Here is a 72,089-nt window from a genome sequence, read left to right on the forward strand (position 1 = left end):
TTTCCAATGTTTTATATACACATTTCATCATTTCACATTTTTTTTATTTTTTCTGTAGTTAAATAGTGAGAGTATAATTCTTATAGTAGTTATTATACTTGGAAATATTTGTAATTATATGAACATTCTGTCTTTTTATTCCTGTTAATCCATTCCAAAATCAAGAAGGACTCCTATTTCACTACTACATGATTTCACTACAAATTTTAAAATATCTTACCTTTTAGCTGTTTTAGCAATATACAAAAGTCTATAATTTCTGCATTTAAAACAAATATATCACACAACATTCAGAGAAATAAAAATTTTATGCATACTTTAAGTGAATTTTTTAACCTCTTCTCAATGGAAAATTGAGGGTGTAAATACTGTATATATGTAAAATTGGAACTTGTGAAATAGGCCAATTAAATTTCATTTCAGTCCTTGTCAAAAACACCCATAAAGAATAACTAGTGCAAATGGTATATTATTTTTCCAATGATTTATGATCCTGTGGCTAAATTGACTTTCCAAGTACCTTATGGTACCACTTTCTAACATAACCCTCTCACAGTAACAGTATTGGTAATAATTGTATCTCTCTGGCTTCTCTTACAATGCTGCCATATAGCTAGTCTTTTATTATTTCTTGCTGAGATTTTTTTCCCCAGCACTTTAAATTCCCCATTGCCTTTCTTTGAAGTCACTGAAGCATATAAGCAAAATAACAATTCTTTGCAAAATAGCTTTTTGAGGCTAGTAAAATTTCAGATCTCCTCCTCATTTGGGAAAGAAAAAGCTAAGCTCTAAACTGAGAATTATTGGCATAAATCTAATAAAAGAATTGTTTATAAGTATATAGCAATTTGAAGGACTACCCAGAGTTCTGAAAAACTAAACTCTGGGTAGATATTACCTTACATCATGGATAAAATATAATTGCATAGAGCCCAATACAATGGTTTAAGAAATTTGCAGAGCAATAAAATAAATAGTATGGATTTCAACACCATCCAATTTAAAACCTAGCTTTGGGATTCAGATGTTTATATTGTTCTTAAAACAAATAAAATGTTGTTGATAAAAAAAATCATATAAGACCACAACTCATCTTGAAAACTTTTTTTCTTGAAAAGGACAATTTTTGTTAGTTACAACTATATTGAAGCTCTGGAGATTTTCCCTAAAAGTTATTTGGTGACATTACTGGAAAATCAGGAGGCATATATAATGATTATACTTTTCTTAAAATGCTATATTTGAATAATAATGGTATGTAAATATTCACTTTTTACCATAGCTTCATTGAGCTCTAATTCACATTATAAAATTCATGTTTTTAAAGCATACAACTCAGTGTTTCTTGGTATAATTACAGAGTTGAGCATTAATCACCACCATCTAAGTTTAGAACATTTAATGATGCCAAAACAAATTTTGTACCCATTAGCAGTCACACTCCATTTTCTCTTGCCCCCAGCCATAGAAATAACTAATTTACTTTCTGTCTCTGTAGATTTTCTTATTCTAGACATTTCACATAAAGGGAATCATACCATGTGTAGTCTATTGTGTCTGGTTTCCTGCTTCTAATCTGTCTTTATGAACCAAAAATTATATCTTAAAAATGTTTCCCCAATATTATGTTTCTCTGATAGAACTACTGAAGATTTAATTCAGAGAAAAATAATTTCTTGTACAATTTACCACATTAACCTTATAGAATATTGTGCTCATTGTCTCTGTTTGCTATCATCACTAATATTTCTCAAGCTCTGTGAGACAAAAAAAGGAATGAAAGATAGAGAGAAATGAATAGGAAGAGAACAAATGCCTATTTTTTCTATTTAAAAAATTTAATTTTAATGTAATTTTTAATTGATGACATAAAAATTGTTCATATTAATTAATTGAATAACATGGCATTTTAATACACTATTCATTTTGCAAAGTTTAAATCTGGTTAAAAATATGTGCATATTTAACATTTATTCAAACATTTATTATTTCTTTATGGTGAAAATATTTAAAATCTTTTTCTAGGTTTTTGAAATATACAATATATTATCATTAGGTATAGTCATCCTGCTGGGCAGTATCTTCATGGAACCCCTACACTTAGCTCTAACTTAGTACTCATTGATTAACCTCTCCCCATTCTCTATCTCCCTACTCTATCTAGCTTCTAATAACCACCATTCTACTTTAAACTTCTATGGGAAGTTTACTTCACTTCACATATGAGTAAAATCATGTAGTATTCATCTTTCAGTGCCTGGCTTATTTCTTTTACTATAAAAAATCTCCAGTTCCATTGTTTTGACAAAGGACAGATTTCATTCCTTTTGATGGTGGAATAGTATGCAATTGTGTATACCTGCCACAGATTATTTAACCATTCATCAGTTGACAGACACTTAGGTTGTTTCCATTTTTTGGCTTTTGTAAACAGTGTTTCAACAAATATGGAATTGTAAGCACCTCTTTTTTTATTATTCTTTCATCATGTGTAACACTGAACATAGGAGGTGATAAAAAAACATGTATTGCATATATGTATATATAAATGAGTGAATGAATGAATTAGTATAAACATGACTGGATGTTTACATCCATATTTACTGTTCTGTGGATTATTAGCATAGTGATTTTTCTCAATACAAATATAGCCATGTCACTCCCAACTTGAGAATTTTTCACCCTATGTCTTTAAATATGAAGTCTGCATGATGTGGCTCTAAGAACGTCCATTGTACCAGATTTACCATTCTTCCATTTAACTAATGTTATGTTTCTTTGACTCTTTGCACTTCTCTTGTAACACAATTTTATATATATCCATACTCTTATGCATAATTAAACTGTAGCATGCCTTTAAATATTCACTTCCCATAGGATGTTTAGCACATTGCTTTCTTCTATCTCAATGCTGTTAATTTTATTGTAATATTTGGTTCAGTGTTTTTCTCCCTGTCTTTAGAAGGTAAACACTTCCAGGTAAGGATAGAATGTTTAAACTCAGAGTCTCAGAGACTTCTCTATTGTTAGTAGACCCATAATATACACTATTGATTTTTAAAATGAATTATCCAAGACATACAACATAAAAAAAATATACTGGCACATTTAGCCCTTGAACAGGGCTTAATTGGGGTAGACATCATTTGATTGAAATTCTTCCTTTTCTTCCTTAGGTATCTAGATAAGTAGGTTGTAGATAATGTCTATAACTGACTGTTAAGAATTGAGTGTTATGTTTTGTATTGCTAGAATGTTCCCCCAGAGTCTCATATTCAGAAGTGAGGCTTTCGGGAAGTGACTAGTTCATGGGGTCTCTGACCTTGTCAGTAGATTAATTCATTTATGGACCATTGGAATTTGTTGGAGAAAGTAAGTCACTGGGAATATGCCATGGAAGGGTTTATCTTCTCTGTTTCTCCCTTCTTCTCCTCTGTTCCCTGCTTTCTGGTTACCATGACGTGAGCAGTTTTCCTCAGCCATACTGTTCAACTATGATGTTCTGTCTCACCTTAGATACAGAGCAGTGGAGGTGACTGACAGTGAACTGAGTCTTCTGAAACAATGAGCCAAAATGAATATTTTTTTCCTGTAATGTAATGTCAGGTATTTTGTCACTGCAATGAAAAGCCGACTGACAGACTGAGGAAGCTGGGGTTAGTATTTCCGAATTGTTCTGTGCTTATAAATAAAAGCTATAGGAATGTTTAATTGTTAGAGTCTGTAAACAAGTCTGGATGGCGCCTGGCAAAATGCCAGAGGGAGTGGTTTGTGAAGTAACGCCAGCGAGCCATTAAGTGTGGAGATTCCTTATTGGTTGACTGCTGTATCGAGTTTATGTTAATTAAGATAAGCTGTGTGGAATGTATAAATACCGCTCCTGTCCTACAATAAAGGACTCCCACTCCTGCTGTATCAAGCTACACAAGTTGCTCGTCCCCCCCCCCCCCCCCCCGCTATTTTGCCCAGCCAGCCGGGCTGCGGCATTTAATCAAGGTTGAGGAAAGTGTGGCTACAGATTATTCTTAGAAAAAAAGGACTTATTATACTCATTTATGTATATTTGATCTCACTTACTTTACTCAAAACGTACTATGGCTATTTAAGATACAAATTCAAACTATAAATGAATAATCTGACTTTATAAGGGCATAAAATAATTTGTCAACTCTAGTATTTTCTTCTTTTATCTCTGTGAAATTGGATAAGTTAATTCACCTCTTAGATCTCAGTTTCCTTAAATATAAATCAAGGATAATAATGTGTAAGTCACAAAATCAGTTAAAAATTAGAACTAATAATGATAGTAGCAATCAAGTGATGATAATGGTGTTGAAGACAATTCATTTTTTGAGAACTTTAGTATTTGCTAATTTCTAAGAGAAACGCTTGAACTAACCCATTTAGTCTTCCTTACACCTTCATGTTTTACTTTCTTCCTTAGTATACTTGAGAACATAACTTCCTAAGATTTTGTATAAAATGTGATAACATTAGAGCACAAGTTGATCACATTGCAGAGTATGGACTTAATCACTACACAATTAAAAAATTACTTATTGAAAAATCTTCCATATTGTTATACCCACTTTCATATTGGAAAGAATGTACTTCTTTTTAGGTAAAATTTTCCACTCAGGATGCAATAAAAATAATTCACTCATGGCTCATATTAATGCTTTTCATATTTTCTCCCTGAAAAGGGCTTTTACACTAACACCCTATGCCTTTCTTTATTTAATGTAGGGAACCAATATTATTATTTATTAAATTTGGGTACCATAATCATATTTATCAATATACTATTATATGGCATCCAAACTGGATAAGTAATAATGTAGTATTCTGGGTGGAATGGTAGCAAATATTCAAAATGGTAGCAAATATTCAAAACTTTCAATTATTCTACACTGAATGGTAGCAAAGAATGGTGTTTTAACTGTATTTTACAGAATGATCACATTTTTTAAGTATTACAATATATTCATCCTCTGAAAGCTAGTTATTATATTAACATATTTTCTCTATTAGTGTTATTTACTTAAGAGTTTTGAAAATTGTTATATTTCTGCACACAATAAGGAAGTTCTGTAATGTTATTTACTACAGAAAAACTCCCTGGGAGGCCTTGGATATATCTGTATCTGCCCCCTAGTCAGCTTCTTTGCTTGTAGTTCTCAATAATAATTGTAAAATGTCCTAGGAAGTGCAATGTCCTTGAGATAGGAAAGAAACAACATGATTCCGTTATTCTCTCATCTGGAAGCAATTTGCTCTTCAATGCTATGTGCAGGGTGTTTCATATACCCTGAGGTATATAATCCATGATGGGCTGCCTTTCAGGGTCCTTCAATTGTAGTACAATTAGGGCATGGGCAGTCAATACTCCATCTAACCTCAGCTTTCTTGAGCCTTGTTGAAAAAATTCACAATGGATCTAAGACTCCATTGTCCCTTTACCTACTTATAAGTAATAAACCTACATCATATAACTTGGCATGTATTCTATCTCACTGGACTCAGATAAGTGGGTAACAAGTGCATTCTGCTTCACACTAATAATCTCCATGAACTTTATCAAATTGTTAAATTTTAAACTTTATTTAGTTAGACATGTTTTATAAATAATCACCTACCTAAGAAGAAGTTTTTAATAGGTTTATTTTAAAACTATTTCCTGCAATTCAATAGTTTACCAATTTATATTCCTGGACTAGATAAGGATATGTGGATGTAATGTTCTGCTGCATGATGTAAAACAATGCTTACCTTGAATTCTTATAATTTCAGGAAATAGTATGACAGGGGAAGGCAAATGATAGCATTGGAGCAGAGGTTGATCAGATCCCAAAGGTTATGGAATTAACCATTACTCAGTGGCAAAATTTACCAATGAAAAATCTTCCATGGCATTACATTCAATTTCTAGGAAATTGGAAATATTGGGAAGAATGTACTGCTTCTTAAGTAAAGAAGAAGGGAAATTAGAATTCTGAAGTATGCTAGAAATACTATTTCTAAATCATGGTGATTTTCTGCTTCACTGTATAGCATGTATCACAATCTATCTCTCCTTAGTCCTTATATTTTTCAAAGCTGATCTATAAACCATTTCATCTTCTTATTTCACCATGAAATATTTCAATTGAACCAAAAATAATTGAGAAAAAAATTATGCAAACTTCTGTGTTCCTAGCTTTACTTAAAAATTAAATATAAATATTGTAGTTGATCCCTCTGTCTGATTTTCTATAGTCACATTACTGATAATAATATTCTGTGTATCAGACAGGGTATGTTAAGTAGCAAGCTATCTTCCAAATAAGAGTTCTATAAAGCACATAGTTCATTTTCTTTCTTTTGCTGTCTAGCCACGTAGGCAGTCAATTAGGGACTTAAATAATGGTGCAGCCACTATCTTAAAGTTTGATGGCCTCAATGACATAAAGATAAGCTTGATCTATGGAGATTCTTACACCAAGAATTCAACATTTGGCAGAGAATAACTCATGCTACTTCCACTAACATCTTATTGAATATAATAAATCATGTGGATACATTAGATGTATATATGTTTGGAATTGTTATGCTTTCCTAAACGTTTGACACTTTTATCTTATAAGATCCTCTTCTGTGTCTCTAGTAATAATTTTTTATAAAATCTATGATATTAATAAAGTTGATATTAATATAGCCATACCAGCTCTTGTTCAGTTATAGTTGGCATAGCATCTCTTTATCCCTCTTATTTTTCTAAATCTATGTGTCTCAATCTAGTTAGTCTTTTGTGGGTGAGGAGAAAACTGAGGATTGAACTCAGGGGCACTTGACCACTGAGCCACATCCCCAGAACTATTTTATATTTAATTTAGAGATAGGGTCTCACTGTGTTGCTTAGTGCCTCCACTATGCGGAGGCTGGCTTTAAATTTATGATCCTTCTGCCTCAGCCTCCAGAGCCACTGGGATTACAGGAATGTGACACTATCTCCAGCAACATGAACATATTTTTTAAGCTTTGCACCAATCTTCGGACTTTAATTGGAGTGTTTTATCCATTTATTTTTAATTCCTTATGAATTTGAATTTATGTCAATCATTTGCTAGTATTCTATATAATTTATGTTATTTTGGTGTCTCTATTTCTTAATTTTGCTTTCTTTTATAGAAAATAAATAGTTTATATTATGCCTATGTTATAAATAACTTTGCCCTAAAAGAAGTTTGACCCTTGCCTTAGGTTTCTGGGAGGTAATCTCTAGGCTCATAAAATATTCTGCCTCAGGGTATCTTCGTTCATGTGGAACTTTGAGCCACAGCAGATGTTAATAATGTTATTTATTATGAAAACTTGTAGTTGTTATTAGCTTGACCTGTGAATGGATGGAGATTGAAATCAGCCACAAATCATACCTACAAGACAAAGATCCTCCCAAAGATGTGGACACCCCAAAAAAAAACTCACATGTGCTTCCTTGACTTTTTGTTTTGTCTACAGCCCAGTTGTACCAGGGGAGTGGGCAGATTTTAGAGAAGCAAAAGAAAGTGCGTGGAGACAGCACAAATGATATGTAACTTATTGGAGAGTTTACAGGTGATCAGTAACTGTTCTGATTTCAGTCATGACAGGTTTTATATGTAGCCCTAACAGTGCTTTGACACACAAAGTTGTGTCCAGTGGTAGCCAACTGGGGGAATGACACATATTCCTGCTGGTGTCCTCAGTTCCACACCACTCAGAGAAGGGTTTTATGTTGGCTGCAAAAGCAGTGACAAAATAAGCATTAGCTTACTTAGTTTGATCATATGATCAGCATCCCAAGGAACTTTGCGCAGATTCAAGAAAGTTACTGTTTACAGATAACATTAACTTGCCCCTAGTTCCCTGTTACATAAGAGAAAATTAGTGTCCTTTGAAATAATGTGTATCTGGAGTTTCTAGCTATAGCTTGCTCTTCTTGTTCCCTTGACTAGATTTTTGGGAACAGGAGGGGGCCTCAGGGATATGTTGTTTTACTTTTTCCCTTGTCTCTACCTCCAATGTGCCAGAATGACCTTATAATTTTATTTCTTATCATTTATTTATTGGTACTGGGGATTGAATCCTGGGCATGTTACCACTGACTTGCATCCCAAACCCTTATTTTTTATATTGAGATAGGGTCTCACTAAATTTATGAGGCTGGCATCAAACTTGCAATTGTCCTGTCACAGCCTCCCTGATCTGTGATATACAGGTGTGCACCATCGTGCCCAGCCTGCCCTTATAATGTCTGCAGTGTCCAATGCTTAGTCCTAGACATTCCTTCCCACACCGAGTGGGAGACACAATATTTATTGTCTTTAAAAGAATATAAATTTACATTCAAGTCTACAGGATAGTTGTGTAACTCTGTTCATGGAAGGTGGGTGCTGCTCCTGTTTTTAACATTCATTTCAATGACACCAAAGCGGCTACCATGGAGATCAGTTTTCAAAACCAATGCAGCTCCCCACAAATAATACATAAGAGACCTGATCATTTTGAATGAGAAATGTAACAGTCTGCGGCCCATTCGCTAGTTTATAATACCATATTTCTTGTCCCAGTGTTTCATGTGTATTTAGTTATAAATAAAAGTAAAAAATAAAAAAGTATGACACCGATGATGATGCAGTCGTTATAGATCATAAAGAAAGTACACATTTTATTCTTTCCCTGAGAAATCAAGTATTGGTATTATGGTATAGATACGATATGCCCCCCAAAAGCTCATGTGTAAGACAATGCAGGAAAATTTGGAGGTAAAGTGATTGAGTTGTGGAACCTTAATCTAACCAGTGCATTAATCCACTTGAATAGATTAACTAGGTGTCAGGTATAGGTAAGTAGCATGTGGGTGGAGGAGGTAGGCTACTGGGAGTGTGCCTTTTGGGGTATGTATTTTATACCTGATAATTATAGCATGTGCTTGTCCCCTCCCTCCCTCCCCCCTTCCCTTCCTGATTGTCATGCCCTGAGCTGCTTTTCTCTTCCACACCCTTGCACCATAATGTTTTGCCTCACCTCAGGCCCAGAGCAATGTAGCCAATTGTCCGTGGACTGAGAGCTCTGAAAATGTGAGCACAAAATAAACTTTCCTTCTCCCAGACTGTTCTTTTAAGGTCTTTTGGTCACAGCAAAAGGAAAGTTATCTAAAACAGAAATTGGTACAGATAAATGGATTGTTGCTGTGATTAACCTGACCATAAGCATGTGGTTAGGAAGCCTTAGGACCTGGTTTGTGAGAGTAAGAATTTTGAAATGTTCAGAGACAAAAGCTGGAAAAGCTTTAGAATATTTTAAGCAGAGCTTAATGGGTACTTAAAAATGGTGGGAGCTTAAAAGACCAGACTGCCAATATAAGATCATGGATGGTAAAGACTGTGATCACAAGCTTTCAGAGGAGATTTTGGACTTGAACTTTTTGGTAATACTGGAAATGTTAAGACTGTGGGGACTCTTGAAAGTGGTATAAATGTATGTTGCATTATGAGAAGGGTATGGGTTTTTTGGGTACCACAGGAAAAATGTTATGTTTCAGAAATGACATGTCCCCCAGAAGCTCATGTATGAGACAATGCAAAAATGTTTAAAGTTGAAATGAATGGATTATGAGAGCCTAACCAAATCAGCATATTAACCTACATGAATGGATTAACTGAGTGGTAAGTGTAGGCAGGCAGGGTGTAACTGAAGGAAATAGGTCCCGGGGGTGTGTTTTTAGGATATATATTTTGTACCTGGTGAGTGCAGCTCTCTAACACTACTGCAGGATTGGCATGTCCTAAGTTGCTTTCCTCCTCCACACCCTTTCACCATGGTTCTGCCAGATGTCTGTGGACGGAGATCTCTGAAACTATGAGCACAAAATAAACTTTCCTCTCTTTTGGTCACAGAGGGGAGAAATCTGACTAGAAAAACTAGAGTTAGTTTTTAGTTTTTTTTTTTTTTTTTCCTAATTCTATGTCTTTATCTAGGCCCTTTGACCATGGACATGCACACACAACACTGAGGTCCTATTTGCCATTACTATATTACTATGGCCGATAGACTACATGGGTCCCTTGAAACAGCAGCAGAAACAGCAAATTATTCTGTGCTTGTATTTGTGGAGTGCACATGAACTTCTTAAGCATCAACATTTGAATCAAGATGGTGTTGTCAAGTTCTTATGTCAACATAAGGCGGGCACTGGGGCATGCACTGTAGTCATGTTTGTAGATGGTCCTGATGACAACTCTTAGTTAACTTGGTCTGTAGTACTAAGGATCTATCATCCATGTTTTGTTGGTGTTCAAGTGGGCCATTCATTTTTACAATTAATCCTGATGTAGCTGGGTTAAAGGTAAGTGTAAAAAAAATATATGTCCAACTTCTTAATATATGTGGGAAGTATGAGAAACTCCATTGTCATTTTATATGTCCACAGGAGTGCCTCACGTAGTGTCAAGCACTTGAAGGTCATGTATGTTTGTCTTCTGTAAGTACATACCTGTAGGAATCTAATGTGCATGTCTCCACAGATTAAGGCAATCATGTAGCTTTCTGATAGATGGAGGAGCCCAGTGAGGTCAAACTACCATTGTTGTGCAGCCTGCCTTCCTTGACCTATCAACCCCGTCACATGAGGCATTGACCATGACTGCTCTACGGAACAGGCAAAATAAGAAACACACATACATATAATGTCTGAGAATCTTGGTGGGCTCCCACTTCTTTGCTATAGAACCGAAAGTTTTCTTTCCCTTTTGACTGGTCTTCCTATATAGTCAAGCAACCACCTTCTCACCTGGCACATTTTATAATCATTTGATTTTTAGTTAGGTTATCTGTTTGCTGATTGCCTGGCAGAGGAACATGGCCAGGTGCTGACACAGTCAATTCCAAACAAGGCACTCGTTTCCAAATGTCTTTGCCCCATCTTTTCCTTCTTCCGTAGCTGTGACCAAGGTCCTAATGGAACTTATTTATTTCCCTGCTATTGCCATCAGACAAAGTGAAACTCATCAGGGCAGCTAGAAACATTAAATTTATCAGGTTGTTCTTGAACTAATGTGCCCAAAGCCTGTAACTGCTCTACAATTATTTTTACTTGAGAAAAGTCCTGAAGAAACTCAAGTTCGAACAGACCTTCCTTTTTTCCAGATGAGATGATGGTTTCATCATTTGTGCTAAGTATGGGGTGAACATTTATATCATTATATATTAATATCAATATGAATAAATGTAAAAATATATGTGAAAACCTATATAAATATATATGGCTTCAAAATGGATAGATTTGTGTTAAGAGGTATAATTATATTTTGGTTTTAAAATGGGCATCAATTCATATATAAAATATTTTAAGATATATCTATAAATGAGCATGTATAAAAGGAAATGTCAAATTACATGGCAATATGTTTATAAATATATTATTTTATATATAAGTAGGTTTGATTTTAGTAATAGTGTTAGGGATAGAACTAGGTTTAAGGGTATGGTTGGGGTTTGGAATTTAACATACATATCAATATATATGATATAAATATAAATATGCATGTGAAATTATATAGGAAAATTTGTATTAATATATATATATTTTCAAGATCAAGAAATTCTTTATTACCAGAATTGTTATTTCTGCTATTCACTCTCATGAAATTTATTATTTGCCATCTTCAATTTAATTTGTGTTATAGTAGTAAGGTTCTGATATTTTATTTTTTAGTTTTTAATTTTTTTTATGTTTTTACTTGTTCTTTTTAATTATACATGACAGTAGAATGTATTTTGGCAAATTATACATACAAAGGATATAACATATTCTAATTAGGATCCTATTCTTCTGGTTATTCATGATGCAGAGTTACCCTAGTCCTGTATTCAATATAAGGTTAGGAAAGTTGTATCCTATTAATTCTACTCTCCTTCCTATTCTCTTCATCTCTCCCTTCCCTTTATTCCCCTTTGCCTACTCCAATGGACTTCTATTCTTTCACTCCCTATCCTCCCTACCCTTCCTTGTTGTGGGTTAGCAGACAAATATCTGAGAGAATATTTGGCCTTTGGTTTTTGGGGGGATTGGTTTATTTCACTTAGCATGATATTCTCCAGTTGAATTTATCAGCAAAAACCATAATTTCATTCTTCTGTATAACTGAGGAATATTCGATTTTGTGTATATACCACATTTTCATTATCCATTTATCTGTTAAAGGACACCTAGATTTTCCCCCCATAGCTTGACTATTGTGAGTTGAGCTGCTATAAAAACATTGATGTGGTTGTGTCACTATAGTATGTTGAGTTTTAAGTCCTTTGGATATAAACTGAGGATGGGATAACTGGGTAAAATAGTGGTCCCATTCCAAGTTTTCTGAGGAATATCCATACTTCTTTCTGTAGTGGTTGCAACAATTTGCCAACCAACCAACAATATATGAGATTACTCTTCTCCCAACATCCTCACCAACATTTATTGTTATTTGTATTCTTTATAATTGCCATTCTGACTGGAGTGAAATGGATCTCGGTGTACTTTTAATTTTCATTTCTGTAATTGCTAGAAATGTAGAGCATTTTTCATATATATTTTTGACAATTCATATTTCTTCTTCTGAGAAGTGCTTATTCAGTTCCTTTGCCCATTATTAATTTAGCTATTTGGGGGTTTTTTGGTGTTAAGCTTTTTGAGTTTTTTGTATAGCCTAGAGAATAATGCTCTGAGATGCAGGTTGTGAAGTTTTGCTTCCATTCTTTACAATCTCTACTCACATTCTTGATTGTTTTCTTTGCTGTGAAGAAGCATTTCATTTTGATACCATTCAATTTATTGGTTCTTAATTTTACTCTTTGTACTTTAGGAGTCTTGAGTCAGTTTCTAAGCTGACGGAGAGTTGGGCCTATTTCCTTGTAGTAGGCTCAGGGTCTTTGGTCTAATGACTAGGTCCTTGATCCACTTTGAGTTCAGTTTTGTGCAGGGGTTTAATTTCATTCTACTACATATGGGTTTCCAGTTCTCCCAGCACCATTTGTTGAAGAGGATATCTTTGCTCCAATGTATGTTTATGGTGGCTGTGTCTAGGATGAGATAAATATATTTGGGTATGTTTCTGTGTCTTCAATTCATCATTGGTGTTTAGGAATGCAATTGATTTATTGGTGTTGAATTTATACCCTGCTGCTTTGCTGAAATCATTTATGAATTCTGGGAACTTTATGTTGGCCTTGGGTTTAATATAGATAGCTTTTACAATGTTGAGCTATGTTCCTCCTCCCCCTAGTTTTGCTACTATTTTGAGAATGAATGTATGCTGAATTTTGTCAAATGATTTTTCTGCATGAATTGTGATAATCATTTTGTTTTTATATTTAAGTCTATTGATGTGGTAAATTACATTTTTTATTTCTGTAGTTTGAATCAGCCTTGCATCTCTGGGATGAACCCCACTTGATCATGGTGCACTAACCTTAAAATATATTTTTGTATGAATTTTGCTAATATTTTATTGAAAATTTTTGTGTCAATGTTCACCAGGTGTATTGGTCTGAAGTTTTCTTTCCTTGATGTGTCTTTGTCTGGTATTGGTATGGGGTGATACCAAATAGGTTTAGAAGGGTTTCCTCCTTTTCTACTTCATGGAATAATTTGAGGAGTATTAGTATACGTTCTTCTCTGAATGTCTTGTAGAACTTGGCTGAGATTCCATCTGGTTCTGGGGCTTTTGTTGTTGTTGTTGTTGATAGGCCTCAGATAGTATCTTCAAATTCATTGCTTGAAAATGATCTGTTTAACTTTTCTATGTCTTCTTGATTCAATTTGTGTAAATCATATGTCTCTAGAAACTTGTCCATATCCTCAACATTTTTTCTATTTTATTGGACGATAGATTTTCAAAGTAGCTTCTGATTATTTTCTGTATTTCAGTGTTGTCTGTGGTGCTATGTCTTTTTTCATCACAAATTTTACTAATTTTGGTTTCTCACCCTTTTTATTCATTAGCTTGATTAACTTTTATCAATTTTGTTTATTTTTTTAAAGAACTAACCTTTTGTTTTGTTGATTTTTTTGTTTCAATTACATTAACTTCAGCTCTGATTTTAATTATTTCCTGTCTGCTATTGCATTTGGTGTTGGTTGTTCTTTTGTCCTAGGGCTTTGAGGCGTAAAGTTAGGTTATTTATTTGGTGATATTTTGTTTTTTTAAAGAATGAGCTCACTGCAATGAATTTTACTCTTAGAAGTGCCTTCATAGTATCACAGAGATTTTGATATATTGTCTCACTGCTCTCATTTACCTGTGTGTATTTTTTATATCATCTCTGATTTCTTCAGCTATCCATTGGTCATTCAATAGCATATTATTTAGTCTTCAGGTGTTTTTGTAACTACTATTTTTTATTTTATCAGTAATTTATAATTTCATTCCATTGTGATATTATAGAATGCAAGGTATTACCTCTATATTTTTATTTACTAAGAATTGCTTTGTGGGCTAAGAAGTGGTCTGTTTTAGAGAATGTTCCATGTGTTGCTGAAAAGAAAGTGTACTCATTCATTAATGGATGAAATATTCTATATATGTCTGTTAAGTCTAAATTATTAATTGTATTTTTTAGTTTCACAGCTTCTTTATTTTTTTTATTTGAAAGATCTATTGATTGGTGAAAGAGGCCTGTGTAAGTCACTCAGTATTATTTTTTGTAATTTATTTAATTCTTGAGATTGTGGAGAGTTTATTTGATTTATGTAGATCCTACTTTGCTTGACATATAAATATTTAACATTGTTATGTCTGTTAATTCCTTACATAACTACAAATTCTAATATAACAGCTTAAGTTAATTTAAGATAGTAAGGCCCTTACCTATAGGACAAATAAGTTGTAAAACTGGCTTTTAGTATCTATACTGACCCCATTTTATAATTTTATTTCTCAGCCAAAGTTAAATCATACAAATGGTTTAAAACTATGGTTTCTTTCATTGTGGTGCCCGCTTCAGCTAAACAATGTTTACTTTACAATCCTCATACAACTACCAGGTAAATTGTGCTAATTTTCATGCCCAAATAAAAACATTTATTAAGTCACTTCTTATTACTTAAGTACTATTATAGTTCTGGGCCATTCTCTACAATTTAAGGCTAATGGTGCTCCAGCTTATATCAACATTTTTCTACAATTTTAAAGAATAAAAAGGGGGAAACAGAACCCCACATAAACCTCCCAAATTGTTTCTTTTTTTTAATTTTTAAAAGTTTCACTGCTGCTGAATGACACATGGAGTAATAGAATAAATCAAATTCAGTAATAATATAGGGTAGAGGCAATGCTTCTGTATTTCCAGAAAACCCAACTTATCATCTTGTAGACAACTGAAGGAGCTGACACTTCAGGATGAGCAGATAGTTCAACAACAAGGAGATAATAAGACTCCAACTACAATTTTTGTGACTATCCTGGCACTGTTGAGTTGTCAGGTAAGTGAAGCCCATGGAGAAACTCATTGAACCTATTTCTCAGATCCCCTATTAGTACATCCAGCTGTGTGGACCAGAGAAGCTATCCCAGTATTTACTAATGATACTCTTATGATGGGAAGTTTACAGACCAACACATTACACCTATTTATGTAACTGGATTTAATTATACCAGCAACAGTGTGAATCTACCTATATGTTGGTCCCATGATAAACATGCTGGCTGTTTAAAAGTAACTTTCAAGAAAAAGAAAGCTATGAGGGACCTAGGCCAGCTAATCATACTGACCCTTGGGACTTAAGATCAAATGTCTGGACAGTTATTAAAATGAGACTTTCCCATAACAGGCCAGGTATTTCCATGGAACATCAACCAGTACCTTATTGCCCTAATTGATCTGCAGTAGAATTTGGTGATTTTCCCAACGGTTGGATTGTGCCTTGCCAGTTCAACATAAAATCTCTAAAAGTGGTGGATATATTTTGGATTGGTCTCCAAGAGTTTATAAAAGACAGTTCTATCAGGATCCCATGATTCCTGAAGGATCTGTCAATAATATCCTAACTTTGACTGAAGGTGTCATACAAAAAGATGTGTGGTGTTTGATAGCTGTCTCAGAACTTCTCCATTTTACAGATGGTTCCAAGTCTGACTTTATAAGAAGGAAGTGCGAGGAGGATTTCTGCTATGGGCTATGAGCCTGTGTTCAATCCCCTTATGCTTTAATTCCTGGAAATGTGAAATTGAATAGAAAAGGAGAAAAATATCATAAAACTGTAAGAAATACAATATAACTAACTGTATCACTAGATATTTAATATATAGAGAGAAGTATTGGTTCTTTACCAACCCTCCTTTGTTTTACTCCCAAATAATATCTCAGGACCATGGTATGCTGATGCTGGAGTTCAGGTTTTACAATACATGCATAACCAGCTCAGAAGACCATGGGGAGCAATTGGACTTATAGTGCTAGGAGTGGCTGCTTTAATTTCTTTTATAGCTTTTACAGCCACAGCTTCTGTAGCTTCATCTAAAAGCATTCATAGTGCTCATTTTCTTAATAATTTGGCTCAAAATACTTCAAAAGCCCTAAACAATCAGGTACATGTTGATGAAAGAATTGAGACTAAATTAAATGCTTTGGAAGCCACTGTTATCAATATTGGAAATGAACTTGCCACTCTCAAATTTAAGGAAAGGCTTAGATGCCATGCCATTTACAAATGTGTCTATGTTACTGCAGCCAAGTATAATGCTTCCCAATGGGACTGGGAAAGGTCAAATATCATCTAATGGGCATTTGGCATAATAATAATAACAGCCTGTATCTTAAGGAGTTAAATCATCACATCCAGGATATACAAAAAAGCAGGATTGACCTCATGGATCCTGCATCTCTGAGTAAACAAATACTGCATGATCTAAAAGGCTTTAATCTTGGGAGTATACTGAAACATTCTACATGGTATATATTTGGAATTATGTGTTTGCTACTAATTCTTTTTTGTGTTACAATGATAAGTTGTTATACTCTCAGAAATGAACTCTGGGAACTTCAAGTAACAATGCATCATTTCACTTAAAAAACAAAAAAATGGGGAGATGTTTGGAGCCGTAAATGAATCGTGGGCTTGTCTGCATAATATCTAAGTGGAGCTGTTCTCAGAGAATTCTCAGTGTTATGTCACCAATCTGAGAATGCTCTGCTGCCTTGGCAATGTCCTACTCAGAGAGAATTCTGTGATACAGCAGAATTTATTGGTTCAGACAGTCCTAGGTTCAAATGAAACTCCCAGGAGGTGGAAAGAGATACCACTGCACCCAAATAGCCTTGAGGTGCCAGCTGCTTAGAGGGGGAAGTATTACTGTGCAAGTGATAAATCTCCAATCAAGCCAACTTCCCCACAGCCTCTCACTTCTTATTTACCTTGAAGAACCCTTCCTCACAATAATTCCCTTTGATATGTTCCAGGATAAATAAAGCATTTGTGGGCTTTTTCCCTTTTAAGGCTGAGAACCATCAGATCTTTTCCATCCATAAAGCCCCCTCTTTAACTATATTTCTTGTATCTTCTGTCTTTAATCCTTAATACTATTTTTTCCCACCTTTTATTTCCAGCCAGCCCACACCTCCATACAGATTACTTATTTCCTTACTGCAAAAACCACGGTGAGATATATCAATGTATATGAATAAAAAATTAAAATATACATAAGATTATGTAGGAAAACCTATATAAATATATATGTTGTCACAAACAGATATGTTTAGAAAGAACTGTGTCCTGACATTTTGGTTTAAAACTGGGCAGTGCATTCATACATGAAACTGATATTTTTTGAAGTATGTGTGTGCTGACATTTAGGATCAAAACTGGGTCGTGGGTTCACCCATGAAACTCAGTACACATATATGATATTACATTATAAGTATATAAATGAATCTGTCAAAATATCTATGATTTTCATGTAAATGCCCATGATTATACATGCAAGGGCTTTTGCAATTTGTGGTATCATTAAAGATAGAAGTACATTTAGCAGTGGGGCTAAGGTTAGGATTAGATAATTAGCTCAGGTCAATAGAAAGGAATTTATGATCATACATGCAAGGATGTTTTTTTCTTTTGTGGTCATGAAATGGTAGGAGAACACTGAGGGGAAAAGATAAGATTAGTGTTAGTGAATGAACAAATGTATTAATATAAATTAATAAGAAAATGAAAATATACATGAAATTATGTAGAAAAACCTACAAAAATAAATATTTTCCTAATTGGATAGATTTCTTCATAGCTTCATACTGACATTTGGGATTAAAAACTGGGCAAGGATTCATACATTATGATGTATTTATATATATGATATTATATGTGAGTAGAAATATTTATCTATCAACATTTCTATGATTTTCATATAAATGCCCATGATTATATGTGCCCAAACTTTTGCAATTTGTGGTAGTATTAGGGGTATGAATACGTTGAGGGGTGGGACTAAGGTTAGGGATAAGGAATAAACACTTATATCATTAGAAATGTATAAGAAAATAAAAATACATGTGAAATTATGTATGAAAAAATACATAAATATATGTTTTTCTGATCGGATAGGTTTCTGCATAGGTCTGTAATGACATTTGGGAGCACAACTGGGCCATGTATTCATACATAAAAATATAATAATTTTTATGATAGCATAATGAGTATATAAATATTCCTGTCAAAATATCTTTGATTTTTATATAAATGCCCATGATTATATGTATAAGGGCTTTTGTGCTTTGTGATAGTGTTAGTGGTAGGAGGTCATTGAAGTCTAGGGCTAGGGTTAGGGTTAGGGAATGAACATATATATCAATATAAATGAATAAGAAAATGAAAATATAAGTAAAATTACATAGGAAAACCTAAATGAATATACATCCTTTTCCAATTGGATATGTTCATGTGTAGCTGTGTGTTGACATTTAGGATTAAAACTTGTGCATGGATTCAGATATGAAAATAAATTTATATACATGATATTATATGTGAGTAAATAAATATACCTGTGAAGTATCTATGATTTTCATATGAATGGTCATGATTATATGTGCAAGGATTTTTGCACTTTATTATAGTGTTAGGGGTAGGAGTACATTATGTTTTGTAGGGCTAGGGTTAGGGTTAGGGAATGAACATACATATCAATATAAATGAGTAAGTGAATGAAAATATACCTGATATATTTTTCTGATCTGATAGTTTTCTGTGTAGCTGAGTGATGACAATTGGCACTAAAACGGAGCCATGTATTCATATAAGAAAATGTATTTATGTAAATGATATTATATGTGACTGTATATATATACATATACATATAATATCATATGTGAGTAAAAAATGTACCAATCAAAATATCTATAATTTTTATATAACTGCCCATGATTATACCTGCCAGGGCTTTTGCAATTTGTGTTAGTGCTAAGGATAGGAGTATATTGAGTGGTAGGGCTTGAGTTAGGGTTATGGAATGAACACATATATCAATATAAATAAATAAGAAAATGAAAATATAAGGAAAATTATGTAGAAAAACTTGAATGAATATATATTATTTCATAATTGGATAGATTTCAGAATACAGTGCATACAGATATTTGTGGTTAACACTGTTTCATGGATTCATACATGAAAATATATTTATATGTATGATATTAAACATGAGTATATAAATATGCCTGTACAATGGCTTTTGAACTTTGTGGTATTGTTAGGGATTGCAGTACATTTAAAAGTAGGGCTAGGTTAATGCTATGGAATGAACATATACATCAATATAAATGGGAAAAAAATGAATATATACGTGAAATTATGTAGGAAAACCTACATGAATATATCTGTTTTCTCGATAGAATAAATTTTTGTGTAGCTGTGTGCTGACATATGGGATTAAAACAGGGCTATGTATTCACACATGAATATATGATTATATAAATGTACTTATCAAAATATCTATGATTTTCATATAATTATACATGCCAGGTATTTTCATGCTGTGGTAATGTTAGGGGTAGAAGTACCTTAAGGATTAGGGCTAGGGTTAGGGTAAGGAATGAACACATGTGTCAATACATATGAATAAGAAAATGAATATATGTGTAAAATTATGTAAAAAATTATACATAAATACATCTGTTTGCCTGATAGTTTCATGAGTAGATATGCATGCTGACATTTGGTATTTAAATTGGGTCATGGATTCGTACATGAAAATATATTTATATACATGATATTTTATGTCAGTATATAAATGTACCAGTCAAAATATCTATGATTTTTATATAAATGCCCATGATTATAAGTGCCAGGGCTTTTGCACTTTGTAGTAGTGTCACTAGTAGGAGTACATTGAGAAATATGATTAAGGTTAGGGTTAGGGAAGGAACACATATATCTGTATAAATGAAAAAAAATGAATATATATATAACATTATATAGGAAAACTTTCATAAATATATATGTTTTCCCAGTTGGATAATTTTCTGAATAGATATGAGCTGACATTTGTGATTAAAACTGGACCAGGGAATCAGACATTAAAATATATTTATATATATAATATTATACAAGTATGTAAATGTACCTGTCAGAATAGCTATGATTTTCATATAAATAGCCATTATTATACATGCAAGGGCTTTTGGGTAATTGTGATAATTAACCATAGGAATACATTGAGAATTGTGAATATGGTTAGGGTAGGGAATGAACACATACCAATATAAAGAAATAAGTAAATGAAAATATACCTGCAATTATGTAGGAAAATCTACATAAATTATGTTTTTGATGGGGTAGTTTTCTGAGTAGCTGTGTGGTGACATTTAAGATTACAACTGGGCCATGGATTCATATATGAAAGTGTATTTACAGATATTGTATTATATGTGAATATACAAATGTACTTGTCTAAATATCTATAATTTTATATAAATCCCCATGATTATGCACACAAAGGCTTTTGTGCTCTGTGGTAGTTATGGGCATGAGTACATTGAAAGGTAGAGCTAGGGTTAGGATTAGGAAATTAACACAAATATCAATATAAATGTATTAGAAAATGAAAATATATGTGAAATTACATAGGGAAACCTACAAAAAAAATCTACTTTCTCAATTGGGTATGTTTCTGAGAGCTGTGTGTGGAGATTTAGGATTAAAACTGGGGCATAGGTTAATACATAAAATATATATATAAGTACAATATTAAAAGTGAGTATATAGATGTGCCTGTCAAAATATATATGATTTTCATATAAATGCTCATGATTATAAGTGCTAAGGCTTTTGAAATTTGTGGTGTTGTTAGGAGTTTGATTACATTTAGTGGTAGGGCTAGGATAGGAATATGGAATGGACATATATATCAATATAAATGAATAAAGATGAAATTATATAGGAGAATCTAAATAAATAACTCTGGTTTCCAAATAGGATATGTTTCTGAGAAGTTGTGTGCTGACATTTGGTATTATAACAGAAAGATGTATTCATACATGCAAATACACACACACACACACATACATGTGATTATGTCAATGTATGTGTCAAAATGTCTATCATTTTATATAAATGCCCATGATTACAGGTGCAAGGGCTTTTGTGTTAGGGGTAGGTATATATTTAGGGATATATCTAGCATTAGGTTTAAGGAATGAACACATCGCTCAATATAAATGAATAAGAAAATGAAATATATGTGAAATTTTGTGGAAATACCTTCATTTATACATATGTTTGCATGATAGGATAGGTTTCTGAGTAGCTGCGTGCTGATATTTGGGAGTAAAACTGGGACATGGATTCATACATAAAAATATATTTATATATATGATATTATAAGTGAAAATTTAAATGTACCTGTAAAAATATCCATGACGTTCATATAAATGCCTATGATTATTTGTGCAACAGCTTTGGCATTGTGTATTAGTTTTAGGGGTGGAAATACATTGAGGGGTTGGGCTAAGTTTAGGGTTAGGAAATGAACATATATACAATATAAATGAATAAAAAATAAAAATTTACATGAAATTGTGTATATAATTATGTATATAAATTATGTATACAATCTATATAAATAATATATGCCATCACAATTGTAAATGTTTTTAAATTCATTTGCACTGACATTTGAAATTAAAACTGAGCCATGGATTCATAAATTTAGAATATATCTATATAGATAATATTATATGTGAGTATATTAATGAATCTGTCAAATACATATAATTTTCATATAAATGACCATGATTTTTATGTGCAAAGACTTTGGCACATTGTAGTACTATTAGGGGTAGGAGTAAATGTAGGGTTAGGTATAGAATTAGTTTAAAGCATGAATATTTATGTAATATAAATGAATAAATAAATTAAAATATATGTGAAATTATGTAGAAAATCCTATATAAATATATATGCTTTCACAGTCCAATAAATTTCTCAGTTGCTCTGTGCTGGCATTTGAAATGAAACCAAGGCCCTGGTTTCCTACATGGAAATATATTTATATATATGGTATTATATGAGAGTATATAAATGTACCTGTCAAAATATCTGATTTTTGTATAAATGCCAATGATAATGCATGAAAAATCTTTCATTTTATGGTAGTGTTATGTATAGCAGTAGGTTTAGAGGTAGAGCTAGGGTTACAGTTAGGTAATGGTCATATATATCAATATATATGAATAAAAATTGAAAATATGTGTGAATTATAAAGTAGAAAAACCTACATACATATATATGTTTTCACAAATATAGAGGTTTTACCTAGCTATACTGAAATTTTGTTTTAAAACTGGGGCATTTATTCATACATGACTATATATATATATATATATATATATATATATATATATATATATATATATTCACATTTTATATAAAGTGTGATATAATATGTGACTATATAAGTATTTCTGTGAAAATATCTATTATTTTCTTACAAATGCCCATGATTATACATGTAAGGGCTTTTGTGTTTTGTGGTAGCATTAGGGGTTGGAGTACATTCAGGGGTAGGGCTTGGGTTAGGGTTACCAACTGAACATTTATATCAATATTTATGATTTATAAATGAAAAATGTTAAATATATAGTAAAACCTGTATAAATATATGTATTTTTCACAATTACATAGTTTTCTGAGTAACTGTATGCTGGCATTTTGGATTGAAACTGGGTCATGGGTTCATAAATGATAACATTTATATGATATGAAATGTGACTACACAAAGGTACCAGTCAAAATATGTATGATTTTCATATAAATTCCCATGATTATACAATGTAGGTGCTTTTGGGCTTTGTAATAGTGTTAGGAATAAGTTTAGAGGAAGGGCTAGGGTTAGGGTTAGGGAATGAACACATATATCAATATATCTATATCTATATCTATATCTATCTATCTATATAAATATTCCTGAAATTTTGGGGAAAACTATAAATATACATGATTTCACAAATGCATAAGTTTCATCTTGATGTGTGGTTAGATTTTGTTTTAAAACATAAATCATATATATATATATATATATATATATATATATATATATATATGATGTTATATGAGAATATTCAAATATACCTGTGAAAATATCTATGATTTTTATATCAATGTCCCATATAATATGTGTAAGGGCTTTTACACTTTAATGTAGTAATAGCATAAGAATAGGTTTAGGGGATGTGCTAAAGTTAGGCTTAAGAAATGAACATTATATAAATATATATGAATTAATAAATGAAAGTATAAGTAAAATAATGTAAGAAAAACTATATTAATATTTTTTCACAAACAAATTTCAGTTTAGCTACGTGATGATGTTTTGCTTTAAAACTGTGACATGAATTCATACATGAAAATATATTTGTATACATGATATTACACATGAGTATATAAAGTGCCTGTCAAAATGTCTGATTTTCCTATAAATACTCATGATTATACATATAAAAGTTTTTTCACATTATGGTCATTTTAACAGTAGGAGTACTTCTAGGGGAAATGCTAAGGTTAGGTTTAGGGGACCGACATATATATCAATATACATGAATTTAAAAAATGAAAATATATATTAAATTATGTAGGAAAACCTATATAAATATGTTTACACAAGTGAATGTATTTTATCTTGCTTTGTCCTGAAATTTTGGTTTAAACACGATCCACAGATTCATATATGAACACATATCTATATCTATATCTATATCTATCTATATATATATATATATATATATATGATATTGTGAGTATATAAATGTACAAGCCAGTATTTCTATGATTTTCATATGATGCCCACGATTATATATGTAAAGGCTTTTGGATTTTGTGGTTGTACTAGAGGTAGAAGTAGTTTTATGGGCAGAGCAAGCTTATGGATAGAGAAGATCAACATATATATCAATATATATGAATAAGAAAAATATTTGTAAAATTATCTAGGAAAACCTATATAAATATACATGTTTTCACGAAAGAATAGGTTTCTAAATACTGTGTGCTGACATTATTTTAAAATGGGCCATGGATGCATACATGAAAATAATATATTTGAGTATATAAATGTACCTGTCAAAATATCTATGATTTTTATATAAATACATATGATAGTTTGGGTGTTTTAGTCAGCTTTTTTGCTGCTGTGACTAAAGGACCCAACCAGAACAACTGTAGGGGAGAAAAATGTTATTTGAGGGCTCATGGTTTCAGAGGTCTCAATTCATTGACAAGAAGCTCCATTCCTCAGGGATCTAGATCAGGCTAAACATCAAGGTGGAGAAGTGTGGTAGAGAGAAACAGCTCACATAGTGACCAGGAAGCAGAGAGAGAGAGAGACTTCACTTGCCAGATACAAATAGATACTCTAAAGCCATGCCCCCAATGTCTTACCTCCTCCAGCCATCAATTATCACTCAATTAATCCCATCAGGTGACTGATTCATTGATTGGGCTAAAGCACTCACAACCCAATCAGGTCCCCTCTGAACCTTCTTACATTGTCTCACATGTGAGGTTTGAGGGATACCTCACATCCAAACCATAATAATGGGTAAGAGTTTGGTGGCTTTGTGGTAGTGTTAGAGGCAGGATAATTTTTAGGGGAAGAAGTAGGGAATGAAAATATATATACATATAAATAATTATGAATAAAAAATTAAAACACACATGAAATTATGTAGAAAACACACACACACACACACACACACACACACACACACATATATATATATATATATATATATATATATATATATATATATATATTCACAAACAAATAGGTTTCTGAGAAGCTGTGTGATCAGATTTTGGATTAAATCTCAGCCACGGATTCATACATAAAAACACACTTATATATATGATATAATATATGGTTACATAAATGTACCTGTCATTTTCATATAAATGCCCATGTTTATACTTGTAAAAACTTTTGCATTATATAGCATTGTTACAGATGAGAGGAGTTTTAACGAATGACCAAGGTTAGGGATAGGGAATGAATATATATATATATATATATATATATATATATATATATATATATATATATATATATATCAATTTATATAAATTAATAAAAATATACATGAAATTATGTCTGAAAAACTTTATAAAATATGTGTTTTTTCACAAAGGCATATGTGTTCTAACTGTGTGCTGACATTTTGTTTTAAAATTGGGCAATGTATTCATATGTGAATATATATTTATATACATATGGCATTATAAAAGAATATATAAATGTACCTGTCAAAATTTCTGTGATTTTCATGAAAATGTCCATGATTATATGTGTAATAGCTTTTGCACTTTGTGGTTGTGATAGCTTAAGCAGTACTTTTAGGAGAAGCTCTAGAATAGGGTTAGGGAATGAACATATATATCAATCTATATGAATATATATATGAAAAGTATATAAATCTATATGACTTTATATATGAATAAGTTTTGTTATTAAACACATGGTTATAATTTTAAATATAAGTATTTTATAAATATATAAATATATATATGAATATCATGTATTTACATGTAAATATTAATCTCAAAATATATATAAGTATTTTTATAAATATAGGTGGTTTTACATATCTGAGTGGTTAGCGTGAAGGAAAATGTTAGGGTTAGGACTTAATTTAGGCATGGATTAGGTTTCTGATTTGGGTATTAATATATATATATATATATATATATATATATATATATATATATATATCACTATATAAGAATATATATATGAATATATAAAACATAAATATATGGTTTTATATATGCAAATGCAAACGTTTAGTGTGACACAAGATTAAATTTTAGTTTAGAGATTATTAATAGACATACATAAAAATATTTGAATTATATGTGATTATATAAACATATGTCAAAAAATATATGAAAATCATGTAAGTATATATGGTTTTATAGATAAATATTTTTAAGATTGGGATAGTGACTGAGTTAGGACTAATTTAAGGGGTATATTTAAGGTTAGGGTTTGTGTCTGAACATATATAGGAATGTATATTAATATACATGAAAATATTTATGAAAACTTATGTAAACATGTATAGTTTTATATAGGTAGCTTTAATATTTACTGTATGTATTATAAGTCTTAAAGATGTGGCCGTGTATATAAATGAATATGTAAGAAAAATATATAAATATATATGTGAATTTATAAATTTATATACAAAATATATATGAATATTCATGTGCATATATTTTTTATATAAATTATTTTGTTCTTTGGGGTATTGTCAAGGTGTGGACTTTGTTAAGTGTTATAGTAAGGGTTAGGGTTAAGTCATGAGCATATATATCAATAGGTATGAATATATGCATGAATATCTATGTGAAATATATATATGGAAACCTTCATAAATATATAGGGTTAATATTTTGATAGGATTAGTGTTAAGTGTGTGTTTGAGGTTTGGTTAGAGATGGGGTCTTAATATATAAATTATTATATATGAATATAAATGTAAATTTATATGTGAATATAATAATGTCCATTTCAAAATATATATGAGTATTCAAATAAATATGTATGGTTTAATATACAAATATGTTTATGGTTAGAGGTAAGTTTAGGTTTATGGCTAAGTTTAAGGTTAGGTTTAGAGTTAGTTTTAGATTATGAATATATATAACAACATATATGAGTTTATATGTGAATATATGTATATAAACTTACTTAAGTATATATAGTTTCAAATATGGGTAGGTTTAGGATTAGGGGTATGGTTATGGGTTGGTTTGAAGAAAGGGTATGAATATATAAATGAACATATATATGTCAAATTTTTTATATATATATGTGTGTGTGTGTGTGTGTGTGTGTGTTAGAGTATATGCAAATACTCATAAAAATATATGTGGTTTTACTTATAAGAAGGTTTAGGTTTAGTAGTATTATCAGAATTAGGACTAAATATAAGAATATGGTATGCTAGGAGTAAGGTGTCACCATATATATCAATGCATGTGAATACATATGTAACAATATATATGAAGACCTATGTAAATATTTATGATTTTATCATGGATATGTTTAGGGTTAGGTGTATATTTATGTGTTTTTAAAAGATAGATTGCTTATATATAAATGAGTTTGAATATATAGCAATATATATTTGAATACATAAATATATATGGCAAATATGTGTGAATATTTATATAAATATACATGGTTTTATATATAAATTGTTCCGTGGTATATGTATTGTTAGTGTTAGGACTAAGTATAGATTTAGGTTGGTGTTATCTTTAAGACATGAACATATTTATGAATATATATGTATATATATTTGAGTGTATATGTGAAAACATATATTTATATATATTTATATTTATATTTGGATTGTTTTAGGATTAGGTATATGGTTACCATTCATTTTAAAGATAGGTTATAAATATATAAATAAATATAAATTTATAACTATGCATGTAAATATATATAAATATTTATATAAATATATTGTTTTATATATAATTACTTTTATGTTTAGGGAAATTGTTAAGATCAGGACTAAGTTTAGAGTTGGGTTTAGGGTTACATTATGAATATATATAAATATATATGAATACATATATATGAAAACCTATATAAATATATGTGCTTTCATATATGAATAGGTTTAAGGTTAGGTGTATGATTACAGTTTGTTTTAAAATAGGGTATGAATACTTAAATGTATATATATAAATATATATTAATATATATCTATATAGATGAAAATATAAATATGTATTTTAAAATATATATATATACATATGTGTGTGTGTGTGTGTGTATATATATATATATATATATATATATGTATCATATATATTTATTATTAGAAGTAATGTTATAATTAGGACTAGTTTTAGGCCTAGGTTAGGTTTAGGATTACACTATGAACATATATATCAATGTATATGATTGTATATATGAATATATATGTAAAAATATATATGAAAACCTATTTAAATATAAATGTTTTTAAGTATGGGTAGATTTAGGATTAGGTGTATGTTTAAGGTTGGTTTTAAAGATAGAATATAAATATATAAATGAATATTAAAATATATATGAATTTATATGTGAACATAAATTTACATAATGGAAAATATATGAAAATATGTATAAATTTATATATAAAAATATGTATCATTTTTGCTAGGGTTGATATGGTTGGGGTTACCATTGGCATTCAGGTTAAAGTATAAATATATTTATGGATATTCCTTTGTCTTCTTTTTCTTCCATCTTCTGATCTATACTTTGTAACCTTCACTTCCTAATTTTTCCACTTTTCCCCATATGGGCTATAGCTTGTGCTGCTCTAGGAACAGAAGGTCTACTAATGAGCTCAGGATTTACACCAGACTTCCAAACCACTTCATTGGAGCCATTTGAACAATAGCCTTCTTCATTCCTGCTGTGAACACTTCATCATCAAGACCAATGTAGTAGTTTGCTGCATAAATGATTGGCTTAATGCCCAACTCTCTTAGGAGGTCTTGTAGTTCTTTTATGAATTGCCATCTTGAGGAGTCATAGGTAATTCCCCCATATCCCGTCAAGCATTTTTATAGAAAGTGTCATCCGGGCCAACAAAGAGATGGCATGGTTGTCCTTAACAACTGATGTAAATGTCACTGTAGGGTAGGGTATGTGAGAAGTGAGACAATTTTGCTCACATTACTCCTTGATAGGCATATGCCTTCAGAGCCAGTGTCCTTAAAGCTACAAAACAATTATATTATGTTCTACCTTGCTTTCTGCCTAAAATTGTTTCCAAGTTCTACTAGTTCAGCAGTGGTATAATCTCTCCTGCAAGAATGCATTTCCTGATCATGAGTGGGCAGTTCATTAACATCCATCCCACCAGCTGTGGCTGATCTGTCTTTATCTTTTGACTGATCTGGTCCCTGGCACTGTCAACTCAATCAATTCATCTCAGTTCTCATCTTGTGGTTTTTGGGTGCCCATGAAGATTATCAAATATTGTTGGGGGGAGAAGTCCACACTCTCCATGACTCCACTAGAAAAGTTCAACAGCAGTTTCATATTTGGAACTCCCCTGAACTCTGCCTCTTGTGTCTCTTCCTTGGGATAAGTTTAATCTGCATCCTTTCACTGTTTTGAACTATAATAACATTAGATTTTTGTGAGTCTTATGAATTATTCTAGTGAGTTAGCACATCTAAGAGTGATTCCGTCTATACCTGAATATGCAGTTGGGGCCCAAAGTGAATGTGGCCTTCCCTACTGTTTCCTAACTTTACAATATCATTCTCATGCTTTCTTTACTGTATTTTTTTAAATTTTATCAGATTAGTTGTTGCATCATGGATGATAATTAACATCTATACTAAAAGAAATTTAATTTGAGTTAAAACTAACAATTTCAATACTATAAATATTTTTGTTCCAATGGCACTCTGCCCTGCATTTGTGCTATTATTGTCATACAATATATCTTTATATATTAGAAGAGCACCACCAGGGTTTTATATTTATTTCTTTTTAATTTTACTTAATTGTGTTTTATATCAGAAAGAGAAAAATTGTAAACAAAAATGTTCATAATACTTTAGGCTTTTACCTACGTATTTACCTTTATTAGTACCCTTTTGGTGTAGATCTGAGTTATAGTCTAGTGCTAAATTTTTTAAATTTTGTTTTTGGCTAAGTAACAAAATTTTAAATTTTGTTGCTTAGCAAAAAAGTCTCTCTTTATTTCTTTTTGAAGGAAAGTTCTGTTAGTAAGAAATTCTCTCAACAGTTGCTAATATGAGAATAGCTTAATTTCTCTTCCATATTTTTGAATGACAATTTTGTTGGAGATCTTAATCTTGGTTGATTCTTTTTTCCCTTCATCAACTTAACTGCCTCACAACTGCTTCTGCCCTCCCTGACTTCTGGAAGTAGTTGGTCTTACTGAAGATCCTATATTTGTAATAAGTCACTTTTTGTATACTTCTTTTAAGACTGTTTCCTTGTGTTTAGATTCTAACAGTCCAACCCTCAGGTCAAAGTTGTATGACTGAATTAATCTCACTAGGGCATCATGAAGTTGCATGGATGTGCAGATTAATTATATACACCAAACTTGGGACTTTATTTGATATAATTTATTCAAATAAATTTCTGCCTCTTTCTCTCACTCCTATCCTCTTGGGACTCCCAATGACTATTTGCTGATATGTTTGATGATATCCCTCAGGTCTCTGAGACTCTCTGTATTTTGTCTTCTTTCTTTTCTATTGTATTGATTTAGATAATTTCAATATATTTTCATGTTAGCTGATTTCTTCATCTCCCAGTTCAAATCTGTCATTGAATTCCTCTAGTCAATTTTAATTTCAGTGATCATACTTTTTAATTTTAGAATTTCTGCTTTCCTTGTTTAATTTTATGTCTTCATTGCTGTTCTCTAATCTTAAAAGATTATTCCCATACATTCTTTTAATTTTCTAGAGATGTTTATCTTTTGTTATTTGAAAATACTTTTAATAGGTCTTTTAAAATACTTCTGTACTGAGTCCTACATCTGGGCTCTGAGAAATAGTTTCATTTTTCTATTTATTTTGGTTTTGTTGAATGTAGGTCATTCCGGATTTTTCATGCATCTCATATCATTTGTTGAAAATTGAGCGTTTTAATTAATAGTATATTGCAGTCCTGGAAATTAGATTTTTAATTTTACTTACTTTGGGTTTGAAACTGCTGGATAACTATAGTAACAGTTGTTACTTGTTTGTTTAGTGCTTTTCCTGGACTATTTTTTATAACATGTATTCTTTGTCAAGTGCAAGCACCAAAGTCTCTGAGTCACTCAGTGCTTATGTAATTATTAGATAGGGATTTAATTTTTTTTAAATCAAAAGTTCTCCCAGTCTTTTTCTGGGGGTTCTGTATGTATTTACTACTAACTAATTTTAAAGCTTCAATGGGGGTTTCCAGCTCTGGGGTACATTCTTTGCTTGCATGTATATTCATGGTCAGCCAGTGGTGAGAATTTTGTCTTTCTCAGGTCTTGCCTGTAAATGCACACACCAGCACTCATGCATGTTCTTTATAACCCCAAGATATGTCAGTGCTATATACTAAAGTCTCTTCTTCAGCTATTTATTTGAAGATGTTGGGTCAAACTTTCACTATCTCCAGCTGGTATCAGCACCTCAGTCAGCAATGCTGTTAAACAATTGCCAATAATTGTCCTTGAAATAAGGCTATTTACACAGAGTTATTCTGAGATCAAGTTAAAATAAATACATATGATGGGATGTCTCAAGGCACTGACCAGCATGTCAAATGTTAACAATTATCTCAAACTATCTTGCCCTTTCTGCTGTCTCCTAGGTTTCCTGTTTTCACAGCTACCTATTCTCAGGGATTTTGGTTTTCTAGACTGACTGCCACAGACCTGAAAGGTATGGGAACAGGATATGTTAAAATACCACAAATTAACATTTCTTACTAAAGAAACTATTTTTGAATAAATTCTCCTTGAATTGTTCCAAGTTTTTGGATAAATATCAGAATTCTGTAAAAAGAAAATGTTGATTTTGACCACTGTTTCCAGTGTTGTCACAGTTTTCATTGAGGAAAGGCTTCTGAGAGGTCTCATGTCCAACATTCTGTGCATGCATCCCCCATGGCATAGTACTTAAAAACTGACTAATTTTACATATAGAATAATGTAACCTAGATACAAAACATTAGAATTATAGCAAACATTGTGATTCTGATTACTAAAAGAAAAAAAAATAGGAGGACAGTCGGGTTTCAATGATTCAATTTTATTGCCAGTTTCAAAATGAATGTTTGGCCAGGTGCAATGGCACATGCTTGTAATCCCAACAGCTCTGGAGGCTGAGGCAGGAGGATTGTGAGCTCAAACACAGCCTCAGCAATTTACCAAGGCCCTAAACAACTCAGTGAGAACCTGTCTCTAATAAAATATGAAAAGGGGCTGGGGATGTAGCTCAGTGGGTAAGCCCCCTGGTACCAAACCAAAAAAAAAAAAAAAAAAAAAAATCGTGTCTGAAGGAATGCCAGTGTGTCCTTGTGAGAGAGACAAACTGACTAAGGCAGAGACAGAAAGACAGAAAGAAGCAGAGGGACAGAGACATAAAGGAAGAGGGAGAGAGAAAACTCTTTATTAGTCTTTGGAGTGTATGAAATATAGTTTTGGAAAAAAGTAAAATTAACAGCCACCATGATTTTATTACCCGGAGCCCTTCAGTTACTGATGACATGTTTTATGAGAACTCACTGCAGTAGTGTTGGTATTGACCCATACAATATCTGCTAGTGTCATATGAATACACAATGGCAGAATCTTCTGTTGTATACCAACAGCCAGAAACACAGTGGAATTTCAATTAGGTAAGTGACAGTCAGTTGCAATCACAGAAATAGGAGATCACATAATATGTAGGATGATGTCTTTTTGTTGGTTCAAAAAGGTTAATTATGAATTCCTTTCAGTTACTTGATTATTTTACTATTTATTATTAGTGTAGATGTTACTTTATTAGTGAATTTTGGAAGTATCTTTTTTGTCCTTTATATATTTTAGTGACTTTATGTCTAGAATTGTGATTCAAACTGTTCAGGATGCTACTGGCAAAGAGAGAAAAAGAGTGATATAGTAACAGGCACAGAAAAGCAACCTCTTGTCAGCAATCCTGAGACTCTTCAGGGAAAGAGTCTCCTTTCATTTCCTACATAATAACTGTGACTTTCATTTTATAACATATGTGATTTAATTCATCTAGTGATTCCTACTCTAATCCAGTCTGTGATTAAACCACCAACATGATAAGGAGCAGTGGAAGGGTTAGATAAATCTCAGACTGCTATAATATATAAATGTTTAATTTGAGAATTTTCAAAGAGGAATTCAGTCTTCTTTTATGTAAGGAGAGCCATGGTTTATTTGTTGACTCTGATATTTTTAAAAATAATATGTGCTTTGCCTACATTTTTAATACTGCAAGCTAAATATGGATAAATGATACATCTTTGAATAATTGTATATGTCCTCTCTACTATTCCACCAATAACTTTAATGAATCTACATTTATCACTGCATTATCTTAAGATAGAAATACATATGTTAAGATATAACCAAATAACTTAGATTTATGAAGATTGATTTTCAGTGGCTCTGCTAATATTCCTTGTATGCCTAAATTGAATCGAATACATCATACATCTTTGACTTTTTACAAACACAAATAATTTGTCTTTCATTATCTAAAAAAATTTGTTTCAGTCAGCACAATGAACCCTTCCCTTCCAAGTACTCTATTATAATCCTTGGATTTCTCTAAATAAGACAACAGTCCCTTTTGTAAAGGCATTAGTATTTCCCAAAATATGGAAAATGCTGTAATTTTTCTTTAGTTTTTGCTTTCAAGGACTTCAACTGATTTTATGAGGCCCACCCACATTGTGGAGGATACAATTCTTTACTCAGTGAGTTGGGTCAACTAACAGTAACACACAACCACACACTAGCCACATTTACAAACTACCAAGACAGCAACACCTAAAGAATGTTGGAATAAAATCAGTGGATACTGTAGTGTAGATATGTTGACACATAAAACTAATTACCACAGGTCCATACAGAATGTAGCAAATAAAGATAGAACTCTTTTAGGCATCTATTTGTATGGATCTATGTGTGTCCAATCTTGTTAAGTACATCTCTCAGATGCTAAAGACTTTCTGAAGAAGAATTAAATACATAGAAGAAACAATATACTAGGATTAATAAGTGTATACTTGATCTTTCAGACATACTTTAAACACAGCAAAATGTTCAAAGTATTTGGGTCAGACATAGATTCAAAGTCAGTTTTGTCACTTACTAGTAACATGACCTTGAAAAGCTGGTATATTCTTTCTGAACTCAGCATCTTCATGTGTTAAATAGAAGTAATGGTATATCTAGCATACAGTGTGACTAACTCATTGTCAGAACCCCCTAGATGATATGTTTTATGTGGGGGAGGAAAACTTTTTGTTTCTCAATTGCATTTAAGATTGGCAAAAATCACTTCTTTTGCTATTTGTAACCCATTCTCCTTTTATTACCGATATTCAACCATTACCCTATCCACTCTGCATTTTCTAAGTAAGGGGGATTTTCATAATTGTAATATTGTGTTTCCTAAATACAAATCCATCCTTGGCACAAAGATCATTCACATTCTTAAAGTATATTAATTGATGGCTTTTGTAAGAGCCCAGGCAGAACTATATAAATTTGCATGTAAAATGAAACCACGCAGGGCCCAGAATTAAAATTTGAGGAAGCTGAAAGACAAGATGGAGTCAAAAAGACAGGAAGCTAGGGGAAGTTGGCAGGGAATTCAAAAGGAATGAAGAAAAGGAAATCAATTTTTGGTAGAGGAGAAATGTTTCATAGAACTGTTAACAATTACTACCCAATGTTTTCCCCTTCCTTTAAACCATATTCTTAGTAATATACATGAGTCTCTCTGTCTTCTGGAATGTATTTTATTTTAGAGGAAATATATATGAGTCTCTCTGTCTTCTGGAATGTATTTTATTTTAGAGGAATGAAAATACTGGCTCAGTGCTAATGCCCTTGGTGTTGGATAGCAACAGCTGCCCCTAGAGAAGAGCCACACTGGCACTTATGGTGAGTGGCCTTGGAACTAAAGATTGACAGAAACCATCATGACAGAGTGTCCCCAATTTAATGAGAATGTGACTATGTAAACCATTTCCATGAGAGGAGGCATTTCAAAGAAGCGAGGGAAAGCTGGGTTTGTTAAACACTAGCAGATGGAATGATGAATTATTTGGGGAAAGGAGACAGTACCAAATACTTTCAAAATTGATTATAATTTTAAGAATTTATTAAATGCCACAATTATACAAGGAAGCAATTGAAAGGGATTTTATTTCATCTATCATGTTTGTTGATATTTCCCTCATTTTTAGAAAACTATTAAGCCCATGATTTGTAGTTAATTCATAAACAGTCATAAGTATTTTACAATATGCATTTATTTTAGATTGTCAGATTATTTTTTCTAAGTTTTTCATATTATATATCCTAAACTAGAATAAATCAATGCTAAGAAAAATTTATCTTATAGCAGTTTTCTTCTAATAACATAGGGATATATTAAGTGGTCTTTCACTACAACCATTTCAAAAGTTTAAGCCCTCTTGTACCCTACATAACCCAGAAGTAAGGCTTCTCTAATATCACTATAATTATCTCAAAATAACCTTTGTTATGGCTGGGCACAGTGGTGCATGCCTATACTTCCAGTTGTTCAGGAAGCTGAGACAGGAGGATCCCAAGTACAAAGTCAGCCTTAGGGAGGCCTTAGGCAACATAGTGACACCCTGTCTCAAAATAAAAAATTCTTTTAAAAAAGTGGCTGGGGATGTGACTCATTAATTAAGTCCCCCAGGTTTCAATCCCTAGTACCAATAAATAAATAACTAATCCTTGCTATGGTTTGAATCTTCAATATCTTTCAAAAGTTCAGATGCTACAGACTTGACTACCAGCCTGTGGTGCTCTTGAGAGGTCATGGAAATGGAAATGATCATGGAGAGGTCAGGACCCAATTAGAGCAAGTCAGGTCATTGGAACCATGCCCTTGAAGGTGACATTGGGGATGGATCCCACCCTTCCTTTCTCTCTTTGCTTCCTGGCCCCACACTCTTGGCCATGATATTCTGCCTCACCACAGGCCTACATTCAAGAGTTAACTGACCCACACACTGAAACCAGGGCCAAAGTCAACTTTTCCTCCTTGATATTGAATTTCTCTGTTATGTTGTCATGGGAATGGAAATCTGGCTAATATAATCCTGAAATAACATAGACTTTTCAGGAAACATTTCACAATTTGTAGGGCACAAAGAGAAATTTTTGGTAACCCATGGATAACCTGAACATTTAATTAATATCATACTCAATTACCAAATAATTTGTCTAGCATTGAGTTTAAAAAAAAAACAAAAACACTTCACCTAAAAGAATTCAGAGTGGTTGGGATTTCCAAAGTATATTTCATGAAAATAGTAGTAATATTGGTAGAGAGAAGAGAATAAAGCTTTTCAAATGTTGGAAATAAAAAAATGAGAGAGTGTATACTTAAAGATAGTAAAAATTATATTAATATAAGTTGGTTTGCTTGTCTCCATGTATATGTATGGAAACTTCTTTTATTCATTGCTTAAAATAATTACATCATTCATAAATTAACTTTACAATTATAACTAGATATCATTATAAGTTAGTTCATAGAAAATTTTGCAACTCTAGAATTGTGTAAAAAAATGCCATGGGTGATACATAAAGCAAAAACCAAAAATTAAATCTCTTATAATCATTTCTGACATCATTGTTCATTGGCAAGAAGTCCCTCTCTACCACTCTAGAGCAAGAGGAATTACTTGCACATTGCAACAAAGAAGACAAATAATATTGTCCACATGACTTCATAAAAAATATTGTTTAAGATATTTATATTATTTTAATATTTTTAAATTATGTCATTTAAAAATCTCATAAAGCATGATAATTTACAGTTTATATTGTTAGCTTTTTCAGTGTGTTGTAATTCTACTGTTGTAATTAAAAATTTCTTCCCAAGGCAGCATACTTATTTGTGATTTTAGCTTTACTTTATATGGTTATCTTAATAATATTTAAGAACTCCCATAAGTAAGAACTAAAGCAATTTGAAAATCAAAATCCTTCTCTTTTTCTCAAGAAATTATATACTGTCCACATTGTTATCATGCAGGTTCTAATGATAACTGGTCAGAGGAGTTCAGCATCAGAATGTTTCATTTCATGTACTTTGAGGCAAAAGCATAATACTCAATTTTATTTTAGTATTCACTTAATAGATTCACTGTCAATTTTCAATTTTCTCTGTTCTACAGTAGCAGTAAATTTGCAAAGATAGAAATGAATACAACCAAGATTCAAGATTCTGAAGATAGTTACGTGTATATTTCTGAATATATTAAACATTGATAAAATGATTCATTTCAGGATACAATTGAACTGTCTGATTACAATGATGGTAATCAGAAAAAGAAAAATGTCTATGTATCTAATATTTTCTCTCTTAAATGCAAGAGAGTTTCTTCAATATATTTTATATATTTCAATATTCCAGACACTCTTCAAATAATAATAATGACAAACAAGAGAAGATAAATATAAACAGATGGTGTTTTCCAATGCTTTCCTGGATTACTTAGAGAATTGTACTCTGAATGATAAAACAAAACTGCATAAAAAGGGTTGAATTTACTGGTGTAACAGGTAAGAATTGAAATGGACTCTGATTATACATATTATACACAAACATGTAACTTGTATAAATTCCTTATGAAGTATTGGAAACACACATATCAATTTAAAATATAGGTACAACTGTTTTCGTATAAAATCAATTTAAGCATGGGTGATTTTCTGAATTCTATATTTTTTCAAATCAGGGTTTAGTAGGTGAAAATATTTATCAGCTATATAATCTTTGAAAGATATGAAGTTGAGCACCATGAAAATAAAGTATAAAGTTAAATTTTTACCATGTCATCTATAAAGTGGAATGGTATACATGAATAAATAAAACTTAAGATCTTGAAGTTAAATATAGACAGGAAGATCAGAATACCTAAGTAAAAATCTGTCATTATTCAAGATGTTATTCCATGAAATCGGATAAAGTTGTGATTATAATGGATTGTATGTGATAATCAACGTATTTTATTTTTTCATATATGTTACTGCCTGCTAAAATATTAAAATGTATCTAAGAAATATAAGAAAAATGTGGACTATATTCATTCAGACATCTTAGGATAAAGAGCAAAACCTTTTAAATTAAAATATTTGTTTTTATTGTTAATTCATATAAAAATATTTGTGGCTAGGATGGGGCTCAGTGCTAAAGCATGTGCTTTGCATAAAGCAAAGTCCTGGGTTTAATTTTTAACATCCAAAATAAAAATAATAACAAAAAAAATGTTTTAAATTATCTAATAGAATCTATGTATATTGCTTAAGAAAGAATGAGTAGAAACAATGTGATGTAGGTCTGATAAGTTTATAAACTATGCAATATATAAAAGTTATATAAAGAAATTAAAGACAGTATAGAGAAGAAATAAGACAGTATACAGTAGAAATTAAGATTAAAAACCTGAAATAGAATTAATCACATTGGTTTTCTGTATTCAACAAATGCATTCCCCCCCCCAAAAAAAAATAGGTGATAAAATGGAAAAAAATATATTGAAAAAGAATACAGAAATGAAAAGAATGAATAAAATAAAACAAGTATTTAAACATTGTTTTTAAATTAAGAAACTGACTTCGTGTTTATGTAAATAAAAAAAAAATATGGCTATAAATAGAAAAACATTTGCTCAGACAAACAAAACTGAAAGAAATCCTCTCTTGAAGACATGTCTTGCAAGAAATAGTAAAACTTCTCAGGGAGAAATAAAGTTATAATTATACAAAATATAATGATCCAGAATAAATATAAAGGGGTCAATATTTTTTGAAAATAAAAGTACAAATTAAGTGTGTTAACTAAGAACGAACAGATCATTAAAACAAAATCATATAAAGCAAAATCTAATGAAGAACAGAAAAATACACTTTTATAACTTGAATCTTCAAATTTTTTTTCTTTAGTAAATGATAGATCAAGCAGGCAGAAAACTCTTAGTAACATACACAACTTGAGAGGCACCATTGGTCAAGTTGATCTAAGTGATCATGCTGTGCAGTAGAATACAAATTCTTCTCAAGCTTATTAAAAAGCATTCTCCAAAGAAAAACACATTGTGAATCACAAAATATACCTTAATGAGTTTTAAAACCTTGAAAGTCATACAAAGTATATTGTCAGGCCCAAAAGAAATTAAACTAGAAAAAAATAATTGAAAGCTAGCTAGACACCTCCCCACGTATTAAAAATTAGAAAAAAAAATTCTAAATAATTCATGACCCATGCAAATTTCTTGAAGAGATGTTTAAAATGTTTAATTGAATGGAAATATAAATAAAACTTATTGTGGGAGGTAGCAAAAGTAATACATTGAGGTGTTTAGAATTAAATGCATTTATTAGAAAAGAATAAAAAAGAAATTAATTATGAATATTCTATCTTAGAAAACTAGAAAAAGAAAAACAACTTCAGCCTAAAGCCAGCAGAAAAACAGAAATAATAAAAAATTAGATAAGAAATTAGATGAATTGAACACAGAAAACAAAAATCAATTAAAGAAAAAGTTGGTTATATGAAAAAAAATTCTGTGCAATTAATAAATGATATAAAAAGATATAAAAGGTCAATAACAAAATTTAAATATTGGCTATGATATTTATAATTAAATATTGGTTATAATAATCATCCCATAGGCCTATCATCCTATAGTCATAGTATGCCTCTTACTGCTTAAATTATGTGGACCATTTCCTGAAAGTGATAGATTATCACAATACACACAAAGAGAAACAACTCAGTATCAATTAAGGTAATCAAATCAATAATTTTAGTCACCTTAAAAAACCAAACTGAAACAAAACACAAGGCCTAAACACTTTTACTGGTGATTTCTATCAGACAAAAAGAAGAAATAATACCATTTATTCAAAAATATATTTCAAAAAATGTATTTCAGAAAATAGAACCACAAGAACCTTTTCCTAACTTATTCTATATAATCAGCATTACTCTAACATCTAATTCAGATAAAGACAACTATGGAAACAAATATGAAGATCAGTATGTCTCATAATCTCCCATTTTGTTTTGTACTCCTATAACAGAGTACCACATTCTGGGTAATTTATAATGAACAGAAATTTATTTGGCTCACAGCACTGAAGGCTTGGAAGTCAAAGATCAGGGCATCAGGGAGGGTTTTCAGGCTGTTTCATCCTATGGTGGAATGCAGAAGGTCAAGAGAAGGTAAGAGTAAGAGGGAAGAGAGGATGAACTCATCCTTCCTTCCTGAACCCAATCCTGCCATAACTAACCCACTCCCATAATAATAAAAGTATTAACCTACCCATGGAGGCAGAGCCCTCATGAACCAGGTACCTCTCACAGGTTCCACTTCTCAACAGTGTTGAATTGAGGACTAAGATTCTAACACATGAACTTTGGGAGACATGTGCAAATCATAGCATGGAAATAGGTATAAAATCCCCAATAAAATATTAGTAAATTAAAACCAACATCACATATAGAGAATTCTAGATTATGACCAAGTGTGATTTATTCCTGATGTTAAAAGACAGACTTAACTTTCAAAAAACAATGAATGTGATTTAGTATAATAAGTGTCAGTAAGTTAATAAAGAAAAATCATATGAATATATCAATTGACTTTATAAAGTATTACACAATTCAATACTCATTCATCCTAAAAATTTTCAACAAACTTGAACTATACAGGAATTTCCTCAAATTGATAAAGAATATCTACAAAAAAATCTAACATTTCAATGCCTTGAGACAGTGCACTTCCCACTATGATCAGAAACAAGGCAGAATGAACTCACCATTACTAGTCAACATCATATTGGAAGTCCTATAAAAGTGCAAGAAAGCAAGAAAAAAAATCAAAGCTATATAGATGAGAAAGTAAGAAATAAATTATCGAGATTTGCATATGATATGTTAGCATGCATAAGAAAGTCAATGAATAAAATAAAATACAGAAAATTCACTTGTTTCATGAATATCAACAACTAAAAATTAGAATTTGAAAAAATATTTTTTAAAATGTCATTTACAATAATACCAAGAAAGCCAAAGTCACAAAACAACTCAATTGAGACATGATATTCTTTTTCACAAATAGTATCACAATTGGATATACATTTGGCAAAACAAATGTCTTTCAAAAGAGACTTTACATTCTCACAAAAATTAACTTAATATGGATTATAGAAATGTAAAATGCAAAAAGTAAAAGGACTAGTTGGAAATAGAGGAAATCAAAAGAGATTTCAACTTACCTGATATTGAATTTTTGGATATAATAAAGGGCAATATTCATGAAAAGAAAAAAAAACATTTTTCTTAATTGTTTTAAATGTTTTAATCAGGTTTTAGCTGTTAGAAGAGCCTTACCCAAATCAGTAAATTAATCACCTAATAGGATTAATTGAGTGGTAACTGAAGACAGGTGAGGTATGGCTGAAGGAGGTGGGGCATTAGGGGCGTGGCTTTAGGGTATATATTTGTATCTGACCTGTGAAATTTCTCTCTCTGCTCTCTGATCATCCTGTGAGCTTCTTCCCTCCACCACACACGCCATGGTGTGTTCTGCCTCACCCTATGATTGGAGCCAGTTGTTTATGGACTGAGACCTCTGAAACCAGGAGCCCCCACGTAGTCTTTTTCCTCCTCTATAGTTGTTCTGGTTTGCTTCATCAGCAGCAAAAAAGCTGATGAAAACATTAGCTTATCTTGGTATTTCTTTATTTTGATGTTTTTCCTAATAACTGTTAGGCAATTATATTCAAGAAAGACCCTCTGGGTAATTGATACAGATTTTCTGTACTTATGAAAGCAGGTCTAATCTCCTGGTACATCTCTCTGGAGATCATGGAAGGCAACTGGGAGCTCTGGTTGAGGCTGGGTGGGAGGACCTGGGTATGCCACCCAGCAGGTTACAATTGTAGAAGAGGCTGAGAGCTGGTTCAGATGTGGTCATCTAGGCAAGTACTTTACCCCTGAGCTACATCCCCAGTCCTCAGATGTGTTCTAAATGCTAAAAATAGGGCATTTTCAATGAAAGGTGTTCTAAAATTGATCAGAGGTAAACCAAATTGCTTTCACTTCCCTTGTAAATCTGAAAGTTTCCTTTTCTATTTGAGAAGTTTGCAAAATAAATATGAATATATTGCATACCCATAACTTCAGTTCACCCTTTTATTTTTAAAATCAAATTATGTTTCAACTGATACATAAAAATAAAAAAGTGTACACAGTAATGGGGGCACTAGATGGTTTTTCTGGGACATATGAAGATTGTGGAACCAGGTTAAACTTATATATCTCCTCACACATTTCTCAGTATTTTATGATGGAAATAATGAAAATCATTTCTTCTAGCTTTTTGAGACATGTGGTACACAGGATAGTCACCCTACTTGTAATAGCCCAGCAGAACATCTTATTCCTAACTATACCTTAGTACCATTGAGCAACCTTTTCCCATTCCTTGCTGGACCCTCACCAGCTTCTGGTAGCCACCATTCTATTCTGATCCTCTATGAGACCAATTTGTTTTATATTTCATATATAAATGAGATTATATAATACTTCTCTTTCTATGCCTGACTTATTTCACACAACTATCTTCAGTTTCATCCATGTTGTCACAAATGACAGGATTTGTCTTTTCAATGGCTGCGTAATACTCTACATACATATTACATTTTCCTTATCCATTCATAACTGTGGATGGACAGTTAGGTTGCTTTCATAGCTTGGCTATTGTGAATAGTGCTGCAATAAACCTAAGGACACAGATGACTTTTTGACATACTACTTTCATTTCTTCTGATATGTAACAATAAACTCTCCTTTTGTAAATCTTGGGTTTTTCTCCTGCCATCTAGAGCAACTGCTGAATTTGAACCCATGACCCTTTTATTCACTAATTTCTTTGTTTCTTCAATATATATTTACATAGCAACTATGATGTGCCAGACCCAATTCTTGGTATTGAAAACAAAAAACTACATAAGAAATTCAAAGTCCTTTGTGTCATGGAATTTATACTTAGTGATACAGCAGAACAATTCTAAGAGTGAACATTAAAAACGGATTTTTAAAGAAAATATGGCAAATAGGAAAGTGACCGATCGCTATAGATTAGGTGGTCAAGGAGGATCTTTATCAATGTTCTATTTGAGCTGAATTACTGAATTCTTTCAAAAAATATTTAACAAGGTCTTTCATGAGCCTTTCACTGTTACTGATGCTGTGAATATATTAGTGAAAGAAGACTCCCGCCATTGACCCTGAAGTCTAGTGAAGGAAATTATTAATTAACTAATTAATTATAGAAAATTTTAGAATAGAATACGAGGCAGAGGTGAGGAGAACGGTGTCTAAAAGTCACAGATTGAAATTCTAATAGAGCAATCAGAAAAGGTGTTGAGGGATGGTGACATTTGAACAAAGCTTAAAAGAAGTCATGAACTTTGTACTATGGATGTGACCTACACTTCAGGAGCTATCTCTATGCATTATTTTTTCATTGTTGTGACTGAAATACCAAATACGAACACTTAGAGGAGGAAAATTTATTTTGGCTCATAGTTTCAGAGGTTTCAATCAATGGTCAGCTGATGCCATTACAGAAACATCATGGTAGAGAAAAGATGCTGAGTTCATGGCAGACAGAAAGTAGGGCTGGGGTGAGCAAGGAAAAGATAAACCCTTCCAGCACCTGCCCTCAGCACACACTTCCTCTGACTAGGTCCCACATCCCAGTAGATCAATGATATCAGTCCATCTGATGGATTGATCCACTGATGAGATCAGAACCCGTATGATTCAATCATTGCCTAAATGGCCCATGTCTAAATCTTGCTGCATTTGGGACCACGATTTCAATATGCGAGCTTTTGGGAGGGCATTCATGATCCAAACCAAAACACTCTAGAACTCAAAAGTGCAGTTCTGTTTCTACCCCAGAAAGGCCCTTAACTAAAATCGGTATGTAAGTACCAATTTTACCACCTATTTGGTGAGATGATTAGGAGGAATGTATTAACATTACCGATGGTATCCCAATGGAATTGAGCTTCCTGTATCCACTGTGCTTCTTGTGTGGTATCTTTGAAGCACACCTTCATTGGCCTCTTTCCCTTTCTCTGATCCATTTCCCCACTTACCTATTGGTGTTCCACGTACTCAGTAAATCAACAGCCTTTGAATTCTTGGCAAAGGTCTAGTTTTACATTGGAGGAACTAAAACTAAAATATTAGATATCTGAAGGGAACATGTTCTAAGCTGATTAACTGAGCTGAATTACTGTATTCAGTGTAAGATACAAGTTGGGACATGACTGGCTTGTTTGAAAAGTAATAAGGAGGCCAGAGTGATTGGAATGAAGCCAGCAAGGAGAAGCATATCAAGAGTTAAAATCAGGGCATGCTTGAAAACATGGTAAGAAGCCATTCCAACATTTGGAACTGAGTTGTGGCATGTTTTTTGTTTCTTCCTTTTTTTCTTTGTTTAGATGGTTGACTCCATTGCTCTGGGGCCAACATGAAGTTCTGAAAGGATTGTTCTGCTGGTTGAGTATAGGGAAAATAGAAATAGGAAGACTGGTGAGCACATTAATTTCAATAATCTAGGTGGAAACTAGCAATGATTTCAATAATCTAGGCTGAATATAGCAAGGCCTGGACTTGAATAAATCATGGGCAATGGTGAAAAGGATTAGTTTATGAATATGTTCTGAAGGTAGAACTAAGACAGATTTCCTGATGGATAGATTATGAAATATGAAAGGAATTTTTAAAATCATAATTTTTAATTCAGGCAACTGAAAAAATTGAGTTGCTCTATGTTGAAGAATATTTCTTGCCACCACTGAAACAACTAATAGCCTAACTACAGCCTTCTGTACCTGCTTCACATGTTTGTGAATATCCACTATATTTTCCTGTCTTTAATTGTTGCTGTTGTTTATCAAGAACTCTGAAGGTATTCCAGACAAAATTCTATTTTCATTTTACCACCTTGAATTGAAAGATCAATCAACAAATGGGATGGATTCAAACTAAAAAGTTTCTTCTCAGCAAAAGAAACAATCTCTGAGGTAAATAGAGCCTTCATCTTGGGAGCAAATTTTTACCCCTCATACATCAGATAGAGCACTAAACTCTAGGGTATATAAAGAACTCAAAAAGCTAAACACACACACACACACACACACACACACACACACACACAAAAGTAGCCCAATCAATAAATGGGCCAAGGAGCAGAACTGACACTTCTCAGAAAATGATATACAAACAATCAACAATTATTTTAATTTAAAATGTAATTGATTGTGTTGGTAGATTCACAAATGTATAAATTTGTTGAAGCTCATAAAATTATACCCTCCAAGTGAATGCTTTTTGTAGAATAGAAAGAAGTTCTGTTTCTATTAAGTTGATTAAAATAATCAGGTTAGATAGGTGAAAGGCTAAGTGAGACAATTATAATTAGGCCATTTTAATAATCAATTATTTAAGAGGAATAATTTAGATGGAAAACAAGTTTGATAATATAATTACAGGTACCTTTTCCTGGACAAAATACATCAGCATGATGAGTTACACAAGCTTTGCCTGCCCTCAGAATTAATAAATAACTTTCCCATCAAGATCTGAAGGTAACAGAAAGTGCAAATGATGAGAAGTAAGGGATTCTAGTCCATGTATAAAATCATAGAAAAATTTTATACTTAAAAACTACTAAAGTTCACATATCAGAAAGGAAAATTAATCATATTCACCAGTAACCCAGGAGAATATGAGTAAATGAAAAGCTAAAGAATTTATGTAATATCTAAAATTCTATCAAAGACAATATATTAACAACCTTATGAAGGTATGACAGAAATGGAATTGGAGTCAAAACACTAATTATTTTTAGGACTTCTGAGTCAATGTTCATGAAGGATGTTGGATTACTGTTTCCTCTTCTTGTAATATCTTTGTCTGGTTTTAAGTTTGGTCTCATAAATTAAATTTTAAAATATTTCCTCTTCTGTTTTTCAGAGAAAGACCATAGAGATTGTATTATTTCTTCCTTAAAGCTTGTGTAAAATTTCCTGTTGAATCATCCATGCCCAGAGATTTTATCTTCAGAAAGTTTTAACTATAAGCTCAATTTAAGTAATAAATAAAAATTGTACAGATATTTACTTCTTCCTGAGTTGGTCTTGGTATTTTTACTATTTCAATGTTTAGTACATTTAATCTAACTCATCCAAGTTATTAACAACAAGTTGTTTATGTAATTTTCTTATTTTCTCTTTCATATCTGTATGATCTGAGGTGATATCTCCTCTTCAAAACTATTAGCCATTTTTATCTGCCCTCTTTGCTTCTGGATCATTGAGCTAAATGTTTATAATTTTTGAGTCATCTTTTACTATGACAGATCTTTGGCTTATTAATTTTCCATATTACACTTCTTGATATACATCAAATTATTGTTTTTACCCTTATCTTTAGTATTTCTTTCTTTTTTGAGTTTGTTTGTTTATCTTCTTCCTTTCTAAGGTTAAAATTAAATGATTTATTTGAGCACTTGGATCTTTACTGGTATAAGAATTGAATTGGGATTGCTTAATTATATAACATTGTTTCATTTTTCTTTCAGTTCAAAATAAATTTTCATGTCTTTTGAGAATTCCTTTTTAACCCATTTGCTATTTACAAGTTTATGGTTTTATTAATAAATATATGGTGATTTTCTATTTTTTTCTGTTATATTTTAATTTTAATTCTTTCCAATCTGAGAACACATTTTGTATAATTCATATTCTTAACCAGAGTTTCTTTGTGATCCAAAATATGATCTTGGTGCATGCTCCAAGTGCACATAGAAGAATATGTATTTCCAAGAGCAGCAGAATACTCTTTTTTTTATTTCTTACATATATGACAAATGAAAATAGTGGAATGCATTTCATTCATAATTATCCATTCACAGCATGATTTTTCATAACTCTGTATTAAAGAAGCACTTGCAGAAGATAACACTACCACGGACAATGACCCAGGTCCTAAAACAAACCTCAACAAAAAAAAAAAAAAAGAAGAATATGTATTTCCCTCTTGTGTGAAGGACTGTTCAAAAAATTCCAATTATGCTAAACTGAATGGTAAGGCTCTTCAACCCTTTTACCTACCTACTATTTGTGTGCTTACTTCTTTGTTAATTAACTGATGTACTCTATCAATTACTAGTGTGGAAGTCTCCCAATATGATCTGTAGATTTATGTGTTTTTCTTTTCAATGCTAAATTTTTACCTCATGAATTTGTGTGTTCTATTGTAAAAATACACGTTTGCGATTGTTTGTTACATCCTGTTGAACATTAGTCCCTTTGACATTGTACCTCTTTATCTTAGGTAGTCTTTCTTTGATGGGGAGATAGTTTTGTCTAAATTAATATAACTATTAGAGCTTTCTTTGAATTATTGTTTCATGGTATGCCTTTCTCAATTCCTTCACTTTTAATCTGCCTCTGCCTATAAAGTTATTTTTTATAGACAGCATATAATAGAAGCTTGGCTTTTTAAAATTTAATCTGCCAAACTGTTGTTTAATTGGCATATAAATACTTTATATAGAGAGCAATTATTATAATAAATGAAGTAAAATCTATTATTTTACTTATTGCTTTCTTTAAAGTTTTATCTGCTTTGTTTTATCTTGTTTCTCAACCTTGTGTGTGTGTATGTGTGTGTGTGTGCGTGTGCACTGCTGGGGATTGATCCCAGGGCCTTGTACATGTGAGGCAAGCACTCTACCAACTGAGCTATGTCCCCAGCTCTCATTTTTAAAATATTTTTATGATTACAACTTGTGTGTGTCAGCTCTACAGCACTACAACAAAACATCTGAAATAACTTATAAAAAGTTTTTTGTTGGCTTGTGGTTTTGGAAGTTCCGGTCCATGATCAATGTGTCTCATTGCTTTGGACAAGTAGCTAGGCAGTGTATAATGGTGAGAATGTATGGCAGAATGGAAATTATTAAATCCTGAGCCGGGGAACAATACTCCTATAAGCTCATTGTTACTTGGAGAGCACTATTGTACCAGTGTGGCATATCCCCAATACTAGAGCATAGTTTATCTTCATTTTTTATTATTGATACCTTTTTAAATTTTAAAACACTTGAACTAGGGATAGCAATTTATACCTTTAATTGATCAAAATATATCTTCAAATACTATTGTAGAGGTTTACATTTAGTATTATCTCTTAAAACATTTTATATTTCCATTTTATTTCTCCCATTATTTTTATTATTCTTGCTATAGGTTTTAATGTTATCTCTGACAAAAGCATACTGCTTATTTACTGCTTTATTGTTTCATACAGTGAGTTATCATTCAGAGTAAATAATAAAATGAGTTTATTTTATCACTTATTTAATTTCCAATCCTTGTCATCTCTCTCTCTCTCTCTCTCTCTCTCTCTCTCTCTCTCTCTCTCTCTCTGTGTGTATGTAAATTTAAGTTTCTGTGTAGTATGATATGTCTTCTGCCTAAAAATATTTTATAATGTGAGTTTGCTGGAAATTAATGATCTTACTTTTTGTTTGAGGAAATCTAGCTGTTAGCTTCACTTTCGAACTCATAGTTTCACTGGATAAAGAATTCAGAGTTGGCCGGATTTAATTGCTGTGAACACTTTAACACATCAATAACTTATGCTTGCATGGTTTCTGACAATAAGTCAATTAGATTTCTTACTTTGCATCTTTCCTCAAAATATATCTGTTTTTTTTTTTTTTTGTCTCTGCATTCAAGGTATTTTTGTCTTTTAGCTATTTAAATTTTTTAAAAAGGAGATGCCTAGGTGGTGTCTATTTGTCTACATATGTGTGTTTCTCTTGCTTGGTGATCTCTGAGCCCTGTGGGTCTATTATTCAGTGTCTGTCATAAAATTATGCCGTTTATTTCTTCAAATATTTCTTTCCCTATAGTTCTCTTTTTTCATTCTGAGATTCCAACTGTTCATTTGCTTTCCCCCCCATCTCTAGGAAGTTCTGTGCTATTCTTGACTTGCTCTTGTTTTGCTTTTCTCTTAAGTTTGTCTCAGTTCTCTCATCTATTTTCAAGTTCTTTACTTGCTTCCTTGGATATGCGAAGTCTACTGATGTTTTGAAGGCATTCTTTATTTCTTTTACTGTGTTTTATTTTAAATTTCTAAAATATCCACTTGGTTCTTTCTTATCCTTCCCTCTGTCTGATGAAAATTCCCATTTTCTCTTCCATACTTCCATTAAAACCTTTAACATATAAACCAAAATTGTTTTAAATTGGTTGTTCCAAACTATATCATAGTTAAATTTCGTTCTGTTGGTTGAAAAGTTGTTTAGCAATATGTTTTATTCTTGCTTTTACATATACTTAGTAATTTTTTTTTTTTAAATTGAGAGCCAGACATCTGCATGTTCATAGAGACTAAGGTAAAGAATTTTTATGCCTAGATATGAAGGCACCTTTTCTTCTGCTAAGGATTTAATGTGGGCAGTTGGCATTAATTTAGTCTGGAAAGATATTGTACTTAGGTCAGGAACTAGTTTGCCAGAGATTTTCTTAAAAGTCTATTCCATCGTCAGATTTAAGTTTTCCCTTTGCACAGTAGCTTAGACAACGTTCACAAACTCACTTTTGCAACTCTTATGAAAAATTCTGTTATTACTTCTTATCAACACTGTTGGTGGAAAAAGGGAAAATTCTGTTTTTCTGACAAAACATTCATTTACTGGGTTCTGTGGGCTTGGGAGAATGGGCTTTCTCATGCTTCTGCCATTTCTACACCTGTAACAATGTGTCCTTTACTTCCCCAGAGACAGTCCTTGGTTGTGTTCCCTTTCTTTAGTTGCAATGGGTTTCTACCAGTTTCCTAATAGTCCTTTTCTCCACAGGTTGTCTTTGGTTTTATAGCTAAGATAGGGCACTAAATCCCTGGAGGGATTTCAAGTGTATCCCCCAGGGTCATGTTTCTTTCCACCAGGTTTGTATCATGAGGGATGGTCTTTCAAGTCTTGCTACAGTCTGTGTGTACCTGCCTGTGTGTGCTTGATGGTACCTAAGCAAGGAAGACACACACTTTGAAACTATGGCTGCTAGGTCTCCCATTTTCCACGTCACAATTAACCTCCACTAATTTGTTAATTATTGCAGCTAAATTCTTATTAGTGCCCAGCTGTTTCTTCCCAGTTAAGTGGTTAAAGTCTGCCCCTCCCTGCAGCTGATTGACTCTTCTTATATTTTCAGCCAGCTGGTTGTCCTGAATCCTCTGTTTTCAGGAAATATACAATAATTTGTACTTTGTAATGTGGAAGAGTCTAAATTTGCATAAAGTGGGCTATCATCCCACAAAAGAGGTCACTAACAGAATTCACTAGCACCTGTTTTGACTACTAATTGAAGGAACTTGTCACCATTCACATTTTCAGCAGACAAGAGTGATGTATATTCTTGAATGGACAGTGGAAGGCAGGTATAAAATTATATAAAAATACATAAATCAGTACATAAAATCATACTTTCATATTCACTAGCTCAATATAAAAGTATGACTTTTGTTTTTTGTCTACTTTTCTTTGAGCTAGCATATGATTTTTCTTGTTGCATATTTTGCATATTCTAACTGATATTTAAAGTCCCATTTTTTTTAAAGCATACAAAAACAACTTGATTAAGCTACATGGCTGATTATTAGATACTATATTTAATTTGTCCCAAATTCGTGAAAAATGCTTTTGTCCTCAATTCTAGTGATTAATTTAAATTAAATAAAACAATAAAAAATAAATTTCAAGAACTTCAGCCATACTAACAACTTTAACAGACATTTGAATAAGGGGAATTATGTGCTGTTTCTCAGAATTTTCTTTCTTTTTAAAAAATGTATGGCTTTTTAAAAATTAGTTTATTATGGAAATACATAAAGGTGAAATACACTGTAGTATATTCATATATGTCCATAGGAAAGTTTGGTCAAATTCATTCCACAGTTCCTATATCTTCTTTTCTCATTGAATTAATGGAATTCTGCCCCCCATGTTTTAATTTTTCTTTAATTTTTCCTTTTAATCCCCCTTACTTTCCTCTAGGTTCCACATATTCAAGAAAATATTTGTCCTTTGCAATCTGGGTCTGGCTTATTTCACTTAGCGTGATCCTCTTCAGTTCCATCCATTTAACAGCTAATACCGTAATTTCATTCTTCTTTATAGCTAAGTAAAACTCCATTGTGTGTGTATACCACAATTCTTTATCCATTTGTCTGATGACAGGTACCTAGGCTGGTTCCATAATGTGGCTATTGTAAATTGTGCTGCTATCAACATTGAGGAGGATACATCTTTATTATATGTTGCTTTTAGGTCTTTGGATATATACCAAGGAGTATGAAAACTGAATCATATGTTGGTTCCATTTTTAGATTTTGAGGAATCTCCATGCTGCTTTTCAGAGCAGTTATACTAATTTGCAGTCCCAACAAAAATGTATGAGTGTATCTCTTCCCACACATCCTCACCAACATTTATTATTATTATTTGTATTCATAATAATTGCCATCCTTACTGGAATGAGATGAAATCTCAAAGTAGTTTGGATTTGCATTTCTCTGATTTCTAAAAATGTTGAACTTTTTTTTCATGTATTTGTTGATCATGTGTATTTCTTCTTTTAAGAAGTGTCTGTTTAGTTCTTTTGCCCATTTGTGATTACTATCTAGAATATATATAGAACTCAAAAAACTTAACATCAATAAAAACAAATAGCCCATTTACCAAATGGGCAGAAGAATTAATCAGAATTTTTCTTACTCATGTGTAAAGAATGTAATTAGACTTACTAAGCAAGGACTCTAAATGTCCCTCCATCATCTGAAAGCTCTTTAGCAGGCTTAGTTGTTTGCCACCTTAGTCTCACAATGAATAATGCCATTCAAAACAGATTTTGTTTTTTAAATGGCCTTTTTAGAGATTGCTAATAAAAAGATGAATCGTAAAAAAGCAAGTTCTATGAAAGAAACATCTTTATTCTTTTAGAACAGAAATATTTTCAAACACCATTCAGAAAGAACATGAAATAATGTCCCTAATATATAGCTCATCACAATCTAGTTGACAATTTAAGAAGGACAAATACTTAACACTGGATTACAATGAATACTTTCAGGATTACTCAGTTGGAAAGGAATTTATAATATAATATTACTGCTGCAATTAATTGAGTTTTTGAGAGACAAAGAATGCACTGCTGATTAATATAGCAGCAACTTCCTCAGTAATCCTTTGCCAGTATCTCTCATCTACTTAATGAATTCATTGAACTAAAATAAAAATACATGCTATGACGAATAATACTAACATTAGATAAAGAGAATTAGATTTACTTATAAGACTTAAATATAGGGTTTATCAATATAGATCTTTTTCTTACATTCTCAAATGAAAAATAATTATTTATTTAAAAACTTAAAATATACAGGATAAATATGCTGTGGTATAGAGAATTAGCAAAAATAGAATAATTGAAAAAATTATTTTACAATAAATAATTGTTGTCACTAATCTGTTTTTAAATTTATTCTAACTTTTAAAATACATAATATTTGATTACTTTGGACACTTTTATACAGTGTAGAGTCTTGGTAAAGAAATTAATTGATCAAATCATAAGTAGAATTTAACAGTAGTGAGTATTATTTTCTAGTTTTTTACTATGTACCAAGCATTATATAGAGATCTATATGCATTAGTTTTTGTATTCATTAGATAATTTATGTAAAAATACAATATCATTATTTTTCAGTGTACCTAAGTTTGATTTAAATGATAAAGTTGTGGTAACAATGAGGAAATAATATAATTAATGTTAGGTTTGAAAGTAGATGTTGCGAAGTTCAGTATTATTTTAAGATACATAAAGAAACCAGCTGTTTTTCTTTCTAGATAAAAATATGGATTTCTGCAGGGAACTGTTACCACACAATTTTTCCTTAAATTTATTTGTATGTGGTGCTGAAAATTAATCCAGTGCCTCACGCATGCTAGGCAAAGACTGTACCCCTGAGCCACAACCCAAGACTCACACAAATTTTTTTAAAATGTGTAAATAACACAGGGTAAAACAACTTCTCAGGTAATTTTGCAAAAAAATGATTAAAGGTTATATCTAACTTTCATATAAGTGATATTCAAACAACTGAGGACTCAATTTGAAATTTACCACCTTTCTTTAAATAAAATAAATCAGAAAGAAGTCATTAGTTTATGACATGGAAAAACATAATAATCCTTTAGCATTTTTGAAAGAAACTTATCACCCCATCATCTCTTTGAGAAGAATGTTCATGGGTTCGGAGTGGCTACAAAATAGTGGTCTCTTTTGGGAATATGAAACTTGGTACAATGAATATATATATGAAAAATCCTGTATGTAATTACTAAAGGTATATCACAAGTGATATGAGCAGCTCCTGAATGTAGATGGCCAAACAGACTTTGAGGACAAATAATAAGAGAAAGAAAAGAGATGTTGTGATACAGGAGACTGTGGCATGGATATATAGCTTATAAACACTGCATTTTGTTTTCTCAAGGTTTGTCATATCTAAACATATCTAAAAATTTGTAAGCTACTAAATTTATTTCAAAGTTAAACAGAAATATATACATGTACTGTGGGAATCATTTGATTCTGAATAAAGAACTTTAAAAGCATAATCTCATTATTTTATCTAATGAATTATTTTGTTTGCGAAAAATAATATGAGGAGAGTTCAATTTAAATTATTCTAGTTTCTATTTTTTAAATTTACACTCAATAGAAATGCATAATGGTGAAATTCACTGTGGCATATTCAGATATACACATAGTATTGGTCAATTTAATTCCACCATTCTTTCCTTTCCTCATCCCTCCACCCTCTCCATCAATTCCCTTTCTGAACTCCTTTATCTCTCTTCTAGCATAATACGCTCTAGTCCCATCCTTTTACCTGCTAGATGCCATAATTTTACTCTTCTTGGCTGAGTAAAATTTCAGTGTGCATATATATCACATTTTCTTTATCCATCCATCTGTTGATGGACACCTGGACTGGTTCTATAGTTTGACTATGTGAATTATGCTGCTTTAAACAGGGATGTGACTATATTACTATAATGTGCTGATTTTAGCTCTTTTGAATAAATACTGAAGAGTGAGATAACTGCGTCATATGGTAGTTCCATTTTTAGTTTTTTGATGAATCCTCATAGTGTTTTCCAGAGTGGTTGTACTACTTTGCAGTTCCAGCAACCATGTATGAGCATACCTTTTTTCTTACATCTTCACCAGCATTTACTATTATTTGTATTCTTGATAATTAATTGGCTGGTAGTTTTCATTTGTATTTCCCTGATTGCTAGGGATGTTGAACATTTTTTCATGTATCTGTTAGTCATTTGTTTTTCTTCGCTTGAGATTTGTCTATTTAATTCTTTTGCCCTTTTGATAATTGGGTTACTTGGGGTTTTTGTTTGTTTGTTTGTTTGTTTGTGTTTTTGGTGTTCAAAAAACTATAAACAGAGGGAAGACCAGTAGAATATTGGAAGGGAAACAGGAGGAGGTAGAAAATGAGGGAAAGGGCAGGTACTAGGGACTGAAATGAAGTAAATTATATGCCATGCATGCATGATTATGTCAAAATAAACTCCACTATTATGTATAAGTACAATGCACTAATAATAAATAAGCAAATGGTACTAGTTTTCTTGTTTAAAACAAATGTGATTTTTATGTGCAATAATTTGACAGTTATCTTCAGTCTTTTAGATTTGTAATAGCACATAAATGTTTTCCTACTATTCTTAGTCTAATGTTAAATTTGCTGCACTTCCAGCTTTTATTTGAACTGTTTTTGCTATTTCCATTCAACATTGAGAACTTCATAAAGCCCTAAGTTTGAAATAAGGCACAAATTAAAGTTGTAAAATTCCCTTTGTTATGCAGTATACATATAGTGAATAGGAGTACAAAAAGTTTAAATTACTTTGTGAGCCCACTGTCCAACTTGGAAAGAATATTATACATGCCTTTTTTTCCCCTCTTTTTCATTCATCTGGACATACAAATCATTCTATATAATAGATAATTATATATTCCTACTCTCATTCCCTTTGTAACTGAGAGTGATTAAAAAAAAAAAAGTGATTGCATAACCCGTACATCAAAGATAGAAAACAAATGAATACATTTAAAATTTCCTAATGGAATAAATCGATTCATATTGGAATGCCAACCAAAATTCCATATTTCTAAGTTACCAAGTAAAATGATGAAGATAAAAAATGCTCATCATCTCTAGCAATCAGAGAAATGCAAATTAAAACTACTCTAAGATACCACCTCACTTCAGTAAGAGTGGCAGCCATATGAAGACAAACAACAACAAGTGCTGGTAAGGATGCAGGGGAAAAAGGTACACTCATACACTACTGGTGGGACTGCAAATTGGTGCAGCCAATTCGGAAAGCAGTATGGAGATTCCTTGGAAAACTGGAAATGGAATCACCATTTGACCCAGCTATTCCTCTTCTTGAACTATACCCAATGGACCTAAAAACAGCATATTACAGGGACACAGTCACATCAATGTTTATAGCAGCACAATTCATAATAGGTAAACTGTGGAGCCAACCTTGATGTCCTTCAGTGGATGAATGATTCTAAAAATGTGGCATTTATACACAATGGAATATTACGAAGAAGAAGAAGAAGAAGAAGGAGAAGGAGAAGGAGAAGAAGATTATCATGGCATTTGCAGGGAAATGGATGGAATTAGAGAAGATTATGCTAAGTGAAGTTAGCCAATCCCCAAAAAACAAATGCCTAATGTCTTCTCTGATATAAGGGGGGGGTAACTCAAAATGGGGTTGGGAGGGAGATTACCTCTAGATAGGGAATAGGGGTGGGAAGGAAAGGGAGGGAGAAGGGGAATAGCATGGATGGTGAAAAGAGACCCTCATCATTATACAAAATACATGTATGAAGATGTGAATTTGGTGTCAACATACCTTATATATAATCAGAGTTATGATAAATTATGGTATAATGGTATATTAAGAATTGTAATGCAGAAAGAAAGAAAGAAAGGGAGAGAAAGAAATAACATGTGATCCAGTGTTAACTTCCCAGAGCTGGAAACTAACAGTATCTTAACAAAAAGTATTGGATTTAATATCATAAGACTTGAGTTTGGGAACTGGTTTTGCCATTTCTTAATTTTTCTTTGTCAATTAATAACTCTGAGGTTGCTTTCTTATTTGCATAATTAAGCATCTTATCATCTGATATCTTCTTAATCATTCCATTGCCTTTATTAAATGGTATAATATATGTAAAGCTAAAACATAAAGTGCCCAAGCAAAAAGATTGTTTAAGGCACTGTGTGAACATCATCTCTATTGCATGTCTCCAATAGTAAAATGCATTTTTTTATTTCCAAAGGAGCCCTTATTTCAAGGCTTCAGAATTGACATTATGGCATTTTATTGTATACTCTTTTCCATTTATTTTGTATAACTTTAACATTAATTACTTTGCTTACATTTCAGAACATGCCCAAACTCAGACAATGAAGAGTAATTCCTCTATAACAATTAAATTTTATACTGCACTGCTGAGAAGATGTTACTTACAATCTCCACCATGAAAGATGATGATTTAGTATCTGCATACTATTTCCATTTTAGTTACAGACATACTTATCAAATGAAATGATAAGAGAAGTGGTTTAAAATGATCTTATCTGGGAATGGACCTAAGGATAGAAAAATGTTAAATTTTAGATGTTAGATTCATGTTTATAGCTAAACACAAGTACTTTGAATTATAAGATTGTTTTTGTTTTTAAAATATTATTTTAATTTTCATGTGTTGTCATATAAACAAATAACCCAATCAGTAAATGGGCTAAGGAACTGAACAGATACTTCTTAGAAGATGATATATAATCAGTCAACAAATATATGAAAAAGTGGTCAACATCCCTAGCAATCAGAGAAATGCAAATAAAAACTACTCTAAGATTTCATCTCATTCCAGTCAGAATGGCAGCTATTAAAAATACAAACAACAATAATATTGGTGAGGATGTGGGGAAAAGGCACACTCACACATTATTAGTGGGACTGCAAATTGGTGCAACCAATCTGGAGAGCAGGATGGAGATTCCTTGGAAAAGTTGTAATGGAATCAAAATTTGATTCAGCTATCCAACTCCCTGGTTTATACCCAAAGGACTTAAAAACAGCCACATCAATGTTTATAGCAGCACAATTCACAATTGCTAAATGTGGAACCAACCTAGATGCCCTTCGGTAGATGAATGGATAAAGAAACTATAGTATATATACATAATGGAATATTACTCATCAAAAAGGAAATGTATCTGTTCTATTATAAAATATGACATTAGCACAAGAAACATGATATGGAAGTATCAGTATTCTAAGACATTTAGTGTTACAGAAAGAAAAAATACAAGTGTGTTTTAGACCTTTATTTGTTAAAGGAAAAAAAAATCATGGCACTTCATTGATTAGTGTAAATATAAAAATATATAAGATTAATCAGTAATAAGTAAAGATGAAAGATATATGGAGCAACCAAATTCAATTCATTAATAGTTTATTCATCACCTACTACATGTTGTGCATTGCATTGTGCTGGGTGTTAGGGATGTAAAGATGAAAAGGTAAGCTCCACATGCCTTAGAAACTTAGTAGAGAATATATGGAGCACTATTCAAGTTAAGTTCCATTGCATTGTCTGTATTTTATGCTATGTTTAGAATCCTAGATAAACTTTTAAATGCTACATGATGGAAAGAATGGAACAAAGAGGAAACACAATGAATGAGATGGTTTCTGAATGTAGAGAATTGACCTTAGGATACTGATTGATCCTGATAAATGAGAGACAGTCGTGAAGAACTAACAGAAGTAGTGAAACAAGAAAGTCATGGACCCCAGTTCAGTGTCAATCTTAGCCTGCCCAGAGCTAGAAAGAACAGCAAAGCAGGTGAAGAATCAACTGGGAGTAGAATGAGAGATCTAAGAGCAGGCAGGAGCCAGGGTCTGCAGGGTCTTGGAGTCCATGAGAAAGGGGTTTGGATATTATTCTGAGTGCAATGGACAGTCAATGGGAGAAAAAGAGGTTAAAATTTACAATTCTTTGAAAAGCATCTTGTAGTGAGGGTTTGCATTCTGGGAGAAGCATGAGAGCAGAGAAAACAGCTGAAGTCATATAGTCTTTAATCTGCTTATTCTGGTCCAGGCAGCATGGTTTATCCTGTGATAAGAAACACCACCGACATCTCAGTGCCTGCAAAGGACAAAGGCGTAGGTTTATTTTTCACCCACACATCCCATCTACTGTGGACTGGCTGAGGTCTCTGCTGTATGTTGTCACCATCCTTGGGCTAAAATCAAGGCTGATGAAGCATTCATTCTCTGAAACACTGTCACTGATTATCCCAGAGGGGAATAAAACCTGAGTGAAGTAGAGTCGTCTCTTAAAGTTTTGCTATCAAGTGACATGTCTCAGCTCTGCTCACAGTTCATTTGTTGGAGCAGATGTATGTCCAAACCTGACTTCAGTGTATGACAGGGATGTGTAATTATTCTACAGGTAAAGGACATGGACATTAATGAATGTACTATCTACTGCACCTAGCAAGAGGTAATGAGTGGTGACTTTGACCAAGGTAATGAGAGTAAAGTGGAAATAGTCACAAAATATATTATGGGTTCAAATGAATATGACTTGGTGAATATTCTTGACTTGAACAGGAAGGCAGGACAAATGTGCAGACTCAAGGACACATTTCATGGCTTGAATATCTTATGTAAATGAGAGTTGGTCCATTACTGAAATTGGAAAGAATGAGGGAGGACAAAGTAAGGGAGATCTGAAAATCTGAGTTGGACTCCAGGATGTTCATAAGACCCAGAACTGGAAATGTTAGATAGAAACTCAGTTATAAGTGGGGCACTGAGGAAGAGATCAGGACTAAAGAGAAATAGATCTAGATACTGATATAGATATATTCATTAAACTATAAGGTTTAAGGCTATGAGACTGGATATGATGAGTGAAGAGGCCAGTTCATCAAGAGAAGGTGGCTTAGGAAGAAAATCTTAAAACATCTACAATGGCATAAGTTATAAAAGAAACAACTATAAAATGAAACTAAGTTGTAGCCATCAATTGAAAAGAATGGAAAGCCAAAAGAAGGCCAGGGGAAATGTGTGTCAAATATAAAGTTCAAACCCACTGAGTGAAAAAGCTACAATGAGACCCAGAAAGTTGAGGACAGAAGATAAGTGGTCCCATTTGGCAACATTGAAGTAATTAACAAACATGACAAGAGCAATTTCAGCTATTTGAAGGGAGAGGTAGGATCTAGATGTTGAGGATCCAGTAGTCGTAGATGATTTAAACACACGGGTGATGTTTGAATCCATGGAATTTTATTAACTCATTAAAAAATTGAAAGTGAAGCAAATGGAACAGATTTTAGAAAGTTAAGAAACTAATATTAAACGAGCAAGAAGATTAACACAGAGAAAACACAAAGAAAACAGGAAAGAGTTAAGAAAAATAACATACTAGCATAGAAACCAAGAGGTGGAAAGTTTCATTAAAAAGAGAATAATAATAGTGTCAGATCAGAAATGAACCAAATCAAATTATCAATGGAATCCATGGAATTTCACCTTAGCAAGAGCAGTTTCAGTAATAAGGAATAGGTCTACTTTGACTCTCTCAGAGAGTAAGATTATAGCACATATGCACTTGACATAGGCAGGACCAAAGGAGTCAAGTCAGCAGTGACCAGACTCATGACACCTGGATAGGGGAATGTGTGGTTAAGGTTGGAGTAGTGTCAGATGTCAACATAAATACAACAGGACTAGCGCTGTCTGGATATCAGCATTAAAGATGTAAAACTATGAGTCAACTTAGGAGCACAGATGAGTCTGAAGACAAGAATGACATTCAAATCATGACACTGACTTAGAATAAACTGATCTCTAAAGCAATCCATTTTTTGCCTCCTATTTACCAATCCTATAATGTCCTTTCATCCTAAGATTCTTATTATTATTCTGGTAGCTCTCCATATTCTACCTGGACCAGAATATATAACTGCAGAGGACTGGATCACAATTATAAATTGAGGCCATAATGTAAAAATGTCTTTGAAAAATGTAAATGAAAAATATATACCAATTAATCTGAGGCACTAAGTATATCTCAAGTGGGTAGTATATATCAAGGAGGATATCTAGGGAAGACTTAGAAATGTAGGTAATGAAAAGGAAGAAAACAAAGACTAATGACAATGAGAGATCAATATGCATCATCATGCCTTTTTGTCTCTTAATTTATTCCACAACAATTAATTATATATTTCAAAATAGCTAAAGAAAAGAGACTGAAAATTCCCAACACAGAGAAAGGATATCTGAAGAGATGCAAATGCTGATTATGCTGATTTGATTATTTTACATTATAAACATGTATCATATTATGATAACCTACTTTATAAATAAGTATAAATGTGATATTCAATTAAAAATAAAAGTAAAGGGCATAGCATAGAGGTTAAACATTAACATGAATTAAAATTGTCAATTAATATTCAGTATAAATATAAAAAATATGTATGTATATGATTGGATACAAATATAAATGAAGAAAACATGGGCAAGTATAAGTACAGAAATCAATAATTACAATGAAAACATTAATATATGTCATGGTGTAGTTTATACAAATATAAAATGTTTTAAGGATTTAGCTACAGTAGGAAAAAAAGTATAAGTACCAGAAAAGTAACAAGAAATTTTAAGTTTTCCCATTGGTTAAAACTCATTGCAATGTATTTGCTTTATTCAGATTCATTAAATGTTTATGTAATGATATATAAATATATAAAATTTTTCATATAATAAATGATTTAATATTTTGAATTTATCATCTAAATCCATTGTGAAGTCACTTCTATATTTTGGTGACTATGAATAATGCTGCATGAACATGGAAGTGCAGATCTCTCCAAGATGCTGATTTCATTTCCTCTGGTTACATACCCACAAGTGTCATTGCTATATCTTATAATTGTTCTATTTAATCACTTGAGAAACTTCCTTATTGTTTTATACTGATAATCCTACTAATAGTTTTGTACAAGGTTTCCCTTTTCTCTGCAGTCTTGCCAACTCTTTTATATATCTTGTTTTTTTTTTCTTTTCTTTTGTTTTATAACAGCCTATCAGCTGTGAGGTGACATCTTACTGTGGTTTTGATTTGCAATTCTCTGATGATTCCGTGATGTAAACACCTTTTAAGGTAATTGTTGGCAATAGATATATGTCCTTTGTAGAAATATCTATTCAGGTTCTTGGCCCATGTTTTAATTGGCTTGCTTTGTGGTTAGTGTTGCTGTTTATTTGGTTTTCCTTTTGTTTTGCTACTGAGTTGTATGAGTGCCTTGTACATTTTGGACTTAACCCCTAATCAGATAGAGGATTTGCAAGCACTTTCTTTCCCATAAAATAGGAAAGGGAAGGTGGAAAGATCACTTTCAGTTTTAAGATACCTCAATAAAGCTGGAAAAAAAAATCTATTCTTAGCTTTCCAGAGAAAGTATACTTTTCTGATGAAATGGTTTTCCTGAACATAAAACACAATTAAAAGACTAAACAGATTTTGTTACTATTTTCCCTTCTGGGTTCTTCCTTTTTTTAAGTTTTATTGATTTTATTTTTTTAAATACCTGACAGCAGAATGCATTACAATTCTTATTACACATATAGAGTACTGGGTTCTTCCTTGATGCTGAATCCTATGTGATAAGTTTTTTCTTATCATAATACAATTAAGTTGATTCCTAAAAATATTAAAGAATTTGACTAAGTTTTCTGAGGAATATTTTTTGTTACTATAAATATTACTATTGATAGTAGTGTATGTTACAACTTCTTTTTACAACAGAGAATATGGAAATGTATTGATCTGCTAACCATCACTTGAAGTACTCACTATGAAAAATAATAACTAATTTGTCAATTTGTGAAAAGTCAAAGACCAGGCAATGGATCAAAACAAAGTAGTTTTGGTGAGACACAATACACTACACTTAAGAATAAATGACAAAAAATAAATTAAAAAAATCTTAAACCATTTCAGTATTTTGCTTATTAAAAACTTTAATTTAGGGCTGGGATTGTGGCTCAGTGGTAGAGCACTCGCCTAGAGGGACCCGAGTTCAATCCTCAGCACCACATAAAAATAAAGGCATTGTGTTGTGTCCATCTACACCTAAAAAATAAATATTAAAAAACTTTAATTTAACCATAGTTCCTTTTATTTAAAGACCATATATGGGAAAAAGGAAGGGGGAAGCAGCCATATTTATTAAACAATGATAAAATGGGAGCCTTTAATCTGAGATTTTTAATTGCCACTTAATATATGATTCTTTGTGCTGAATTACTTAATTCTTTCAGTGTGTACATGTGTGTGAAATATGTAAAATACCCCCAATCACATGCAGAAGCAGGAGGAGACTTCCTTTACTGTTAAATCATGTGCAAGTCGTTATTCAGAATCTGTTAAACACTTGACCCACTCACCTTCTGCTCAGTTTGGGTATTGTCTGAAATGTGAAATCTTCTGCTGCAACGAGGAAAAGGAAAGTAGGGCAAGTGTAATAAAGGTTCTAGGACCCTATCATTCACTTAGCTACTGAGATCTGTCTAAAATGGATCCTTAGCCTTCACAATTTTGCATAGCTATGGTACTGGAACAGCTTAAAATGCTGACCAGGGCACCAGCAATTAAGCTGTGTTTGTGATATTATTTTGTTGAGACCATGACTTGGGTGAATGGGTTCTACCTTTCCAAATGAATAGTTTTCATATAATGTAACATTTCTGTCATCTTATACTCCAGTGTGGTGCCCAATGGTTCAAATGATGCTCTTTCAAAGAAAAAAAATTGAATATATTATCTGCACAAAAGTGCTCATTTTCCAAGCAAGCTGACCTCACCTAGCCAAAACCAATCACTTCATTTACCAGAAACCACCAGAGAATAAAAATTAAAATGGAGGAAAGGGATGATTTGATATCTTGACATTGTACTTTACTCAAGATCCAAGATGACTAAAGATCTGACAAGAAATGAAACAGTTTTGAAAAGTTGGATAAGTTGATAAAATTGAATCAGATGATAACATTTATAGAAAGTAACAACTTCTGTGAGTGACCATTTATCAGAGTGGATTGACTAAGTTTAGTGAGCATGTGCAGAATATGAAGGAAGAAAATAGTGAATACACAGAAAAATATTCTCAACAATCACAAAAAAATACATAGGAGCATTTTTCAAATTGTTTTTTGAAGTACTAATTCTTTCAGCATTTTGGGAAAGGTGTATATAAGGAACAAACATCAATGTGTCACTACTTAACAATGATTATGTTTTTTTCTTTTACAAGACAGAAACCACAAGCATTAGAAAACATCTCTTATTTTACATTTTACCTTGAGGCTGCAAGTTGTACAACAGTCATTTGCAAAGTTTATAGAAGTATTTTAAGTCTCTAAGTTCTTGTCATACATGCATTACATGCTTAATATTACATATGCACACTAACATGTATATGCCCCACACAAAGTAAAACCTTAATCAGAATGCTTTTCTTTCTTTTGTAGATACATATTTGAATTATTATTATTTTAATATTACATGTTTATGGGGTATGATGTAACTATTTGACACATGTATATAATATGTAACTATTTAATCGGGGTAGTAAGCATTTTCATCTCCTTAAACATTTTTCTTTAAAATTTTAATTAGCACATAATAATCCTACATATTTATGAGGTACAAGGTGATATTCCAATATATGTATACAATGCATGCCAATCAAATCAGGGAAACTAATGCTTCACACTCCTTATCATTACTGTTTTTAGGGCCTTCAAGATCTTCCTAGTTATTCATGAAGTATATAATAGGTTATTATGAATTAGTCACCCCACTGTATTGTAGAACACTAGAAATTATTACAAGGAGATGCAAGAAAAACAATTTTTGTAGTATATAAGGTTGCATCATTGAAGGTTGATTTTTCTAAATATCAATTTTTACATTTCTGGGATTATAAATTTGTAAGTTGATATGACTAAACAGAACTTATAGTAGATGAATACCTTGCTTTGCTTGTTTCAATATAATCCAGGAAAATAATAAAACAAAATTTACTGATTCTTGTTAAAATAAGGTAAGAGAATCAGGGAAGTCTTCAAGAAATTTGTAATTTTAAAATTTGAAAATACATATTTTAAAAAATATATAAGCAGACATGATATTATAGAAAAATGCATAGTTGTTAAAAATTATTCTGTCTCTATCAACTGCTGGTATACACTATTTCCTTTTTATTGATATTTGTCTCTTTTTTAATCAATAAAATTTAGAATGTCCATGTTTTATTCCAAAACTGCTTTTAGTTGACTATGGTACACGATAACAGATGGTACACTTCTTTGGAGTATTCTTGTATTAAATGAAAAATGCTACAAAAATCGAGGAGCTTTCAGGAATCAGAATAAAACAACTAATGAAAAGAAAGCATATAATAGTAATTCAGGAACCAGGATTCCAGCCTAGGAGTGTGAAGAAGAAGATCACATCTTCTTTTGGACAAGTTCTGTTTGGCAGTGATCTTTAGCAAGCTAGAAAGAATGTGATGGAATTGTCAAACACCAGAAGAAATTAGAGAAAAATTAAACAGTCAAGTTACCATGTAAGGAACATCTTCATAAATACTATGAATACAAAATATGTCCATGTGTTTTCACCTCAAAAAAATAAAAAAGAGGTGATCAATGACTTCTGAGGTAATATCAACATGTCACAATATACAGTGTGACCTCAGGTAAGAGCCAGAGTCGCTGCTTCAGAATATTTTGAAAAATTGCATGAAATCATTTGTAGTCTTCATGAGGATTTTGAAGAGATATTTGAGTGGCTATGGAGGACCATAGAGATTAAACAAGAAAGTTTCAGGGACCATAACAAAATCAGCACTGACAAAGGAAGAATTGTTTTAGTAATCTCATGAATGGCAAGTTTCAAAGGCGACAGAGAGTTCTTGATGTTCAACTGGCATATGCACACTCGGGTATCAGCAGGAGTACATAGAACCCACATGAAGTATAAACAGGGAGGAATTTTCCTCTTAAAAGATCCTGGCAGCCTGAGTTAGGCTCCCAATAACTTTGTGGTCTAATCAGCCAACCATAAAAATAGATTGAACTCAGGGTTCTCAAAAGGCATAGCAAATAATTTGAGATCTTCCACTGTCATCTTCTGAAGCTAATCAGCCTAAGTGCCTTCGTCCTGCTGAATCATTTTATTTCCTTTGAGCAAGATGCCTCTGGGTGAAATCAGGTCTTCTCAAGTTATCCCTGTCTTGGCCTCAAAGATGTAAAGGAATTAGGACAAAAAGATTTTTTTTTCTTTTATAAGAATCTAGCTTCTCAAGTTCAAAACCTGAAGGCTCATAGGTAGCCAGAGAAACAGAATGATGGACAAGTAGCAGGATTTCATTATACATAAATTACTGGACACACAGTAACAAAGGTTGTGTTCCTGAATTTCAAGAAGAAGGAGAAGTGATGGAGAAGGAAACGAGAAAGAGGGAGACGAGAAAGAACAGAGATGGAGAAAGTGGAGGAAGAAAAAGAGGAGGAAAAAGAAGAGGTAAGGTTTGAGTTTTCAGAGGGAAAGATTGACAAGCATGAACCACACATGTGATGACAAAACACTAAGGGGGCATAGGGATCTCCCTACTAAGAAAGGAAACTCAAATTAAGGATCAGGGCAAAGTTTTGCTCTCCAGGCTTTAACAAAGCTACTCATTATGATTTCCTGAATAGGAAGTAGGGTGGTAGGTGCAAAAAAAAGCCATAGGGTAATAGCTTATCAGTGTGAATTGGGAACTTAGAGGTCAACAAGTTTAACCTCCCATTAGATGCTACTTACCTTTCAGAGATTAACCTTAGATCTTAGTTATTAGAATAAAGAAAGCCCTGTGATTTATTAGTATTCATTTCTTAATGATGAATTCAAAATTGATTAAACAAAAGAAGACTGCTCTTGTGAGAGTCTCAGGTTTCATAAATTAAATATATCATGGTAGAAGGAGAAATATTTGATCAAGTCCTGTGTCTGTCCCAATAATCAGAACCCTATTTTCTCTTCATTATTTTGATTTTTTATGAGTTATCTTTATGGAAAATACATATGTCACAACTCCAACCTAACTGCTTGCTAAAGAGAAGCCTCAACCCATCATAACATGAATGAGTAATGCTTTGGAAAGGACACATTGTTCACTAGGCTAGATATATGATTTTGCAACATGGACTCTTATAGAGAGAGAACGAGGCAGAAAAAAAATCTTGCAGCAATGCTGCAAAAGATTAATTTTCAATATTTTGAATATCATGAAGATGAAATTTAAATCTGATTTTAGAATTTAAACTTTACAGAGAAAATAATTTAGAACATTGTACCACCACATATCTGGTAAAACTTAGGTTAAAGAAACTTGATTTGAGGGAAATATTTTGAAGGATACTTCATCCATCCATTTTCCTACATTCTTACCATCACCAATGGATTTGAATACCAGGTTAGGTATTGTACTCCAGCATTGTTTGATTAACCTCACATTGCCATATGCCATATTCATCATACCCTAGCCAAACACATACATTCAAGTTCATGCACCAAATACAAACACTGATATGCAGATGCTGCATGCATTGAATTTCTTTTACTGATTTTGCATTGGTATAAATATAGTAGATTACATTGAGGATTAGAGTAAATCTTGTTGCTAGAATTATTTTTTTAAGGCTTTGAATTTGAATTGTGCAAACCATATTTTCCTTTTGAAAAATCCTTGGGAAAATACCTTTATGATCTTAACATCAAGAATATTTGTGCTTTTCCAATGAATTAATTTATTTTTTGGAATAGTGTAATTTTATAGCTGACTGCCTTTCTTTCTCAGCATTGCTAAAAGGAAACTTAAGGTTTATTAGGGTCTAATAGCATTAGTACATATTAAGTGGTCATGGCACGCACATGTCAGCCTCAATTCCAGCTCCATGTGATGTCTCAACTGCATAATCTGCATTTCTTCCCTGTCTAGTCTTTTTGTCTGTTTTTAATGTCTGATATCTTGCTTTATGCTATCTACTTTTATTCACATTAAACACTTTTGTAACTCCACAGTTACAAAAAATATTTTCAACTTAAATAAGAAAAAGAAGGCAACATTCCAAAAAATAAACTCTTATTTTTTAATCAAACAGATATTTAAGAACAGAGATTGAAATAGTAACCCAATATTCATTATATAGAATTATTCTGGAGTGACTTTCAGAAAAGCAAACTATAAAACTCATTCAAAAAATACATTCAATTGAGTGGTTTTCATTCTTTTTTAGAGAAACTTCCTAGAGAAAAGTTTTGGTCATGAAAGCACTTTTTGAAATCTTATTTTCCCTTACTATAATTAAAATAAAAGTAAGCTTTTAGTGTTAATTAACATAAGTCTAGACATATTTTTCACAATTGAAATACAATTCAACCAAAGCTCAAATCTTTTCTTCTGTTGAAAGCCCTGATCAAATCCATAAGCAGCTTTGGTTTCCCTTTTCTTCATTTTGAGAACACACAAAGAGTAATTTTCTTCTGCAAGTGGCCTGACTTAAAACAGAATTGTGTTATACAGAATGCTTTTATATCAGTGTTTGATATTATTATTATCAAATTACAGTGATGGAGAGACTTTCAAATGAACACTAGAATTAAATTCTATTGGGTCCAGTACTCCTCTGGGTAAGTGGATGTGGCTAACTTTCTAGTTTCTTCAGAGCTAACTTAATCACATTCTCTGAAAGGAGTTAAAACATCTGTTTAACAAGATAATTTTAACATGTACTTTCAGGAAAAAAGTATGAGGGCAATAATATATCAAATTGCTAAATAAAGTATCTATGATTAATCAAAGCGATTTTGAAGATAAAGTAGAAAAATGTACTTTATAGCAATAATCCATCAACTAGCACTAAGTTCAAGATAGTGTAATAAATTGTCATTTGATAGCATGTTATATCTCCTCTAGGCCACTAGAGCACCATTTATAAATTTTATTAAACTAAAAGACATATTCAGAACTAGTTAATCTCAAATAATGAAAGTATTTACTATATATCTCTAGGACTTTCAACTTCTTAGCTTGACCCCTGTGAAAAAAGCTGATAGAAAACATTTCTCTCACATAGGAAGAATGATAGTAACTTAATAATAATGGTAGTAACTTTAGCACCAAGGATAAATGAAAAACATGACATAAATTTATTAACCATTTGCCAATCAACTCACATTGTCTGATATTTAAACACAAAATCTAATTGGTAGAATCAGAATTTGAACACATATTAAAGGCATCCTTAATATTATGAATCCTGAATCTCAAAAAACTAAAAAACTATCAATTCTCAAATGAAATCTACTCTGGAACCATTTTTTGACTATTTCTTGTTGCATCTCTTTCAGTGTGAGATGAAACCATTGATATTCTGGTATGTTATCCACAAAGTCAAGAAAGTCCAGAATCTCTTTCTCACAGTAGATAACTTAAATTCAACAGCCTGCTTCTCAGTTCCCTCTCTTTGGACAACTTCATTTGCAATCCCATATTTCGTGTTTTGGAGGGACAACCTTTTCTTCATCAAATCCATTTAATCACACCATAGTTTCCAGCTTAGTTTCTGACTCTCCACATTTTCCAAGAATCTTCCATCAGGTTCCTTTGTGTAAAGATTTTCTAAAGCATTTGCTATGATTATTTGTTTTACTTCATCCCAACTTTTTTCCCCGTTAAAAATCACATTTTGTGTTTTGTAGACTTTGATCTTGAAAATTCTTTTTCCTTCTTTATCTTGCTCCTCTTCACTTTATTCAAAACTTACAAGACTCTCTTCAAGTTGCTTCCATCTATGAAGTTGTTTGCAGCTTAAGATCATACCTTGATTCACTGGTTAAATAAAAATTGAAACGTTATGGGTAAAGAACCTGCATTTTATTTGGCCATCCTCACTGGTTAGTGATTCAGCAGGAGGGGGGCCAGGAATTGTCCAGAAGTTGAAATCTTAGAACATTAATTTGAAAATGCTGGACCTCTGGAGCAAAGATTTGAAAGAATCATTCTGAAACAATTATCTGGTGAAACAAACATCTTTACTAGGTTTATATATCACAGGTAATATACTCGTGTCCCTTTTCACACTTTTAGGCAGCTTTAATTTGCCAATAATAATTGATTTTAGCTTGACTTCCATCTGCATTTGCAAATAAAAGGGCAGACAACTGTTCTTTGTTTATTTTTCTCCTTGGCATGCTGATATCTTTTCTACTTGCCTGAGTGTTTTCTGGCATTGACTTCCAAAAGAGATCAGTCTCATCCCCAAGCTAGATGCAGTTTCTTCTCTTTGATTATCATAGACAGTTTTTGTCTAAATGGCTCAGAATTTTCTGAAGTTGAACTTAGGACCTGTTCTTCACATACGTTTAAGTTCCCAATTGCATGCCTATTTTGAAATCTAAAAAGTCACCCAATGCTTGCTTTGAAGTCTGTTCACCAAAAAATTGTGCAAATCTCTCTGCAGCAGCCTGAAGCTTCATGCCTCTAACAGAGAGACCACCTGAGTATTTCTGTTAGTACCACATGAAGACCACATCATCTACGTTGACATATTTCAATCCTGTCATCCTTTCTCTTCTCAGCTCCTACTAGTAGCATGTCTTGATTCAGTACAGAGTCCAAAATCATTTTCTGATTCTTTTCATTGCCATAAAACATTGATTTACTAATTCCAAATTAATCTATTACACTTGTAAGGGATCATTCAACTCCAATTCTTCATTTTCTCCTTTAAATCCAGTGTTGCATATTTCTCCTTCTTATTTATAATTAATTTGATTTTAGACAACCAAAAAAAAAAAGAAAGGGGAAAACTTTATTGAATTGGGAAAAGCATTTTGAAACCAAAAGCTACTACAATGTTCTAGAAGCTTTGAGCAAATTGTATTTGTATTTGAGACTGAAATGAGTAAAGCTTCATGATAGAAGTACTTAGTATTACACTCTCAGAAAGTTGCCACTGGCAAAGCCCAGCCTGGTGGTTGCTAGACAAGCTAAATAAGTTTTTGGAACCTCACAGCTTTTTCTCTCCCTGGAATGACAGGGATACCTACATACTTTCCCTAATTCAACAGAGAAAAAGAGACAAAATTAAGAGGAGAGGCATTGAGAGACACGTGTTCCTTATAGAACTAGGTGGGTTAAGGCAATACAAATTGATGACTGAGAAGTGGGTATGAGAGTCTCAAAGGCAACAACAGAGCAATCTTGTAAAGCAGAGATGCAATGTGGCTTCTCTTCCAAAATGACTTGATTTTACCTCATTGTCAGAAAAGAAAACAGTGCTCATGTTGCTGTGTAAGTAGCATTCATTGGGCGACAGTCCATCTGCCTATGTAGACTCCAAGCCTCAAGGACCCTGACAGTGAAATATCAGGAAAGCTGGAACTTGACAATGGTTTGCAGAATCCTTAAGTGAAAGAAAGTTACTAGGTTCTGTTCCATATATGAATGAAATCTAATATTTACTGCATTCAATATAGCAGTTTCAAAGACTGCACTTTAACCTGAGTGACTATGATGTTACCACAAAATATGTAAAATAATTTGTTAGTAGCATTGTTTCTCCTCTCAATTCTTCTTCCTTGGGTTAACCAATAGATTCTTAAGTATTATTTTTCACTGAAATGGTTCCATATTTGAGACATTAGAATCATGACAATTCTTAGAGGTGAGTCTTGAGAGTTTCACAAATATTTTATCATAGATAAAAAGAAAAAAATCAAAATATATGCCATTTCATTTGGTTTTTTTTCTAAATTTACATTATGATGTTCAATGGCATATTTTTCATATTTGAGACTTTGATTTTTCTTCACTGCAGATTAGACTGGATTTGAACCAAGAATCAGCTGCCTGAAGAATTCAAAAGGTTTTCCTTATGGTATTTCTGATTGATTTTTTACAATTAGTCCTTCAGCTAGCAAGTTGTTCTGTGTCTCTCTATCCTAAAATAGTCCTTTCAGGCTTCCTGGTGCTGCCCAAAGCCATTTCAGGTCTTGAGAAATGTCCTACTCTAGATTAATTACATGATTTTCATTCCAGATACACAATTTCAGGAGAAGAAACAAGAATTGCCACTTTTAGTCAATCCAGGTGCTCAGGAGCACGGAGCACTCAAAGCCAGCAGGAAAGTTGTGTGAAGCTGGGGGTGTCATCCTGGTCCTCAGGAAGCTGCCTCTCTCTGGGGAGCCTGCAAGGAGCCAGGCCATCCAGAGCACTGCTTCCGAGCACAGGCTCTCCAGCGCAGAACTCAGAGGCTTGGTGGAGTCATGGCCCTAAATCTTTATTTCCAAGGGAGGTGTTTTGTAGAGATGAAGCTTGACCTTGCTGAGGTTACTTTGCTCACACTGTATTCTCCACCCTTGACAGA

This window comes from Marmota flaviventris, chromosome 1, assembly GCF_047511675.1.
Source record: "Marmota flaviventris isolate mMarFla1 chromosome 1, mMarFla1.hap1, whole genome shotgun sequence".
Lineage (NCBI taxonomy): Eukaryota > Metazoa > Chordata > Mammalia > Rodentia > Sciuridae > Marmota > Marmota flaviventris.